Raw genomic sequence first — 72089 nt, 5'->3', positions numbered from 1 at the left:
GTCCAACATGATTGAATTTCAATTTTAGTTAATCCACGTAGTAAGAGGATATCCTTTTTAAATAAAAACTGAGTGAATTAAATCACTTTCATCGAATCAAATATTTTAAAAAGAAATTCACTCATTTTTAAAATTTCATCGAAATAAAAGGATTGTAATTTAAATTTTGGATTCAAATTTGTAAGGCTCCACTATTTAAAAAACAAATAATCGAGGGTATTAAATTTTGGGTGCAATGGGGGTGCTCACCCTTCCCCACAAGTAACTAACTCCCGAATCCTTAAAAAATAAATTTTTGGTAATACGCATACCAAATTCATCTTTTAAATGATTTTTTAAAAATTCGTTAAAAAGACGTTTTCTAGGTATTCGTCCTACCTAACCCAAAGGACGATGGTGACTCCAAATTTCAAATTAAACGAAAATTCAATTTTTCTAAAATAAAGTCATAATTATTTTTAAATTTATTTATTTGTAAAAATGGTTATGACACTATTAATTAATTAATCAAGATCGAATATCGTAAAGTCTCATTTTAAAATTATTTAATTAAATCAATCTCATAAATTTATGAATTAATTATTATAAAGAAAGATTATTTTATTTTTTATGAACTTATAAATGAATTTTGTGCTCCGTTTAAAAGTACATGAATTAAAATGTCTTTTAAGACGAAGACAATTTACTTTAGTATCATGATAAAAAAAATTCAAAAATTGGATGTTAAAATAAAATATATTTTAAAGTAATTTAAAGCAAATTATTAATTTTTAAAAATATTATATATAATATTTAACAAAAATTAGAGATCAGCAGAATGTTAGTGATATTTATGTTCTCTGCGGTCGTTTCCTTTTTCTTAAATTTTGAGAATGATGGGTATATGTCGATTGAATTTGTGCAGAAATGAATCATGTGAGTTGCTGGGCTTTCGTTAATATTTAATATATTGATTAACTAATATATATTAAATTTTACAGAGATTTATTACGAGGGTGATATTCTTAATTTAATTTGATCTATTCACAAATACCAGAGTTAATTTTACTTAAAAAAATTTATAATTTTGAGTTAATTGCATCATATATCCTCAAAGTATTATCGTTATTTTAAATTGATACTTAAACTTTTAAATATTCTAATCATCCCTAAATTATGATCATATTTTTAAATTAATCCTCAAACTTTTGAGAATTTCAATTTCATCCCCAAACTATGTCTTTCATTCTAAATTGGTCCCCAAACATTTTAAATATTTTAATTTCATCCCAAATTATAGGTATATATTAATCACATCCCTTATTAATAAAATCATTAGGTCAAGTTATATTATTATATGTTTGGGGAAAAACAAAATTTAGGTTAAATTATGGTTGAAACTAATTACATACTTGGATGAATTTAGCAATGAAATTGGAATATTCAAAAGTTTGAGGACCAATTTAGAAAGAGTGTCATTGTTTAAGGATGAATTAGAATCTTAAAAAGTTTTAAGGCTAATTTAAAACAAGAGTCATAATTTGAAGATAAAATTAAAATATTTAATATTTTAAAGACCAATTTAAAATGAAGGTTTTAGTTTAGAGACATGTAATGCAATTGTTTGTCACAATTTGTTATACGCATTTTCATTTCCTTAATTATTTGGGTATCTTTTTAAAGTTGTTAACTCTTAATTACGGGTTGATTGATTAATATCTATGTTGATATTTTGGTATTTTAGGGCACTCTTTTCCCCTTGTAGAATTTAAAAATACTTTTAATAAGACATGTATTTATTTAAAAAAAAGTCTTAATTACGTGTATCATGAGATTAAAGATGTCAACATTTGAAAATTAATAAAATGTAAATAATTAAGAATATAAAAATAATTAAATTTGACTTTGATGAACGTTGACTAAGAATAAATTGTTGTTGACCAATTTTGATTTTAACAAGTTATAATGATAAAAACAATACCTCTAACGTTTGATAAAACAATACCTCTAACGTTTGATAAAATAATAATTTTGGCTCGTATTCTTTTTTTTTTTTGGAGCATCTTAACTCTCAACATTTCATTTTGATCCCTAACCTATATTTCTTTTGACCCACAATGAAACATTGGGGTTAATATGTTCTAAAAAATAATAAAAGTCAAAATGATTGTTTTATCAAATGTTGTTGGTGTTTTTCTATCATTATACCTTTTAATAAATTTAATTTTCAGTTTTTTTTAAAAAAAAAGGTATTCAAAATTTTTTGAATGAATTTTGAAAACTCTTGTGAAATATCATTGACAAGCGTCATAATTGTCAAATAAATAAACTTTTTTCTTAGATAAATAAAATATAAACGTAGTATAGAGAACAAATGATTGATCCGCAAAGACTAAGGAATTTCCAACGTCGATTTGAATTGATCTTTAATCAAGAAATCTGTAAAATAAAAAAAAAGGATTTTAGCAAAGTAAATTAAATAAATTGAATAAATCAAAAACAATGAAAACAAGAAAATTAAATAATTGAAAATAATTATGATGGAAGATAGCCTCTAGCTTTGCTTCGCCTCAATTTGTCACGATCACTGAAATAGATTTTACTTCGGATTCTTGTTGCTTACAGTCTACAAAGTCCAACCCTTGTAACTTTCTCTTTTCTCTGATGAACTAATTTTTCAAAGTCAATCCTTAGAATTTAGCTCTTGTTTGGATTAATGTCTCCTAACGACGTTAACGTCAATGTTGTTTTAGTATTAGAAAAGCTTGTGCTCGGATTATGGTGTCTCAATGAGAATTGAACATGATCCTGATTTCCTTTAGGGGACTACTGCTAATATTGTTCTGAGGGAGTTAATATTGCTACAAGTCAATTCCTCTCCCAACGGTAGATCACAATGTCAATCAAGTCAATGCACACTATTTGGATTTATGGTGTCGAGATGCTTGAAGGAAAAGCTGATTGTCAATCCAATATTGCCAAAAATTAAGAAAAAAAATCTAAAGATGTTAAGCACTCTTTCATTTTCACGAAATGAATTGAGTCATTACTCATCCATCTACTAAATGGAAGTTTAGCTAAGCGTGATGAAAATCATACTTGGTGTGTAGAAAAAAGAAAATAAACGGAGTTGAAAAAGAAGAAGAAAATAACTTTTATAAAATCTCAAAGCTAATCAAAGCCAAGAAATATTACATATGTCAAGCTTCACCTTGATGGGTATATATCTTAAGAAAACCTAAAGAAAATAAAATTCTTAAAGGATTAAAATACCTCACCCTTTAATTATTGTTTTTTGGAAAATAGGGTCATGCATAGAATTGAATGTAAACAACCCAAATTGGTAATATCAAATAGATAACAATGAGTAATTATCGACAAAATATTAATAAAACAAAACACTCATCAAATTCCTCCTCACTTATTCAATGCTTGTCCTCAAGCATACCTTAATCAATGGTTAAAATATCAAGTTATCAATCTTTCATCTCACAATATATCAAAGAACACAAAACAAGTCATTGATCACATCAATTATCGGAAACAAGGTGACAATTAAGCAAATAGGTACAACTAGTAACAAGTTTAAGAAAAAGCCAAGATATCCTAATTAACCATCAATTTCAATGTAACAAGAGTCAATACCTCACAAGGATTCACTCATTATCGATTAAAGTGTTTCAGGTAAAAGAAAACACTCAAATTCAAGATTAATAAAGACAATACCATAGTCTTGTAAGAAATCAAGTCTCCACTAGAATAAACTAGATGCATTAATCAAAAGGTCTTTAATAAGATTCTAATGGGGTTTAGGTTAGGGTAAGGATAAAACCAAAAAAATTGGGTTTGAATACAAGACAAGATATGCAAAAATATAAGTTCAAGCCATGAATTCAACAAAATAAACAAACTCGAAGAAGCGTAATCAAACAATCAACTTTTTCTTATTCCTCTCTTTTTTTATATTTTTTAGTTGTTTTCTACTGTTTTTGTTTTGTTCGAACACTTATTTGAACCATAATTTTTTTTGAACGCTTCTTCTTCCTTCTCTTGATTTTTCGTTCGTGGAACAAATCTATCTTTTGTCTCGACAAGTTTAACAAAAGTGGGTAAAAAAAATAAAAGGTTTAAGGTTTTATAATGTGGTAATGATAACTCCCTAAAAAGGCTACTTTTAAGGCCTTTTTCACTTAAGTTATTGTTTGTTAAAAACTCATTTTGGTCATTTTAGGATCATGTAGTTGCATATAGTTGTATTAGTGGCGGTGGTGCTATTTTATCTTGTAAAAGTGATGTATGAGGGAAAGGTGTGGTTGTTTATGTTTTGTAGGAAATATCAAGAAAAAGGTTGTACTGGGAAGGAATGTCGCGACATCACACGTTACATAAGCATATTGAAATGCCTTGGCCTTTCTGGCACAAAAAATGACAAAAAGATCATTTTATAAAATAACAGCTGGCAAGACACGTGTCTGATGGTTATAACCATCTACTGGGGACCACTTCACCTGGGAGGATAAGACTCATGCCCAAGGAGTAATTCTAGGGGTATGATGGGTAACTAGAGTGTTAAAGGCCATTAATACCCTTGGATATGTTTTTATTATATACACTTTATATGAGAGAGAAGAAAGGGGATGCATTGACCATCTTCAGCTAGATTTTCTTCACCTTCTCTACTGTATCCTTCCTTCCATTTTCTTAGTGGTGTTCCTCCATTAACGATCTCCAAGGAGTGGTGAGTTAGTCGTCCGAGAGGAGCTAACAAGCTAAGGCCAGTTGTGGTGGTTGAGGAGAGCTTCGGCTGCGAGCGTCGAAGGCTTCTTCTCCCTTCCCCTTTGCTGTTATTTTTCATTTAATATTAGATTGTTGGAACGAATGAATTTCATGTTTTGTTTCATGGATGATTCGAACCCTACCATAAACTAACCTTATTTTGTGGGGTTAATTTTATGGATGTTTGATATTATTTTAATGGTATATTTAAGTTTATCTTTTACATTTACTTATTTTTCTTATGAATGCTTCATCTTCTAAGTTTGTAGGAGGCATGAGAGTGTCCATTACTTAGAGGAAGGCTAGGTGTTCGAGAGAAACTTTGTCATTAATACTTGTAGTATTCGAGAGAAACACAAGTAAGATCCACATAAGCAATGGGGTGTAGTATTTTCTTAAGCTTAGAACCAGCATAATAATACTATATCCTAATCCCTTAGTGCTTGACAGAGACTAAGATAAGGATTTCAATGACTAAGAGGGGTAGTTTTTATCAATAGCATAGGATGCCATAGTTGAGACTGAGAGGAGATGTCGTGGCATTTTATTCTATTAGGTTCCTTTGACTAGAGATAGCGGGAGCACTTTCAGCAAACCATGTCGAGCAAGTGACATTTAGATAAATCAAATCTACTTGAGAGTTAAGTTTTAGCATCCTTAAATCAATCATTCCCATGGAAGCTTGTTGTTTGTTTAAAATCTCATTTTGGTCATTTTAGGATCATGCAGTTGCATTAGTGCTAGTGGTGCTATTTTATTTTGTAAAGGTGTTATATGAGGGAAAGGTGTGGTTCTTTATGTTGTGCATGAAATAGCAAGCAAAAGTTTGAACTGGGAAGCAACGTTGTGATATCACATATTGCTGAAGCAGATTGAAAATCCTTGGCATTTCTGGCACATAGAAGGGCAAAAAGATCTTTTTATAAAATGACAGCTGGCAAGGGACGTATTTGATGGTTATAACCGTCTGTTGGGGACCACTACCACCTGGGAGGATCAGACCATGCCCAAGGAGTGATTCTAGGGGTATGCTGGTAATTGGAGTGTTAAATCCCATTAATACCCTTGGATATTTTTTTATTATATACACCTCATATGAGAGAGAAGAAAGGGGAGCATTGACCATCTTCAGCTAGATTTTCTTCACATTCTCCACCATATCCTTCCTTCCATTCTCTTAGTGGTGTTTCTCCATTAATGAGCTCTAAGGAGTGGCGAGCTAGGCATCCAAGAGGAGCTAGCAAGCTAAGGCGAGTTGTGGTGGTTGAGGATAGCTCCGGCTGCGCACGTCGAAGGCTTCTTCTCCCTTCCCCTTTGTTGTTATTTTTCATTTGATATTGGGTTGTTGGAATGAATGCATTTCATGTTTTGTTTCATGGATGTTTGATATTATTTTAATGGTATATTTAAATTTATCTTTTTCATTTACTTGTTTTGCTTATGAATGCTTCATCTTCTAAGTTTGTAGGAGGCATAAGAGTGTCCATTACTTAGAGAAAGGCTAGATACTCGAAAGAAACTTAGTCATTAATACTTGTAGTATTCGAGAGAAACACAAGTAAGATCCACATAAGAAATGGGGTGTAGTATTTTATTAAGCTTAGAACCGGCATAATAATACTATACCCTAATCCCTTAGTGCTTGAGAGAGACTAAAATAGGATTTCAATGACTAAGAGGGTTAGTTTTTATCAATAGCATAGGCTTCCATAGTTGAGATTGAGAGGAGACGTCGTGGCATTTTTTTCTATTTAGTTCCTTTGACTAGAGATAATGGGAGCACTTTCAGCAAACCTTGTCGAGCAAGTGATGTTTAGATAAATCAAATATGCTTGAGAGATAAGTTTTAGCATCTTTAAATCAATCACTACCATTCATTCCTGTGGAAGCTTGCTGTGTGAGGATTATCAAACTATTATTTATTTATTGTTTTTACCTTTTTCATTTTCTTGAGATTTCTATCATTTTCAACATTATAATCTGCTCTTGCCATTACATTTTCTTCTGCCACCACATCATACTATCAATTCATAAAGACCAACATATTCTTTTCATTGTTGTGACATTCTCTATTAGAACATATCATCACTAACTATACTTAGATAGAGTAGTGCTTTGCTTTGGTTAAACTTTGTAATTTCTACCAATCCCTGTGGAGATGATACTCACTCATCACTTTATTACTTGATCGATTGTGTATACTTGCACATTATTTGCGTATAATTTCATAATACTCACAACACACAACATATAAAAACAAAGAAAAGGGTAAAGACACAAAGTTGGTTCACTTGAGAAAAATAAATGGGTAGGTAATTTTAGGTAGAGAAGTGAGTTAAACCTAAGTTCCCCAATCATCTTAAAGCATCAAGTTCAACGTGTGGTCTTGATAAGCATTTAATCACAAGTTTTAGAATGTCAAAATAATCTAACACACTCAATCAAACAAATGAGAAAGAATGAAAAGTATGCTCGCTTAGGCTCAAATCTCACAAGAAAATGTATTGTGTTCGAATCAAGAAACATATCAACCAACAAATTCATGGAATATTAAGTAAATATTTTAAGAAAAAATACTAGACATGCCATTTTTGCTATTATGTACCCTGATGTAAGGCAAATCTACAAACTTCAGGAAGAAGGGAATAAATAGCCTTATTATGTTCCCGATCTAGAAGAGACATCAAATGATGCCCTTGAATCCTAATTATGGTTGCAAAAAAGGAAAGTTAAAGAAAATATTAGAAATGAAATGAAATAAAAACTTAAGTAAATGAAATGGAAATGAATTCATGAAAGAGTTAGTAGCGGAAGAAATATGATAATGAGAATGGTCTTCAATGGTGTTGATGAAGATAATATGTAACACCCATTTCCCGTATACGTTTTCGTACACAAGTCATAGGTGTCACATGACTTATGAAAACATTTACTCATTTGTAACACTAATAATTTTTTTCTGAATTTCAAACCAAACATTTTGATACAATAATAAAACATTCCTTGAAATATATTACTAAAAACTATCACTTTAAAACCATTACAAAACATTTTTCTTAAATTCGATTACATGCTAGCTAAGTTTCAAAATAAACATGATTTTCCTACTTTTACTGATGAGTCAACCTTAAATTGATGATAGTTGTTGTTGCTGCACTCCTTACTCGGCTACTCTTTGATTTTTACTTACACGTGAAATGAATACATGTTAAGTAATTACTTAGTGAAGTATAATATTGTAAATGAAAATAAAATGTATTCATAATCATATCATGACTATCAATACCGAGATAATTCGTATACTTCATAAAAACCCTTTACAATCTTTTTAGTTAAACATATAATTGACACCATTTATGCCGAAATACACTTTGCATTAGTGGCACCTTTCTGCCAAATGCACAGTTAGGTATTTAACATTTCATCTAACTTGCATTATTAGCACCTTTATGCCAAATGCAAAGTTAGGCCTTTCATCTAACTTGCATTATTGGCACCTTTCTGCCAAATACACAGTTAGGCCTTTTATCTAACTTGCATTATTGACACATTTCTGCCAAATGCACAGTTAGGCCTTTCATCTAACTTACATTATTGACAGCTTCCTGCCAATATGCACAGTTAGGCATTTCATCTAACTTACATTATTGACACCTTTATGCCAGTATGCACAGTTAGGCATTTAATTGATCATCTAACTTGCATTAATGTCACCTTTCTGCCAATATGCACAGATAGGCATTTAACTTTTCTTCATTCATTTTAGAGCAGTTCATACTCTAAATCTTATTCATAATATCATTGTTATACACTTAAAGAAAGTATATAAAATATTGTAAAATATACATTAAATCAAAAATTCTAAGTTGACTTATTGCGAGTCTAAATCAATTTTATAATATAAATACAATAAATACACTCACCTTATATACCACCTTAGTATGATGAAATGGCATCCAACTACTATGCAACTTTACCTTGTCCTTTTTCTTGCTTGACTCGAGAGCTTGGTTATGATCTACACAAGTATCCATTAATTACACATACCATACAAATGTTAGAGTACTATCTAACATTTATAATGTTAATAATACTCAAAACTACTATTATTTTTAATTTCTATTACAATTTCATCCTATCATACAATTTCAGGCTCAATAGTATCGATACCCCTACCCTGGTATCGATACTTCTATACTATGGTACCGATACTCCCTTTCAGTATCGATACCATTTATGTATTCTGGAATCCATAGTATCGATACCTTTCTCTTAGTATCGATACCCACCTCAGTATCGATACTAATTGCATCATTATCGATATTGTTCATCGAAATTCATTAGATTTAAACTTATAGTATCGGTACTGTTCTTCCTGTAATGATACCCTTACCCAGATTTTCCATTTTCCAGCCTGACTTTTAACCAAATTTGGTCAAATTCCCATATTTTTACCCCCAATAATACTATTAAACTCTTATTTACTTATCCCAACTAACTTTCCTTCATTTAGATTCTTATAATATCTAAAATCTCCAAAGAAAATCTCTAACCAATAATCATACCACTTTTTCTAACATGTTTTAATCACATCCAAGGTTTCTAATCTCTTCTTTACTTCTTTGACAAGTCAAATATACTAGTAAACATCAATAAAAACTTATATTCCAACATATCCATTTTCTTCAATCTCAAATAATTTATCCATCTCTTAGTTTTAATATTATTTAACCATTTCTTAAGCCTCTATAATACTCAATGTTTCAAAAAACCTAAAAACGAAATAATATAATGTTAATAATACTCAAAACTACTATTATTTTCAATTTCTATTACAATTTCATCCTATCATACAATTTCAGGCTCAATAGTATCGATACTCTACCCTGGTATCGATACTTCTATACTATGGTATCGATACTCCCTTTCAGTATCGATATCATTTATGTATTCTGGAATCCATAGTATCGATACCTTTCTCTTAGTATCGATACCCACCTCAGTATCGATACTAATTGCATCATTATCGATATTGCTCATCGAAATTCTTTAGATTTAAACTTATAGTATCGATACTGTTCTTCCAGTAACGATACCCTTCCAGATTTTCCATTTTCCAGCATGATTTTTAACCAAATTTGGTCAAATTCCCATATTTTTACCCCTAATAATACTATTAAACTCTTATTTACTTATCCCAACTAACTTTCCTTCATTTAGATTCTTATAACATCTAAAATCTCCAAAGAAAATCTCTAACCAATAATCATACCACTTTTTCTAACATGTTTTTAATCACATCCAAGGTTTCTAATCTCTTCTTTACTTCTTTGACAAGTCAAATATACTAGTAAACATCAATAAAAACTTATATTCCAACATATCATTCAAAAACCCATTTTCTTCAATCTCAAATAATTTATCCATCTCTTAGTTTTAATCTTATTTAACCATTTCTTAAGCCTCTATAATACTCAATGTTTCAAAAAACCTAAAAACGAAAGAAAAAGCTAGATAAATGAAGCCTTACCTTTGGCTTTGGAGGAGAGCACTTACACGGGAAAGAAGAATAAGAAGAGATAACTTTGTTGGATTTAACTTTCCCTTTTCCTTTCTTAAATTCTCCCCTTAAGAAAATTCTTCCTCAAATTTAAAGAAATACTTAAAACGAAGAGGTGTGGAAATTGCTTCCTTGTGTTCTCCTCTCTTTCCCAAGTAGCTTCTCTACCTTATGATTCTGCCAGAGCACTGTAACTAAAGGAATCATCTTTTTACGCAATTCTTTGTTTTCCTTAGCCAAGTTTTGTATTGGTTCTTCCTCATAAGTTAAATCCGGTCAGATTTCTATCTCTTTAGGTGTCATGACATGGGATGGATCTGATTTGTACCTTCTAAGAATCAACACGTGAAAAATATTATGGATCTTGTCTATATCAGGAGGCAAAGCTAACTATTAAGCTATTGGTTTGACCCTTTTCAAAATTTCATAAGGTCCAATGAATCTCAGACTTAGCATTCCTTTGCACCCAAACCGCAACACTTTCTTCCAAGGTGAAACTTTCAGAAATACCTTGTCTCCCACTTGAAATAAAATTTATTTTCTTTTCAAATCGGCATATGATTTCTGTCGATCAGAGGCTATCTTTAGATTATCCTCGATAAATTTCACCAATAAACGCACCATCTTTCTTTAAATTCATACGTGTATCCAAAGCCCGTAGAGCAGAAAAAGTTATTCGGCTAAGTGCATCTCCTACCACACTAGCCTTTCCGGGATGATAGTCAATGATAAATTCATAATCTTTTAAAAGCTCAATCCATCTTCTCTATCTCAAATTCAGTTCTTTTTGAGTCATCAGGTACTTTAAACCTTTTTTTATCCATATAAATATGGCATCGCTCCTCGCACAGATAATGACGCCAAATTTTCAAAGCAAACACAACCGCTGTCAATTCCAAGTCATGTGTCAAGTAATTTCTCTCGTGAGTTTTTAACTGTCTTAAGGAATAAGCCATGACTTTTCCATCTTGCATAAGCACATATCCCATCCCATTATGAGATGCATTACTAAAGACTACATAATCTTTACCCGATTCGGGTTGTAAAAGTAATGGGGCTTCTGTTACAATTTTTTTAGCCTTTCAAAACTTTCTTGGCATTTCTTCGATCAAACAAAAGGCACATCCTTCCGTAACAACTTAGTTAGCGGCGAAGCTAACATTGAGAAGTTCTTCACGAACTGTCTATAGTAACCACCAATCCCAAGAAACTCTAAAATTTAGGAACATTCTTTTGGGGATGCCAATCCACTATTGCTTGAATCTTTTTAGGATCCACTCTTATGCCTTCTACGGAGACTACATGACCAAAAAAACAATTTCATCTAACCAGAATTCACACTTGGACAATTTGGCATACAACTTCTTTTCTCGAAGTGTCTGAAGAACCACTCGAAAATGGGCATCATGTTCCTCTCTTGACTTGGAATACACCAAAATGTCATCTATAAATACCACCACAAATTGATCCATGTAAGGTTGGAATACTCGATTCATCAAATCCATAAATGCTACAGGAGCATTAGTCAATCCAAAAGGCATCACAACAAATTCGTATTGTCCATACCGAGTCTGAAAAGCTATTTTGGAAATATCATCCTCTTTGACCTTTAATTGGTGGTACCCTGACCTCAAGTCTATCTTCGAAAAAACTATTGCGCCTTTCAATTGAATGAATAAATCATCAATCCTTAGAAGAGGATACTTATTCTTTATCATTACTTTGTTTAACTGATGGTAGTCGATGCATAATCGCATAGACTTGTCCTTCTTTTTCACAAATAGCACAGGTGCTCCCCAAGGAGAAACACTGGGTCTCACAAATACCTTATCGAGTAGCTCTTGAAATTGGGCTTTTAACTCTCTTAACTCCATTGGAGCCATTCGATACGAAGCCATAGAAATAGGTTCGGTACCCGAGTAAACTTCAATTTTGAATTCCACCTCACAATCTTGAGGTAAACCTGGTAATTCCTCTAGAAAAACCTCTGGAAACTCCTTAATTGTTGGGACATTGTTTAATCTCACTTCTGGCACTCATGTGTCTATCTCATTAGCTACAAAAACTATACACCCCTTCGAAATCATTTTCCTTGCAGTCATGACTGATATCACATTGGATGGTGATTTCGCTTTTTTGTCGATCACTATTATTTCTGAGTCTTCCGCATCTTTAAAAAATAATCACTTCTGGAGCCAATCGACCTATCCATGATGTGGAGACAACCAATCCATGCCCAAAATGATTTTAAATTCATCGAAAGGCAACTCCAATAAGTTTTTCAGAAACACAATCCCTTGAATCTTTATGGGGCATTTTCTACATACCCGCCATACCCTCGCACTGTGGCCCATAGGGTTTACCGCTATCATTTCACTAAAGATTAGCTTTAAAGGAATTCCTCTAGCTCTAACCAACTTTGTACTAATGTATGAATGTGTAGAACCAAGGTCAACTAAAACAAACACAGGCTCACAAAAAATATGGAATATATATGTTATAATCTCCGGGTCATTCTGGTCTTAATTGGTTTTAATGTTGTAAATTCTGGAGACTCCCCGAGTCTCTTGTCGCTGCATTGATTCATATTATCCCTTGGATCTACCCCTTCCTCTACTTTTATTAGAGGCTTCCACTGATCTTTCAGAATGCGCCAAATTGTCCCAAGTTTTCTTAGGACAATTTCGGGAAAAGTGATCAGTCTCACCACATTGGAAACAAGCTCCACTAAGAAGTCTGCATACTTCCCGGTGCACTCTACCAAATGTCTGACATCAATTTATTTATTCAACTGTTCTACATGAGCTAGCAGCAAAAGACTGGATTGTTTAGTTTTTTGTGAAGCTGCAGCAAAACCATCTCTGTTTGTATATCGAGAACTCGAGCCCTTGTATTTCTTAACGTGATGAGGAGTTGAAGACGTTGCAACCCTTTTCCCCATCTGCAAACTATGCTCCACTGCTAATGTCTCCTCTTAGGCTCTTTTAATAGCCTTGGCTCAGTTTATGACTTCTTGTAAGCTAGGTAAATTCAAAGCCAACATCATCTCTTTCAACTTTGGCCTCAATCCTTCAATAAACCAATCACGTCGATCCTTGTCATTAGGAACCACTTCAGTAGCAAAACGGATCAACTTATTATACCCAGCTTCGTAATCATGTAATGCTCGTTCACCTTATTTCAAGTTAAGGAACTTCATTGGCATCCCTCGTCTGAACTGCTCACCAATATACTTATTGTTAATTTCTTCCAGGAAGAACTGCCAAGTCAATTGTTCCGGTGGTGCATACATTATAGTATTTGACCACCACTCTCCAGTTGATCCCCTTAATAATGATACAGCTCCACCCAACTTCTCTAAATTCTAGCAGTGAAGACTTTCAAGCATTATCATTACATAATTCAACCATAAGTCAGTATCCATAGGACCTTCATCCTCTTCTCCACAGAATTTGGGAGCTCCTAAACTCTTCAGCTCCTTTGGGATCAATATACTCAGTACTGGAGGAGCAGGGGCAGACATAAGAGGTTGAAATCGGGTCAGAATGGAATCTAGAGCTTCCATAAAAGCTCTAAACTTAGGCACCGACATCCCCTGATGTGCAAGAGCACTATCATTTTGTGATGGAATCGATTGTTCATTATTAGCCTCGTAGCTTTCGTTACCAATTCCTTCTTTAATTTCTTGTTCCACTGCTCTTCGCGAGTTCGAGGATTCTAACATCTTTTAGGACATAAATAATAATAACAATAAAGTTAGTAAGGAGCTTCATCAATCACACTCTATTGTACTATATCAATAACCTTGATAATCTTAATGGTATGTAATAATTTTTTCTTATTTCAAACGAACTCGGTTTCGGTCGAGAATTATTTAAACATGTAGCTCTAATACCAATAAATGTAACATTCATTTCCCGTATATGTTTTCGTACACAAGTCATAGGTGTCACATGACTTATGAAAACATTTACTCATTTGTAACACTACTAATTTTTTTCTAATTTCAAACCAAACATTTTGATACAATAATAAAATATTCCTTGAAATATATTACTAAAAACTATCACTTTAAAACCATTACAAAACATTTTTCTTAAATTTGAATACATGCTAGCTAAGTTTCAAAATTAACATGATTATCATATTGTTACTGATGAGTCAACCTTAAATTGATGATAGTTGCTGCTGCTGCGATCCTTACTCGGCTACTCTTTGATCTTTACCTGCGTGTGATATCAACACACGTTAAGTATTTACTTAGTGAGACATAAAACTTAAATGAAAATACAATTTATTCATAATCATGTCATGACTATCAACACCTAGATAATTCGTATACTTCATGAAAACCCTTTACAATCTTTTTAGTTAAACCAATAATTGGCACCGTTTATGCTGAAATACATTGTTTTTCATCTAACTTGCATTAGTGACACCTTTCTACCAAATGCACAGTTAGGTATTTAACATTTCATCTAACTTACGTTATTGACACCTTTATGCCATATGCACAGTTAGGCCTTTCATCTAACTTGCATTATTGGCATCTTTTGCCAAATGCACAGTTAGGTCTTTCATCTAACTTGCATTATTGGCACATTTCTGCCAAATGCACAGTTAGGCCTTTCATCTAACTTGCATTATTGACCCATTTCTGCCAAATGCACATTTAGGCCTTTCATCTAACATACATTATTGACACATTTCTACCAATAGGCACAGTTAGGCCTTTCATCTAACATGCATTATTGACACCTTTATGCCAGTATGCACAGTTAGGCATTTAACTGATCATCTAACTTGCATTAATGGCACTTTTCTGCCAATATGCACAGTTAGGCATTTAACTTTTCTTCATTCATTTTAGAGCAGTTCATACTCTAAATCGTATTCATAATATCATTGCTATACACTTAAGGAAAGTATATCAAATATTGTAAAATATACATTAAATCAAAACATTCTAAGTTGACTCATTCCGGGTTTTCTTCATTTTTATATAAATACAATAAACGCACTCATATTATATACCTCCCTAGTTTGCTTAAATGGCGTCCAACTACTCTACAACTTTACCCTTATCCTTTTTCTTACTTGACTCGGGAGCTTGGTTATGATCTACACAAGCATCCATTAATTACATATACCATACAAATGTTAGAGTACTCTCTAACATTTATACTGTTAATAATACTCAAAAGTACTATTGTTTTCAATTTTTATTACAATTTCAACCTATCATACAATTTCAGGCTTAATAGTATTGGTACCCCTACCCTGGTATCGATACCCCTACCATGGTATCGATACTTCTATTATTATGGTATCGATATTCCCTTTCAGTATCGATACCATTTATGCATTCTGGAATCCATGGTATCGATACCTTTCTCTTAGTATCGATATCCACCTCAATATCGATACTAGTTGCATCAGTATTGATACTGTTCATTAAAATTCTTTAGATTTAAACTTATGGTATCAGTACTGTACTTTACCCAGATTTTCTATTTTTCAGCCCGATTTTTACCCAAATTTGGTCAAATTCCCATATTTTTACTCCCAACAACACTATTAAACTCTTCTTTACTTATCCCAACTAACTTTCCTTCATTTAGCTTCTTATAACATATAAAATCTCCAAAGAACATCTCAAACCAAGAATTATACCACTTTTTCTAACATGCTTTTAAACACATCCAAGGCTTCTAATCTCTTATTTACTTCTTTGAAAAGTCAAATATACTAGTAAACATCAATAACTAGTTGTTGTTATACTTGCTTAATCGATATAATTCTTAATTGATATAGAAATATACTTGTTTAATCGATATAGTTCTTAAAGAACTTGAAAGAGAGATTCAAGTCACAATAGTTTTGATTATAAAATTAGATGATTACAAATGAATTGAAAAAGTCTATTTATAGGTTAACAAAGGGTTTGTCTGAATAATTAGTTGTTGTTTCGATAAGGTACATGATTCATTTGAAGATACATAATTAATGGACTGAATAAACAAGTCCTTTGGCGTGGAGATGGTTTGGCTAACTCTTCTTAGGAGGCATGATGATTCCGCTAAGGGTGGATGCATCTTGTTTGGCCGAATAGACTTATGCTCCTTTACTTTGGTGCCAAACTCCTCCTTGTTCAATGCATGTGTGACTTGGCCGAATAGGCACCTTGGCTTCCTCATATCTCTTATCAATTTAAGCATCTTTTGACCGAATGGACTTCACCAATGCACACCTCTCTTCAATGGCATCCTTTCATGACAGCACCTTTATGAATGGGCATGATGTTTGGATGGAACCTATTCATGAATAGGTAGGTTGCAAGGCGAGTGAGTTGATGATGAGACGACCATTGATGCTCCTTAATGTGTTAGTTCATATGGCAGCTTCTCATGAAAAGGTATGGCCCGAAAATGTACCTCTTTATGAAAAGGTACGATTTGAGAAAAATAACTTTTAACAAATATGATGTCCTTTGGTCATAGATGATGTTGGTGTAGCTACCCAATTGAATTGAAGTCTCCTTCTAGCTCAAATTTTTAGTTCAATCCAGCTATGAGCTCATTCAGAAATGGACAACTTTTCACCATTTTATCTTCTTGCTCTCGTGAATAATTCTATGTAAGTTTTCCTAGCTCTTCGTCCTTTGTTAAACTCAAATTTAGCTCCTAAGTTACTGTAGACGTTGGAACCTAAAAGAAATATAAAATATAAGTTAAGTATATGAACTAATATAAAGTAGGAATGTGTATAATATAAATATATGGACTATAGGTCATATTAATAATCAACTTGGGATATAGTAAATAACCTATCATTTAAAGGTTCTTTTCATTAAAAGATTTGAAAGAATGAATGCACTTATGAGAAAGTATTTCTCTAAATTGTTTTTCCCTTGCACGAGTGATAGGTCCTTGAGGCATGACTTCAGGATCCTTTGGTGTAGTCATGATTACATCATCCCCTTTCTTTTATGCGATTTATCCTCAAATCATCGTTGTCTTCAAATGGGGAGAGGCCTGAAATGTTGAAAGTTTAACTTACATTGTATTCACCTGGTAAATCTAATTGGTATACATTGTCATTGATCTTCTTGATAACTTGAAATGGCCCATCTCCTCTCAACAATAATTTGAATTTTCTTTGTGAAGGAAATCGTTCCTTTCTCAGATGCACCTAAACCCAATCACCTTCCTCCAACTTTATATGCTTGCGTCTTTTATTAGCTTATTGTTAATATATTCTCTTGTGTTTCTCTATATTATCTTGGACTTGTTGATGAAGCTTCTTGATGAATTCAACCTTACTTTTTCCATCCTTGTTGACTATATGTTCCTACAACAAAGGAAGAATATCTAAAGGTGTTAAGGGATTAAATCCATTTACTACCTCGAATGGTGACATCTTTGTTGTTAAATGGATAGAACGGTGTAGGCAGATTCAATGTGTGGTAAGCATTATTTCCATTCCTTGATATTCTTCTTGATGACGGATCTTAATAATGTTGATAGCATACTTCATCTTGTTTATCAGTTTGGGGATGCCATGTGGTGGAGAATAGCAACTTTGTCCCAATCTTATTCCATAATGTCCTCTAGAAATAACTAAGGAATTTAACATCTCTATCAGAGACTATGGTTGTTGGAATGCCATGTAATCTCATTACCTCTTTGAATAACAAGTTTGCTACATGAGTTGCATCATCAGTTTTGTGGCATGGTATGAAATGTGTCATCTTCGAGAAACGATACACTACTACAAATATGAAGTCAAGTGTAGTCTTGGTCCTTAGCAGTCCCATCACAAAGTCCATTGATATATCAACCCATGGCTCCGTTGGAATATGAAGATGCATGTATAGGCCATGGGACATAACCTTTGACTTGGCCTTTTTGTAAGTAACACATACCTTTTCAATGTCTCTCTTCATTTTTGGCCAATAGAGGTGTTGCTTCAATATTTCCAATGTTTTACTTACTCCAAAGTGACCCAGGAGACTTCCTTCATGTGCTTCTCTAATGAGTATTTCTCGAAGTGATTCTTGGAGAATGCATAGAAGCCATTTCTTGAATAGGTATCCTTCATGTTTATAGAACTTTTCATTTGCACCCTTTTTACAAGTCTTATACTTTTCTTCAAGGTCATGATCAATAGCATAATAGTCTTTGATAAATGAAAAACCATGTAACTTTGAATCAAGAGTATTAATAAGTGTGTAAGTTCTTGATAGAGCATCAGCCACAACATTGTCTTTGCCCCTCTTGTAATAGATCACATATGGGAAAGACTCTAGAAATTCTACCCATTCAGAATGTCACATGTTCAACTTGTGTTGTCCTTTTATATGCTTTAAAGCTTTATGGTCTGTATGAATAACAAATTCTTTTGGAAAAAGGTAATGTTTCCAAACTTCAAGTGCCATGATGAGAGAATGCATCTCTTTGTCATAAGTTGGGTAGTTTAGTGAAGCACCACTTAGTTTGTCAACAAAGTATGCAATGGTTAATCCTCCTTCAGTTAGAACTACTCCAATCCCTATTCTGGATGGATCATATTCCACTTCAAAAGTCTTATCAAAGTTAGGTAATGCAAGTAAAGGTGCTTTTTTCAAACACTCCCTCATTTCTTCAAAGGAATCTTCTTGTTATTTGCCCCATAAAAAGGTGGAATTCTTTTTAATGATCCTTGTTAAGGTGGTGGCAGCAGAACTGAAGTTAGGAACAAACCTCCTATAAAAACTTGCAAGGCCATGAAAACTTATGACATGACTAATGAAAGTAGGCGTTGGTCATTCTTGTATAGCCTTGATCTTTTTGAGATCAACTTCCAAACTCTATGAACTCACAATAAAGCCTAAGAATGATAAACTGTTAGTCCAAAAGACACATTTCTTCATATTAGCATAAAGCTTTTCTTTTTGAAGAGTTTCAAGAACATACCTCGGATGTTGTAAATGTGTTTCCAAATCATGACTATAGATCAGAATGTCATTAAAAGAAACCACACAAAACTTACTAATGAATGGTCGAAGAACATGATTCATTAATCTTATAAAGGTGCTAGGAGTATTGGTTAAGCCAAAAGGCATTACCATCCATTTATACAAACATTTCTTTGTTTTAAACGTGGTTTTCCATTTATCACCTTCTCGTATTTTGATTTGATGATAGCCACTCTTAAGATCAATCTTGGAGAAGATGGTGGCACCAGTCAACTCGTCCAATATTTCATATAACCTTGGTATGGGATGTCGGTATTTAATGGTGATTTGGTTAATTGCACGACAATCCATACAAATCCTCTATAAACCGTCTTTCTTTGGGACAAGTAGAATTGGAATGGCACACGGTCTTAAGCTTTCACAAATGTACCCTTTTGCCATCAATTCTCCAACTTGTTTTTGAAATTCTTTGGTTTCCTCAGGATTGCTCCTATACGTCGGTCGGTTTGGAATGGTTGCACCAGGTATGAAATTGATTTGATGCTCGATTCCTCTAATGGGTGGTAAACCACTAGGAATGTCATCTTGAAATAGTTCTTCAAACTCCAACAATAAAGATGAAAAGAAAGAAGGAAAGCCTTTAAAAGGAAGCTTTCCTTGTACATAAGTACAATTAAAGCTTTGAGTGATAAAAGTGGAATCACATCATGAACAACCCTCTTGTGGAATCAAAATGACTTTTCTTTCATTGTGGAAGAATCAATACCTATTTTGCGAAACCATCATGAACAACCCACTTGTCAAATTCATTTCTAAGAATAAAATGGCATGCATTCATTGGATCCACATCACAAAGGACTTCATCTTGGTATTTCCCAATGGAAAATGGAATTACAACTTGTGTGGTGACCTTCAATTCTCCTCTGTCATTTAACCATTATAACTTGTTTGGTGTTGAGTGTTTGATTGTATTTGTTGAAAACATTTTGATGTTTCGATATAACAAATTAAGTTTAAATAAATTTTAAGATTTTACAAAATATTTTCTAAGTATATTTAATTTAATTAATCGAATATCAAATTATTACTCCAAGTCTTTCAAGTTAAAATTTAAACCTTACTAAATGTGTAAAATTGTGTTTTATACTTAATATATTTTTTGAAACAATTTTCACAAAGTATTTTGAACCAAAATCAAGCCTAAAATCAAATTTTGAGAGTGATGCACCGATGCACCAATCCATGCATCGATGCACCATGAATTAAAATGAACATCGAATGCATTTCATGCATCAATGCATATACCATGTATCGATGCAGTAAGGATTTTATGAAAACATCGAATGCATTTGATGCATCGATGCACCAGCCATGCATCGATGCACTCTGGCTATTTTGAAACATCGAATGCACTTGATGAATCGATGCACTCTTAGTGCACTTGATGCATCGATTCACTCTTAGTGTACCGATGCACTAAGGGTCCAACGGTCAAAATATTTGAATTTTACACTGATGCACCGATGCACCATGGGTATGCATCAATGCACTGAAGCTCCCAACTGAATTTATTAATTTTTTTCACACTTAAACAACTCTATTGACTTCACTAAGCATCCCCAACGTTTAGAATCATTTGAAGGTGTATTTAAACAAGTTTTGAAGCCATTGATCAATAAAAAGAAAGAAGAAATCATAGAGAAACAAGAGAGAAAGCATCAAACATCAAGTTTGTGCAATTCAAGCCAAATTTCCTTTCAATATTCATTTTGCTTTCAAGAACACAATTTGTTCTCAATTGTAATTATCTTTGAGTTTTCTTATCTTGTTCTAGAATTGTGCAAACAATCTACCTTGTGAGGATTTCCTTGTAAGTTTGCAAATTTGTATTTCTCTTTGAAAAAGAGTGTGCTCAAGAATTGGGGTATAATTCTTGAATGAGTTGTAAGGTTACTCTTTGTCCTCAAAAGAAAGAACAAATTAGTGAATTTGTTGGAAAATCCTTAGTGTGGATAGCTAAGGTAGTGGACGTAGACTTTGGATGAGAAAGTCGAACCACTCTAAATCGTTGTGCAAATCTTTTCAATTTTCTGCAAAAGCTTCCACCAAAATTTTAATTGTCAATTCACCCCCCTCTTGGCTAATTTCATCAATCGATTAACTCAACAATTGGTATCAGAGCCTCACTCATTTGAAGGTTTAACCACCTCTTGAGTCGATTTTGGAAGAGTTAAATCGATAAAGATGGCGTCTACTTCCGGTTCATTCTCCATGGAAGAGTCCAGACCAATTGACGTGCCTCCACACTTCAACGGGACAAATTATCGTTTGGAAGAGGTTTATGATGATATTTATCCAAGTATTTGATATGGAATCTTGGATGATAATAGAGAAATGATATTCCTCTCCTACGAAGAAGGCAAATAAGTGAAGTGATCAAGAAAGGAAGAAATATCAACAAAACACAAAGGCTATACACATGTTATGTTGTGCAATTGATCCTAATGTATATGAAGGAGTTTCTTCTTGTTCAAGTGCCAAGGAAATGTGGGATAAGCTTGAGGAGATCTATGGAGACAAGGAAGTAGAAGAACCAATAAAGGTGATGTCTCTATTAACTCTCACAGAGCCAAAGGTATCTTCTAACTCAAATAAATTAAATTCAAAATCTTTTATTGAGTTACAAGATGCTTATGATGAATTATTTCAGAGTTTGAGACCATGAACTCTAAATATAGGAATTTGATTTCTAAACTTATACCTAAAAATGATCTTCTTTTGAAAGCTAAAACAGACTTGGAAAAATAAAATGAAATGTTGAAAAAGAAGTTAGAGCTTTCAAAACTAAAATCTAAAAACTTTGAAAAAGAAAATTTAAATTAAACAAACTTATTCTAGAAACGGAAATGGATTTTGAAAATCAAAATGAACTCTTGAAGAAGGATTTAGAACTTTCAAAAATGAAATTTGAAAATATTAAAAAAGAAAATTTTAATTTGAAAGTTAAGCTTGAATGCTTAACAAAAGAAAAAGAGATCATTTTAAATAATCCATCTAGTTCAATAATGACAATATGTTCACATTGTCATTATCATGGTCATAAGGAACATACTTTTCCTTTAAAGAAAGGAAAAATGTTTAAAATTAGACAAGTATGGGTTACAAAAGGAACAAGGGGCATTGAAACTAACATTCACGTATTCAAAGCAATTTGGATACCAAAATCTACTTAAATGTCTCTTGTAGGTGTGTGGGAGCAATGGTGATGAAGATGATGATATTCAAGATGCTCTTGCCACACATGAAAAAGAAATGGGTAACTCTAAACTTAATGTAATTATTCTATTTGGTTGCTCATTTAGTTTATGCATGCATGAGGTTTTAAATATTGAATAACTATATTTTATCTCATGTATGTTGAAAAATATTGTATGATGAACATAGTAATTTTTGGCAATGTTTTATAAACCCTAATTCATCATATTAATTTTTGGTCAAAATTGTTTTTAAAATATAATTGATATATCTTTAACAATTGATATCGATTTTTCAAGAACTTTGGTTTTGTAAAATTTTGACCTTAAATTTTTCTTAATGTTTATGCATAGATTTTTGTTTAAATATTATAAAGTTTTAATGCATAACATTTTCAAAACTTTATGCATGTGCTCTTAATCTCAATAATCAACATTGCATAATGTTTTGTATGTGAATGGATTAAAGCATAATCTGAATAGGTGAATTTGACAAAAGATACAATGTCTTATTTTGAATGTTTGCAAATTGATTGACATTGCATCTACTTGATTATGCTTGTTGGTCATAGAATAGGAAACATTTATATGGTGCATTTAGATTCCATTGATATGACTAATTTATGCCTAGTTGCTAAGGATGAGCATTATAGTTGGTTATGGCATAGGAGACTATGACATGCTATTATGAGTGTTTTGCAACGGCTAATTCAAGGAAATTTAGTTCGAGGCTTGCCTAAGCTTAAATTTAATAATGATAAAATCTGTGATGCTTGTGCTAAAGGAAAACAAGAAGCGAGTTTCTTTTAAATCCATTAACGATGTATCAACTAATAAAGTATTACAATTGATCCATATAGATCTTTTTGGGCCAACTAGGACTACTAGCTTGGGTGGAAAACAATATGCATTTGTCTTGGTAGATGACTATTCTAGATATACTTGGGTTCTATTCTTAAGTACTAAAGATGAAGCATTAGAAAAATTCATCACGTTTTCAAAAGTAATCCAAAACGAAAAAGGTTACTCTATAACTAGTGTTAGGAGTGATCATGGAACTTAATTTGAAAATCTTGGATTTACTGATTTTTGTAATTCTAATGGTATTAGCCATAATTTTTCAGCACCTAGAACCCCTCAACAAAATGGAGTTGTTGAGAGGAAAAATCAAACTTTAGAAGAAATTGCTAGAACCATGCTTTGTGAAAACAATTTGCCAAAATATTTTTGGGCGGAAACCACAAATATTGCTTGTTATATTATTAATCGAGTAATGATTAGGCCTATTTTAAAGAAAACTCCATATGAACTTTTCAAAAATAAAAAACCTAACATTAGTTATTTTCATCCTTTTGGATGCAAGTGTTTTGTTTTAAACAACGGTAAAGACAATCTTGGCAAAATTGATGCTAAAAGTGATGAAGGAATTTTTCTGGGTTATTCCTTAAATTCTAAAGCTTATCGAGTATTTAATAAAAGAACTTTAGTTGTAGAAGAGTTTATACATGTTGTTTTTGATGATAATCTCCTTCCAAGGAAGGATTCTTGTGTGAATGATGATGTAGGCATTATAAATGACGTTAGACATGACGTTGGAGAACCATCATCAAAGGAAGAAACAAAAGATGAGGAAACTCATGATCCTCTCGAGAATCCAACCATTGAAGAAAGGGAAGTATCTTATCGAAGAGAGTACAACTATGTCAAGGATGGTGAGATTATAGGTGATCCATCCAAAGGGGTAACAACTCGATCTTCTCTTAGAAATATTTGTAATTATGTTACATTTATCTCATGCATAGAGCCTAAGAATATTAAAGAAGCATTAAATGATTAACATTGGATTATGGCTATGCAAAAGAAGAGTTAAATCAATTTGAGAGAAGTATGGACATTAGTTAAAAGGCCTAGTAATAAATCAACTGTAGGTACTAGATTGGTATTTAGGAATAAGCTTGATGAGAGTGGTAATATAGTAAGAAACAAGGCTAGACTTGTTTCTCAAGGCTATACTCAAGAAGAAGGCATAGATTATGATGAAACATACGCTCCTGTAGCTAGGATGGAAGCAATTATAATGTTATTAGCATTTGCATATTTTCATGAATTTAAGTTATATCAAATGGATGTTAAAAGTGCATTTTTAAATGGTTTTATAAAGGAAGAAGTGTATGTGGAACAACCTCCTGGTTTTGAAGATTTAAAATTTCCAAATCATGTTCTTAAATTGACAAAAGCACTTTATGGTTTAAAACAAGCTCCTAGAGCTTGGTATGAAATATTGTCAAATTTTTTAATTGAAAAAGGTTTTTCAAAAGGGAAGGTTGACACTATATTGTTTTTAAAACATAAAGGTAAAGATTTATTAGTAGTTCAAATTTATGTTGATGATATAATATTTGATTCTACTAATGGTGTTCTTTGCCAAGAATTTTCTATGCTAATGCAAAGTGAATTCGAGATGAGCATAATAGGGGAGCTCTCATTGTTTTTGGGACTCCAAATCAAGCAAAGAAAATATGGCATCTTCATCAATCAAGCTAAGTACGTTAAAGATAAGCTCAATAAGTTTGGACTGCATAACACTCCAATGAGCTCATCGACATAGATGAAGGAGGTAAATGTGTGGATGTTAAATTATATAGGTCAATGATTGGTTCTTTGATTTATCTAACTACAAGTAGACCGGACATTATGTTTAGTGTTTTCTTATGTGCTAGATTTCAATCATGCCCTAAGGAATCACATTTACTAGCTGTTAAGAGGATCTTTAGATACCTTAAAGACACTACTGGTTTAGGACTTTGGAATCCTAGAGACTCTAGCTTTAGCTTGCATGCCTTCTCTGATGCGGATTATGGAGGATGCAAATTAGATAGGAAAAGCACCTCCGGTACTTGCCAATTACTTGGAAATATGCTGATTTCTTGGTTTTTCAAAGAAATAAAATTATGTTGCATTATCTACCACTGAAGCGGAATACATTTCAGCCGGTAGTTGTTGTGCACAAGTTTTATGGATGAAACAACAACTTTTTGATTATGAAATTAAAGTAGGTACCATTCCATTCCTATCAAGTGTGACAATACTACTTCTATTTGTCTCACTAAAAATCCCATCCAACACTCTAGAACTAAGCATATTGAAATTAGACATCACTTCATTAGAGACCATGTCGCTAAGGAAGATGTAGTTCTAGAATTTGTTGATACTTTGCACCAATTAGCAGATATCTTTACAAAACCTTTAGACAAAGAAATATTTTGGACACTTAGGAGAGAATTAGGTTTAACTGACCTTTCTTCACTTAGTGTTTAAAATAATTTTAGCACTTTTAAGTATAAATAAAAAATGCTTATAATAATAATTTTTGTTGCATTCTTTGCTATTAGTTAGGAGGAGTTTATGTTGCTTGATGAAAATTAATTTTATGTTCAAATGAAATTTAAGGATTAATTTGATTGATTGAACATGATTAATTTTCATTATATGAGTTGCCAATACCACTAGAGCTAATTAATTTAGCATTTTAAGTGTTTTAAACAGATTTTTGACATTTTTTTGCTTCATGCATCGATACACTTAATAGTGCATCGATGCATCCCTTTGAATGTGCATCGATTCATCATGTTGATGCACCGATGCAAGCCTTGAATGTGCATCGATGAACGGGGTCATGCATTGATCCATCTGTCGGGTTTTGCGTTTAAAAAGCTTATTTCCTTATTTGTTTCAAACCCTAAAACTATATCCTCATCATCCATACACCCCTCTCACTCTCTAAATCCTCCTTTTTCTCAAAATCAACGTAATTTTATCATAATATTCGAGCTTTTCAACTCCTAATCCTGCTTTAATCATCAAATCATGCAAAACAACATCTCATTCCTCTCAAATCCGAAATTTTCAAGGTAATATTTCAAAAACTTCTATTTTATTGATTTTTGATCTTAGGACTAGTTTTAATTAGCTCTAGGATGAACATTATATCGGGCATTGAATGTTTGATGATTACAAACTAGTTTTTACAACTAATTTCATCAAAAACTAACAAATTTTCAAAGATTTTTCTGAATTTTTTGAAATAAAAAAAATTATTATATCAAAAATCTGAATTAATTTTTAAATTGATGTTTTTGATTTAATTATGTTGTTTTCATGAAAACTATAAATATTATGATTATTTTCAAATAGTTTTCAAAACCTTGCCCATTAGGATCTGATTTAGCAAACCTTGAATTATTGAGGACTCAATTGAGTTTTGGGATTGATTAAATTGCATACATGTGTTTCAAATTACAGGTTATATTCCTTTTTCCGATTCCTAAACCATGTCTAATCCCAAACGCCCTAGGACTTCATCGAGTCATTCTCGTTCAAACCAACCTCCTAATCTCGTTCCTCCTCCACCTTCATCTCTATTAGGATCTTGTTTTAACATGCCTGAGCGTCGTAGAGATGAATTGTACTCTAGGTACAGAAATTCTTTTTAAACTTATAGAATCCGGGAAGAGCGTATTCATTCTCTTCAAGCTATGATAGATATTAACTTTGAATACCTTCCGATTCTTAAAGCTTGGAAGTTTGATAAAATGTTTCAGCTCAAACTTGTCGTTTATCAAAGGTTAGTCTGCATTTTCTATTCCAATGTGGTATGTATTCAAAACGAAACTCAATGTGGGACTATAGCCATTAGATCATATCTTTTAGGCCAATATATTAATATTGTCCCCACGTTATAGCTTCACATTTTGGATTAGATGATGATGGGTTATATAATGAGAATGAAAATGTGGAATATCCCTATGTTCCAAATTCTAGTGTTAGTACTCTACGATCTCATCACAATCGTTTTCTCCATTTGATGATCTCTTGGTGGTTTAGACCATCCGGAGGTAGGTACTCCACACTTCGTGCTAGGGATTTATGGTGGATGCATCGTATTAAAAATAAAATCAAAATAAATCTGCCCCACATTATTTTCAGTCAACTAGTGGACATCATAAACATTGTTCCTTCAAAACATGTTGAAACATTGATTTATGGATGTCTTCTTAGTAACCTCTTTATCAAACTTGGTCTAAACGTCTCTCTCGACAATTCTATTCCACTACAAAATCAAATCAATCTAACCTCCTTGAAGAAAGCGGATTGGAAACAAGATGAGGAAACCAGTCTTTGGGTTTTCGACCAAGAAAGCAAACCCCGGGAGCTAGTTCTTCACGAGCTGCTCCTAGCTCTTCTCGTGCTCCTCCTCCTCCTCCGGCACCGGCTGCTGAAGATGATCCTGAGTTTCAACAGCTTATGCAAGATATCGACGATCACGTACCAGACGATGAGCCTGCACTGGAACCAGCACGGCAAGAAGATCAAATGCCAACATATTTTTGATCTTTCTTGGAGTCGTTTAATCTGCGGTTTGCTTCCATGAAGTCTTGGTTTGAATTTTTGAATTTTTTATTTTGCATCATTAGACATATATGACCAATTACGCCATTTCACATTTGATTATGAAAATTGATTATGGAACTAATGGCTAATCTCTCTTTTGATTGTGATCTTAGCAACTTAAGTTATATTTACTTATAATCAATTGGCTATGTTTTTCAAAACCTTGTTTAAAAACGTTTTAAAGTCTTTTTGATTTAACAAAAAGGGGGGAGAAATATTAAGTGTTAAAGGGGAGAAGTGTTATAGTAAGGGGGAGTAATTTTTCAAAATTGATTTCAAATTTTATAAAATCTTAAAATTACATAAATGTTTTGTTATATCAAAAAGGGGGAGATTGTTGAAAACATTTTGATGTTTCGACATAACAAATTAAGTTTAAATAAATTTTAAGATTTTACAAAAGATTTTCTAAGTATATTCGATTTAATTAATCGAATATCAAATTATTACTCCAAGTCTTTCAAGTTCAAATTCAAACCATACTAAATGTGTAAAATTGTGTTTTATACTTAATATATTTTTTGAAACAATTTTCACAAAGTATTTTGAACCAAAATCAAGCCTAAAATCAATTTTTTAGAGTGATGCACTGATGCACCAATCCATGCATCGATGCACCATGAATTAAATTGAACATCGAATGCATTTCATGCATCGATGCACATACCATGCATCGATGCACTAAGGATTTTATGAAAACATCGAATGCATTTGATGCATCGATGCACCAGCCATGCATCGATGCACTCTGGCTATTTTGAAACATCGAATGCACTTGATGCATCGATGCACTCTTAGTGTACCGATGCACTAAGGGTCAAACGGTCAAAATATTTGAATTTTACACTGATGCACCATGGGTATGCATTGATGCACTGACGCTCCCAACTGAATTTATTAATTTTTTTCACACTTAAATGGCTCTATTGACTCCACTAAGCATCCACAACGTTCAGAATCATTTGAATGTGTATTTAAACAAGTTATGAAGCCATTGATCAATAACAAGAAGAAGAAATCATAGAGAAACAAGAGAGAAAGCATCAAACATCAAGTTTGTGCAATTCAAGCCAAATTTCCTTTCAATATTCATTTTGCTTTCAAGAACACACAATTTGTGCTCAATTGTAATTATCTTTGAGTGTTCTTATCTTGTTCTAGAATTGTGCAAACAATCTACCTTGTGAGGATTTCCTTGTAAGTTTGCAAATTTTTATTTCTCTTTGAAAAAGGGTGTGATCAAGAATTGGGGTATAATTCTTGAGGGAGTTGTAAGGTTACTCTTTGTCCTCAAAAGAAAGAACAAATTAGTGAATTTGTTGGAAAATCCTTAGTGTGGATAGCTAAGGTAGTGGACGTAGACTTTGGTTGAGAAAGTCGAACCACTCTAAATCGCTGTGCAAATCTTTTCAATTTTCTGCAAAAGCTTCCACCAAAATTTTAATTGCCAATTCACCCCCCTCTTGGCTAATTTCATCGATCGATTAACTCAACAATATTTAATCCGAGCTTTTCCACCATGAGTGTACTCGCAACATTGGTACAACTTCCTACATCGATAATCATGAAATAAACTTTGTTGACACCGGGTATGAAAGATGCTCTTCCTTTGATTGTTCTCATTGTTTAGAGTCCTTTTAACAACTAGGCCTTGTCCTGAAGTAGTAGCAAGATCTAACAAAACTTGTGTCATTGTTAGTGATAATAATAAAGAAAATATAAACCTTACCAGCACACTCACAAAGCCTCACAATTTCACTCGAAAGAAAGTTGATAGATCACTACACTCAACTCTTGTGTTTGCACTCGGGAATATATATTTGGTTTTTATCAATTTCCATTCTGATCTCACTCTCTCAGTATGCCTTTTACTGCTCAATCTCTCTTGTTAGGTCCTTTAAAAGAACTAACTCAAGATTAAAACAAGTTATTTCTCTTTTGTGCGCGTCAACTACAATTAAGGTTAGGATAGAAAGAAGATGGAAATAAAGAAAAAGGTTTAGGAAATGAAATGAAAATAAGAAAAAATGGAAAACTTACAATCCAATAATAACACTTACTATACCCTTTCTCGAGACACAATAAGGATATCTCCTTCAAGTATGGTTGATGTAGATATGCCTCCACTATTTTTATATTTGAATTGCAATGAATCTTCTTTTGTTTTTCTTTTTTTTCGTTGCTTGAATTTCTTCTTCTTGTTCTTTTTGTTTCTGTTTTTGTACTCCTTTGTTGTTAGAGTCTTGAATTTTCTTTGCACTTCTTTTTTTTTTTTTTTTTTTTTGATATGTTGCACGCCAAAGGCACTTATTTGTGTCAATCCAACTAAGCTTTGAATACTGCTTGATGTAAGGTGAATCTATAAACTTCAGGAATAATGGAATAGATAGCCTTATTGTGTTCCCGATCTAGGAATGACAACAAATGCTGCCCTTGAATCCTAAGTATGGCTTCAACAAATTAAAGTTAAAGAAAATATTAGAAATGAAAAGAAATAAAAACTTAAGTAAATGAAATGGAAATGAATTAATGAAACAGTTGGTAGCGGAAGAAATATGATGACGAGGATGATGTTCAATGGTGTTGATGAAGATGGTAGATGAAGTTGATGATGATGGACGGCTATGGTGATGAAAAGTATCTCAAACTTGCCGAAGAAGAAATAATGCTATGTAGAAAAGCCCCGTTCTTTATAAACTTGCTTAAGGGATGGTAGAAGTGTCTTAAACCCAATAGATATTAATCTATGAATTATAAGAATCAAAGTGAATATAATGATGCCACGTGTATAGAAATATACTTGCTTAATCGATATAGTTCTTAAAGAACTTGAAAGAGAGATTTAACTCAGAGTAGTTTTGATTAGAAAATGAGATGATTATAAATGAAATGACAAAGCTTATTTATAGGCTAGCAAAGGGTTTGGCCAAATAATTGGTTGTTGTTTCGACAAGGAACATGATTAATGAAATGAATGAACAAGTCCTTTGGCATGTAAATGGTTCGGCTAAATCTTCCAATGAGGCATGATGATTCGACTAAGGGTGGATTCATCTTGTTTGGCTAAATATACTTGTGCTCTCACTTTGGCGCCAAACTCCTCCTTGTTCAATGCATGTGCGACTTGGCCGAATAGGCACCTTAGCTTCCTCATATCTCTTCTCAATTTAAGTATCTTTTGACCGAATGGACTTCATCAATGCAAACCCCTCTTCAATGGCATCCTTTCATGGCAGCACCTTTATGAATGGGCATGATGTTTTGATGGCACCTCTTCATGAATAAAGTAGGTTACAAGGTGAGTGAGCTGATGATGAGCTGACCATTGATGCTCCTTAATGTGTTGGTTCATGTGGAAGCTCTTCATGAAAAGGTATGACCCGAAAAGGCACCTCTTCGTGAAAAGGTACGATTTAAGAAAAGTAACTTTTCACAAATATGATGTCCTTTGGTCATAGATGATGTTGGTGCAACTCCCCAGATGAATTGAAGTCTCCTTCTAGCTCAATCCAGCTATGAGCTCACTTGGCAACGGATAACTTTTCACCATTTGATCTTCATGCTCTCCTGAATAATCATATGTATGTTTTCCTAGCTCTTGGTCCTTTGTTAAGCTCAAATTCAACTCTTAAGTTGTTGTAGATGTTGGAACCTAAAGGAAACATAAAATTTAAGTTAAGTATATGAACTAATATAAAGTAGCAATGTGTATAATATAAAGATGTGGACTATAGGTTATATTAATAATCAACTTGGGATATATTAAATAACCTATCATTTAAAGTTCCTTTTCATTAAAAGATTTGAAAGCATGAATGCACTTATGAGAAAGAATTTCCTAAATTGTTTTTCCCTTGCACGAGGGATAGGTCTGTGAGGCATGACCTCAGGATCCTTTGTTGTAGTCATAATCACATCATACCCTAAATCCAATAAAAGTGTGATCATAAAATCAGAAGGTAGTCAATGAAACAAAGCAAGAATCAAGATTAATAACAAGAGATTTCAACAAATCAACCAAGGTAAGTCAATTTCAAGCTTATAAACAAGAAAGCGATAATTGATGCAAACATTATCTACCCTTCACTTAAATCATATTGTCCCAATATGTAAATTTAAAAGCATAGGAGAAGAAATAAAGATACTCCCCATATTCATTGACGAGACTCAAGCCGAATCCTTAATTTTTTGTTTGAACCATGATGGTAGTCGGCCAAAGCTTACAAGCGACAAACGACAGGTGAGTGCGCAAGAAACTGGTGATTAGAGCTGGAGGGTACGACTTGTCCGTTGATGGAGAAGGGTGTACAGTCGAAAATAAAGAAAATGGTGAATGAGGTTTAGGATAAACGACGTATGCGAAGGGTTGTGATTACAGAATTGGTTTAGGGTATTTTTTTTTATTTAATGAAAAACTACATGGAAAAGAGAGATTGAGAATTTCAAAATGATGCGCATATGGGGAAAATCTAAATTTGGCAGGAGTTGTCCTAATGAAATGTGCATTCTGGATTAAAAAAAAGGTTTTGATGGCTAAGGTAGTGCGCGTACGCTCTCCTAAATAGTTGCCTCTTACTTACGATGAATTTCAGTCCGCTTCATGATAGTATATTCGAGCTCGATTAAATATCCTGATGTATCTAAAAATACAAAGAAAATTAAATAATTAGAAATGATGATAATAAAATAAAATTATAAAAATAAGTTGCCTCCTATTAGAACACTTTTGTTTAACGTTGTTAGTTCAAAGACCTGATTCAGACTACAGATTCTGAGAGAGATGCTTCCTCCACTTCATAAGTTTTTTTTCATCGAAGAAATTTCTTACGAAAAATTCTACGGTCAAAGAATTTTTTCCTTTTATCATTATAGATCCTTTCAACCTCAAAGACTTCTCTCCGGATATATTTAAACTTTAAAGACATGTCCAAAATAATTCATAAAATATTTCTTTCACCTAAAAATATGTTTTTCAAATATTCTAGAAGTAATTGCAATTTCGGTTTTGATGCCTACAAAATAGATGGAACAAATTTAGGTTGAGAAGACATCAAATCTAAATGTATACTTAGCTCTTCGTTAGATGTTTGCGAGTCCACGTTAGAAGCGATATTAGTTTCAACCTTCAAATTCATATACAACTCATCACAAAAATTATGTTCAACGTATTCATTCACAACAGGTTTGATTATATCGACAAAGCTAACATTAGCCACAAAGTCAAAATGTTTCATCGCCTTATAAACATCAAATTTTACCACTTTACCGTCAAACTCCATGGTAGGAGTTCTACTTCTAACTTCGATTATGGTACGTGCAGTGCTTAAGAATGGGCGGCCAAGAAGGATTTCAGAGGAAGTGCTGGTTCAATGGTTTTCCATGTTGATGCCATAGAAATCTACCAGAAAAATTAACTCATTTACCATAATCAGTACGTTTTCAAGAAGTCCTTCGGGATAGATGACGGATCTGTCAGCGAGCTAAATCGTTACTATATTTTCATTCAAAGGCTCAGTAATAATTAAATTGTAAATAGAAAGCGGCATAACATTTATAAAAGCAGTAAGATCACACATAGCACGCTTAATTCCAACCTTACCGATTTTACAAGGTATAACAAACATACCTTGATCCTTTAATTTTGGTGGAAGCTTACATTGAAAAACAATTGAGATATTTTCACCTAAGTTTACCTTTTCATTGTCGGTAAGTCTCCTTTTATTTGTGCAAAGGTCTTTTAAGAATCTAGCATATCTCGACACTTTTCAGGTTACTTCAAGAAGAGGTATATTTATCTCCACCTTTTGAAAAAAATCTAAAATTTCTTTTTCTTCCACTTGCTTATCACGTTTTACTAACCTCGAGGGAAAGGGAGGTGGCGTCGCATAGGGAGATGGCCCGAGAGGAGTCAGTGATGCATCTTTATTTTCCTCTAGGGTCTCACATTGACTTCTTTTTCTTTCTCCCTTGCGTTAGCTTCTTCTTGATCTTTCTGCAATATTGATTTGACAACATCTTTAGTGATTGGCACAATAATGGTACCACTATGAAGGGCGATGACACTAACATTTTCTCTTGGGTTTGCCTCGGTTTGAGATGGTAACTTCCTTTGTGATTCCATTCATCCAATGGTATGATCCAGTTGACCCATTTGTTTTTAAGCTCTTGAAAGCGATCTTTAGTTCTATTCCAAAATTGTTCTTGAGATAGTGCCAACCATTTGATGATGGACTCTAATGATGATTTCGGTGGTTGATATGATTGAGATGGAGGTGGCTTCGGTTGATACAATTGGTTTGGCATCAGATTTTGTGCATAGATGAAATTCAAATGGTCTCTCCATCCTGGATTGTAGGTATTTACGTTAGGATTATATGGTCTCTATGGAGGTTCCAATAAATTTCCAACTACATTAACTTATGCGACAGAGTCTTCTTGTAACATCGGACAACAACTCGTGGGATAGTTTGGTATTGTGCATATTCCGCAAAGTATAAATGTACTTGTTTTGCTTGCAATAAGAGATTGAACAATATCAGCTAATTTACCAATTTTATTTTCCAAAGAAATTGTACTTATCTTGTGAACCCATCGAGTAGGTTCACTAGAAGAGTTAAATTGTTTAGAGTTAGAGGCCATAGTTGAAATCAAATTTCTCATCTTGTTCGGAGTCATATTGATGAGTGCTCATCCACTAGTTGTGTCAATCATCTTCATCTCTAAAGGAAGTATGCCTTTGTAAAAAAAAAATGAATCAGTGTTTGCTCCGATAGTCCATGTTGTGAGGAATCAGTGTAGAGTTTATTGAATCGTCCTCAATAGTCGTATAATGACTCTCTATATTTTTGTTGTACTCCTAAGATGCTTCTTCTCAGTTCACTCATCTTAGTCGCAAAGAAAAACCTGTTAATAAAAAAATTAGTCATATCAGCCCAAGTATTAACAAAATTAGAAGGTAAATAGAATAGCCAATCCTTAACCAAATCGGGTAAGGAAAAAGGGAAAGTGTGAAGTTTAATCTAATCCTCGGATACTTCCTGTAGTTTCATGCTAGAGCAAATCATGTGAAATTAGGTATGGTGCTTGTGAGGATTTTCACTGAGCAGTCCATGGAAAGTAGGTAGAAGATGGATTAAACCAGTTTTCAACTTAAATGGTGTTTTGCCTTGAGCGAATTCGATGCATAATGATTGGTGTTCGGTAGGTGCCACATCTAGTTCTTGGATTGTTTGTTCAGCTATCAGAACCGTTCTTCATTGAATTCAAGGTGTGTCTCAGCGTCAGAGAGTGTTTTTTATATGGATTGCTATTGTTGCTTTCTTTCTCGTCGTGTGCGTGAGTGTAGCTTTCGAGTGTTTGCTCCGATCTTAGGGTCGTAATCTACTAGTTCCCTGGATTCTTCCTGCTCATAAGTCAAAACAAATTTTAATCAGTAATTTCTCGAAGTCCCCAACAACTGCGCGAATTTGACAAGCGTCTTAATTGTCAAATAAATAAGTTTTTTCACAGATAAATAAAATATAAACATAGTAGAGAGAAGAAATGGTTGATCTGCATGGACTAAGGGATTTCCAACATCGATTTGAATTGATATTTAACCAAGAAATCTGTAAAAGAAAAATAAAAAAAGGGTTTTATAAAAGTAAATTAAATAAATTGAATAAAGCAAAAAAAACAAGAAAAGTAAATAATTATGATGGAAGATAGCATCCAGCTTCGTTTCGCCTCAATTCGTCTCGATCACTGAAATAAATTTTACTTTAGATTCTTGCTGGTTGCAGTCTACATGGTCCAACCCTTGCAACTTACTCTTCTCTCTGATGAACTAACTTTCCAAATAAAATACTTGAAATTTAGCCCTTCTTTGGATTAATGTCGTCTATCGAAGTTAACGCCAATGCTATTTTCATACTGGAAAAGCATGTGCTTGGATTATGGTGTCTCGGTGGGAATCGAACCTGATCCTGTTTTTCCTTAGCGGACCGTCGTTAAGTTTGTTATGAGGGAGTTAAATTTGATACAAGTCAATTCTTCTCTCCAACATCGATCAAACCAATGTGCTCTCTTTGGATTGATGGTGTCGAGATGCTTGAAGGAAAGGATGATTGTCAATCCAATATTGCCGAAAATCAAGAAAGAAATCTAAAGATCTTGAGCGCTCTTTCAATTCTCATGAAATGAATTAAGTCGTTACTTAGCTATTGGCTAAATGGAAGTTTAGCCAAACATGATGGAAAACATACTTAACGTGTAGAAGAAAGAAAATAAATGGAGATGAAAAAGAACAAGAAATTAACTTTTATAAAATCTCAAAGCTAATCAAAGCGAAGAAATAGTACATATATCAAGCTTTACCCTGATTTATTTAGAGTTTGAGAAAACCTAAAGAAAATAAAATTCTTAATGAGATTAAAATACCTAAAGAAAATAAAATCCTAAAAATATTCAAATACTTGAGTTCTAATTGATAGTAATCTTAAAATCCTAAGAATAGCAAACTAGAATTTTAATTAAATAAATAATAAATTCAAAATGTTTGAATTCAATCACAACTCTCAAATCCAATAGAGTTTTCGTTCGCCCGACTTTGATTCCTTGATTTCGTTTATTGGATTGTCTTCTAGAAATTATCGTTGATTGGACTGCAGATTTTGACATATCGACATTGTCATGCCCGGAGTCATGCCCATGTGTCCAACCTTAAATCTAGAAAATAAAAAAAAATTACAGAACACACTCCTTAATTGTTGTTTTCTAGAAAATAGGGTCTTGCACAAAATTAAACGTAAACAACTCAAATTAACAATAGCAAAGAGATAACACGGAGTAATTATCGACAAAATATTAACAAAATAAAACACTCATCAGTTATCCCTTTTAGAATTTTAATGCGTCTTTAATAAGATCAACAATATGTTTTCTTTGATAACATATTAGACCTTGGTACAGCAATGACATTTTAATAGTACAAATAGGTATGGTATAACAAAATTTTGTGACTAAAAACAAATTATTTTCCTTTTTGCATAAATGTGGATATGCAATATATTTTTTATTGCAAAGGATAGTAGATAAGAAATTACTCAAGAAAAATGTGTGTATTTCTTAAATTACCCAATAAATTATATTTTTGTTAGTTCAATCGATCATTCGAAAATAAGACAACGAACACAATAGTTTGGTTTGCTCAGTCAAATCTATCTTATAACGCCTATACTCGAATTAAATGACTGGATGAGTATACAATGTCACATAGGGGTGTTCACTATTCGGTTATAATCGAATTAATCGATCGAATCGAATTAGTTCGATTAATTCAGTTTGTCACCATATTAGTTCAGTTGGCAACGATTAATTTTTTTATAATATTCGATTAACGGTTAATTTGGTTCAAAATCGATTCCTTAAACGAATTAAATAAAATTATTAAATATTATATATATTATATATATTAAATCTATATTTTAAGCTCAAACTCATTAAGAATTAAGATCCAATTATTTTTTTTAACCGCACTAAATTCATTAAATTATCAATGTCTAATTAAATCTTAGCCCAAATAAAAAATATCCTAATATAATCTAATTAAAAAATTATTTTAAAAAAATAGTTTAATTCGGTTAACCGACCGAAATAACTGAACTTTATTTAGTTCGGTTAATATTTTTCAAAAAAGAGTTCGGTTCAATCAATGGTTAAAAGAAAAAAAATTAATTAATTCAATTAATGGTAATTCGATTCGGTCGATGACTTAATTAACCGTTTGACAACCCTAAGTCACAACATCTAAACGAACATATAAACCACTGCATCAAATGCTATCTATATGTATACAACAAGCTATATGGTCGACTTTGCAAAGAAAGTTGATCGACCAGGGAAAAAAACAGAGCTTGAGTTACAAGGCTCATGGGTATCAATATTAAAATAAGGCTCAACATTATAAGAAATTGACTCAAATAGTTGGGGATTTAAGGTATTGATTCCATTCTAAACTTCAAAAATGTGATAAATATGAATAAATTTATGGATATCAATATTAAAATGATCTGCACAATATAAAATTAATCTATTAATAATTTGTCATCGATACCATCAAATCAGTATGAATATCTTATAACATGCAATAACAAAATTTAAATTTGGACGAACTTTAAATGCATCAAGAGCTATTTAGATAATCTTTGAAGTCTTAAAATGCATCTCACTCTTCAAATTTATGTATAACTCTATGTGAAACTCAATTATCATCTCAAGATTGCATTTATATGAAGATTTAGGCACGTATGTCCTTAGTGGACCAATATGCACAAAAAAATATGTGGACTGTTTTGATCTCTAATATGGAATTAAGCCCTTACAAGCCTCTAAAACTTATCAAACTTCAATGTGAACTTTAGAAACAACTTTCAGGTATAATTATAAGTCTATTTGGCCAAACCTTAGTCTTCGTCTTTCTATTATGCAACATTTCTCCAATTAGGACAAAGGTCACAACTTCATTTTCGTATTATGCATACCGCCTTTAACATTATACCCATAAGACCATCATGATATCATGCCACCATAACATTTACAAAGTATAAAAAACCCTAACCAACTAACTATTATGTACGTGCCATTTCAAAATTCAAAGTTCAAGTTATATTTAATATCCTAAATATGTTATAAGATAGACTCAGTGTACCACATTAGGTTATTGAAGTGATAAGTACTCTAAAAGTTTTCCTTTCTTAATCAAAATATGAAAGCATTTAAAGAATTCAAACATATTTAATGGTGTCAAATATCATGTCAAAGATCAGAGAGTATGAACTTCGGAAAGTGATCTCGGCAGAGGATGGTTCCGGAGGTATGGGGTCTCCTAATAACTTTATTAATGGGGATTTAGTGCAGCTTCCAAAAGATATCTCCCTAGGTATAACACATGGTTAACGTAGGTGAAATGAAAGAACAATAAGATGGCACATATGCTTTGCAGTCTAGTATACAAGTTCTACCATTCAATACATATATAACATCAAAAGACAGTCACATATACATACTAAAACTTTTATTGCAAAAGAATGAAAGAGCAGTAATGAGTTTAAGATCCCACATACTATTTCATAGAATAAAAAAGGGTTCCTTGACAATCAAGTATCCAAATTCTCCATTTGAATGCTGCTCTTGAGAGGCACATACTCCCCAAGATACCCACCAAGATGATCATGCAAAGCACTCTTATCGATCCCCTGATGATGATAACTCTTACAAACATAGTAAAACACACTCTGCACCAACAACCCAACAAGGTTCACAATCACCAAAACTCCAACCAAAAATCCCCCCACCGAAATCCTCCTAAACATCCCATACCGTTCCCCTCCATGCACCACTACCGTCCCAAACGTACCGCCGATCACTGCACAGATCGCCAAGTACCCGAACACCAGAACGCAAGCCATGTTCACCCTCCCTTTCAACAACTCATAGCTCTTCTTCATGGCTGCGAGCCCGTAAATGGGTTCAAGCACCGATACCACACTGGCCAAATGCCACAACGCGGTGATGTAAACGTGAAGGCCCAAGAGGAGGATCAGAATCACAATGAATGCGAAGAACGATAAAACGACGTTCTGGGTGTCAACGGCGATGAAGAACATGAACAGGAAGGCGATCACCAGGGAGTTGTAAACGAACATCAAGAGAGCGATCCATCCGAACGTTATGAAGAGGCGTTTGAAGACCTTGGGGATGGCGGAGATCGTGGAGGAGAAAAGGACCGCCTTCGAGGTGTAGAGAGATGCGACGGTGAAAACGACGGCGGCGGTTGATAGAAGGGAGAAACCGAAGAGGAAGATGAGGTAGAAGAACTGGAAGGCTAAGAGGAGAGTCCACTCGTGGCGGGTGTGGGAAGGGTCGGTTAATGGGTGGGATTGGAGTTGAGTTAGGATGGGGTGGGTGAAAAGGGTGTGAGCTAAAATGGCGAAAGAGAGAGGGAAGATGAGAACTAGGGTTATGAGGTTGAAGGCTTTGGGGGATTTTCGAGGGATTGAAATTGATTCTCTGAGAATGTCTGGGATGCCAAGGAATTGAAGCTCTTCAGGGGACAGATCCATGGCGTTTTGTTAGGTTAATAATAATTTGAAAGCGGTTGGAGATTTGAGAAAGATGAAAGCTTGGAGATGACGGATGGAAGGGAAAGGTTGCATGAGCCATGAGATCTGTCAGGGTACGATATAATCGCCGCTGTCGTCTTTTCCTTTTATTATTATTTTGGTCTAATGATAAAAAGCTCTTCAAACTTTTCATTTTATTTTATTTTTGACAGTTTAACTTTTAAAAATTTTATTTTTTTATAATAAATCATTTTTATAATTAAGTGAGGATTAATTAACTAGTAATAATTTAATAACATATATATTTAATAATTAGAGGTATAAATGAAGAGAGTTTGAACAAAGTTATATTCATTCGTTTAGTGTTTATGAAGATGTTCAATTATGATCATATTTATTTAATGTTCATTTAGTGTTCAACGAAAAAGACTCTTTTTAATCTTTTATTTATAAGTAAAAAAATGATGAAATTTTATCACTAATCCTTAAATTCCTTAGGCTTCCTATTTTAAACTCTAAATTTTATCTTAGGTTCAATTTAATCCATACATTCTCCAATACTTTAAATACAAAAACCCAAAAGAAAAAAGAGAATCGAGACTATAAACAAATCAATAAATAAATTTATCCATAAATATAAACAAACCGAATACACTCTAACCTTATTTATTCGTTTATTAAAAGAATATAAAACTTTTATCCATATTTATTTATTTATTTAACTTATTAAACAAACATAAATAAACACTATACAAATAATTCACCGCTCTATTCACTACAATTCTAACAACAGATAATAAATGAGTTTTGTAGAAGGAAATAAATGGGCTAGCAGCTGCAGGGGATGTCGAGAAAGGTAGGGAATGGGATAGGGAAGACCTCACCTGATGGAATCAGAACCATGCTATAGATGGGCCCCACCAACTTTGATAGTATAATCACTTCTTAAGCCATTGGTAGTTCTAAAACTATTGTAATTAAACACTTTCCCCTCCCATAACTTTTTGGTGTAATTATCTTTTAGGACACTTTCATTATTAAAATTAAGGAAATCAACCTTGACCTCAAATTTGTCTAATTTAATTATTTTTAAGACCTCCGAATTTTAAAATTTGTGAAATCAAACCCTTAATCTCTTAATTTTTATGGTTTGATTACTTTATAGACCCTATTTGCTTCAAAGTTGAACAATTTGCGTCTCATAGTTCAATCCTAGTTCCGTCCCAGGATGGAATTCGTGAACAGATACAATGTACTGCTGCAAGGAAACAATTCCGTGTGCATTTGTATACCTGGTATTTGAGGCTCACATCATAAAATCCATTTTGGTTCCCAAGAATCAAGCCAAACTCAATTCACGGGCTGATTTTAATCATCCCAAATACAGCAGCTTTGCTCCTTCAGGTACTCCTCAGCTTTAATCCATCACTGTTCCTTCTTCTTCAAGGACCTATTCCTGGTAAAAGAGGAACAGCTGGCTTGGGCTGCTTCGTTTTCTCTACCATTATAGCTTGGGTGGTTAGAACTATCCCAGCAACAGAGACAGCACTTTGTAGGGCACACCTTGAAACTCGACAAGAATCTATAACTCCGGCATCGATAAGGTCTTCGTATCTTCCGGACATTGCATTGTACCCGATTCGCCAATCAAACCTTCTAGTCTTCTCCACCACAACTTCTCCATCAACACCAGCATCTGTTGCAATTACTTTTGAAGGTGCAAGGAGTGCCTGCATTTGTTGCATAACACTAAAAAGATGAAGGGAAAACAATAGACAAAGACTTTGAAACATATGAAGTGAAAGTTGACTCCAATATAAGGTAGTCTCGAATCAAACACATACTTTTGCTACAATATCAGCACCAATCCGTTCATCCAAGTCTTCCATAGAATCCTTCATTATGTGAATCTGCTGTGAGAGATGTATATAAGTTGCACCACCACCCGGTACTATCCCTTCATCCATGGCAGAAAATGCAGCATTCTTTGCATCTTCAATTCTTAGTTTATGGTCTTCAAGTTCCATCTCAGTATGTGCTCCTACCTACAGTTTTGATGAGCATTGTTTAACCATTTAGAAGCGGAACGAGATGTGGTTAAACCGTTAGGTTATGCCTTTCAATCTCAGTATATGCTGTGTCATGGTTGCAAACCTTAATGACCGCCACACCACCAGAGAGTTTAGCCATTCTTTCCGAGAGCTTTCTTGACAAGTATGCATTATCAGTTTCAGCTAGATCCTTTTTTATCTGCATTATTCTTGCCTGGATTTCAGCTTTAGTAGAAGGATCAGCAACTATGGTTGTGGAATTGCTTGTTATAGTCACTTTCCGTGCAACACCAAGTTGATCAGAAGTTGCAGCAGCGAGTGTCATACCGAGATCTCCAGAAAGAAAATCAGCTCCTAATGATGTAGAAATGATATCAGTTAGCCACATATAAAACTAAATGTAAGAATGAAGAAACAATTGTCATACTGCTACACGAGTAAAACAGTTTTCACAGGCATGAGAAAAGAGATATTCATGCTTTTAATAGAAAAGAAGCACCCGGGTGATTTAGGGGGAATTCAATATTATAATAATGAAAAGGCAGTGGTAGTATGCAGAACACATCACGGCACTAAGATGAGCTTAAACAGACCCTTTTACACAACACTCTTCTAGGTTCTCATAATAATATTTTAGCTAATTATTAGTTAGTAGAACAATATAAAGAAGACATGCAAACAATTTTGATTTTAGCCATTGCTGATCATCAGCAGATTTGTATAAATAAAAAATGAAAGCAATTTAACCTGTCATAAGGGCAATGTCCTGCAACAGGGCTTTCTTTCCTTCCCCAAACCCTGGACATTTGACAACAGAAACATTAAGTAAACCTTGCATTTTGTTCGCAACTAGTGTTTCCAGCACTTGCTTTGAGATATCCTCCGCAAAGATTAGCAGAGGGACACTCAGTTGCATAGTCTTGTCAAGTAATGGAACAATTTCTTTGACGGTTGATATCTTTTGATCAGTTACAAGGACTTTGGCATTGTCGAACTCCATTATAGACTTATCTTGATTAGTAATGAACTGGGGCGACATATATCCCTTTTCAATCGGTAGTGGGAAAATATTAAATCTTATCAAGGATTAGAAAAATCAACAAGCCAAGCACTATGCAACTCTTCAATCATCTATAACAAATTTAGTCACGAGTTTAAAAAGTAATTAGGTTATTAAGTAAAATTCTGCTACATGCAGTTAAATGAAGAAAGAATGGCTAAAATGAAACTATCTTTTAATATTAACCAGATACAGTGTATTTAATCCAAAATTTTCATGACTGACCCTTCCGAGACAAGGAATAAACTGGATGTAAATCTAAAATGAAGCCTTAGCTTTTCTAACTTGAGAATAAGTCTAATCTGGTTTGTGCTTTTGCTTTTTGCCCTTTTCCCTTTGTTTTCAGATCAACAACCAAATAGTAAAAGCATCAACCAATAGAGAGCCTAAAGAAAATTTTGATTTTAGCAAAAATCTAATTTGCTATGTTATGCACAAATCAACGGCTTCTTTTAGACACTATCTAAAGGAATGGCATGCAGGAGTCAGCTTTACACCTTCATTCCTTCTTCAATTATCACAGAGGTTTCAGCTGATGAGGATGACTCGAGAAATTACTCCATCAGGGCCAATCTTTTCTATAGCTTCAGCAATCAAGTTCCCAATGAAATCATCATTACCAGCAGAGATCGAAGCCACGGCTGTGAAAAGAAGAGTTCTGTGTCATCATTTTTTATATAAAAAAATTTGTTACAAGTCATCAATCAAAAATAAAAAATAGGAAATAAAAAAAACCTTTTAATTCCTCCTTCCCTTTTACTGGCAAACTTTTCTTCTTAAGCTCCTTAACCAATTCTTTCAGTCTTATCCATTCCCCTTTTCAGAGAAACAGGATTAGCTCCAAAAGAAACTGCCAACAATCCAAACTTGATCATGGCTTGAGTTAAAATAATTGCAGTGGTGGTACCATCACCAGCCAAATCATTCATTTTACTTGCAACCTGCATTGAAGCACATAAAACTTACATATCTCAAATCATTTTTCCCAAAATAAACAATAAAAAGTTTAGGGAGGAAGTTATAGCAACCGTGAATGACCTCTTGTATTAGCATTGCTCCTGCATTCTCAATAGCATCAGAAAGCTCTATAGCCCGGGCGATAGTTACACCATCGTTAACTACTTTCAGTGTCTCAGACTCATAAAGAACAACATTTCGTCCTGCACAGTTCACCTAAAATAGATTAGCAACTCATATTAAGCATGCACCATCACCAAATTAATGAAACATAAGTTTGACACTCAATAAGAACAAATAAATCATCTTCATTTGGTTGTGAATCGTATGGAATTGAAACGATACCACACGTCTTATCTTTGTCACAAAGAGCATGAAAGCTTAGTACTAAAAGGAGAAACAATCATTATGAGCACACCACCACTAAGCATGAGGTGCCTATATGACATCTAGACAAACCCTGGGTCAGTACTCCAATAGCGGGTATTATTGCGATTATTGTGAATATTGTGGTTGTGAAATAACGGTTTTGGAAGGTACCTTTACCGCTATATAACGGCTGTTATTCCGATAGCAGACCGCTGTTTAATTCCTTGATATGTATCTGATCATTGCAAGGTAAAAGAATGTATCCTTAAACACCCATTAACGAAAAGCATTGTCTCTAACAATGTTATTAAAACTCCCAAAATCCTTGTAATCCTATACCGAATTCTATGCTCATTCAACGCAATAATAACTCTATGAAATCAGCCAGAAATAAGAGCACCCAATTGAAGAAAAAGGAAAAACAACCTCTAGGACCCAAGGTGACAGAAACAGCATCAGCTAACTTATCAATACCAGCTTGCAACGCCTCCCTGCAATCTCTCCCGAATGATATCCTCTTTGGACCAGCTCTCACCATCAAACTCCTAACCATCTGCGGTTTTCTTAACACCCTATTTGCTCTTCTACTACCATCAACGTTCTGCAACGGTACCCATATCTTCGTCGAAGGTAAACAGACGTATAACAAAGAACATACACAATAAGAGAAATTGACTTACAGTGACAGAGAAGAAAGCAATTCGGGGGATTGATGAAAATGAGGATGAGACAGACATCCCTTCTGTTCAGCTTTGGAGAATGTTTACTGGGTCCTCGAGGTTTCTGAATTTTAGCTGAGGCTTGAGAGAGGCTTTAGAAGGGTTTTTATCGGGCGCGTTCCAGTCATCGTCTAATCTATAGCATCAAAACCCTTTTTATTTTGTTTTCTGGAGAGGCTTTAAGAGTGACTTCCAGACTAAAGAAGCTTTAGAAGGGTTTCAAAGATAAGTTTTTTTTCCTTTTTTTCTTCCAAACAAATTATTTCCTTTTAATAATTTAAGTTGATTGTAAAATATTACTTATTTAAATTTTTATTAATTATTAATTATAAAAGTTATTTAACTATTTAATTTATCTTAATATGGTAAACAATTTTTATCTTAATATGGTAAACAATTTTTAGCTTATATGATTAAAAAAAATTGATTAATATTTCTCATTTTTCTTAAATTTTGGGTTTGATATTCATTACAACAAAATTCATATTATTTTAAGTAGAAATCGTTAAAAAAATTAACTTAATACAAAAATATCTTGATAGTTATATACCTTTAATCATTAAGATAATTAATTCTATATTCATTCAGATTATTTTAATTTATATTTTTTAAGTATTTATGTAGATTTTATTATTTTAATATAAATTCTGATTTTAATTTTTAAATTTTTTGAATGATTAGAAAAATGTGTGTTAATCTTTTCCATAAATGTAAAGTTATGATATTAATTACCCTAACATTATTATTTTTATTTAATTTAAACTTTTAAATAATAGATAGATAAAATTCTTAAAATGAAAAGTTTTAGATTATCACAATTATGGTATAAAATCATCTCCAAGCACTTAAATTTGTTATTTTTAACATAGTTATATCTATTCTCACTTTTAATATTTTTTAGGTGGTATTTTTAAGGACGAGTCTGTCTTGCTCGACGAGCATCGATAAGCACAATTAACTATAAGCATCATTAATTTAATTTATAAAATTATAAAGTACTTAACATATAAGTATAAATTAGTTAAAATATAAACGTAAATTATTTAAAATAAAATATTAATTACATTATTTTTTTAATCTTATTTTTAATAATAATTAGATCAAATACTAACCTCTAAGTTAAAAAAAATTAATTTTTTTCATAGCTTTGAAGTTCCCCCGCCGTCGCTGTCAGTAACATCTTCCGTCGGCAAGATAGTCATCGTCATTCCTCCCTTCCGACATGGTCGTCGTTCACCGCTATTCGCACAACCAATATGATGAAGTAAGATTTATTTTTTGTGTTTTGTTTCAGACTTAGACGGTTATCCAAGCTGTCACCGATGGATGCCACCTCACCGACTGTCGGCACCTTCACGGGCTATCGGTGTGGGACGGCTGCCATCTTATTTCGGCTTCCCCTAATCCCTTAGGGGGTGTTTGGTTCCAGGAATGTGGGATTCCCATGGGATGGGAATCCCACATTCCCATGTTTGGTTGGCCGGGAATCTCATTCCCGGTAATGTTTTATTACCAATAGTAGATTTTTTGGAGTATATTACCGGGAATGTCATTACCTCCCTTCCCTTAGGTATTGTAACATTACTGGCGTTTTGGACTAAAATGCCCTTAAATTTTTATTTTTTTTCAAAAATATCATTCTTCTGTCATTGAATAATAAAAATTCTACGAATGTTAAATTACAAATTTATCCTTAAATTATTTTAGATTTACAAAAAAAGTCTATAATTAAAATTTTATATGAAGTTTAGGGGTTAATTTTTTTTTACCCTTTCATTAAACATTTTTTATATTTTTAATTTTGTAAAAAAATTATATAAATATTATGAATTTAATTTTTTAAAGAAAATATATAAATATTTTACAATTTGTAATATTATACAAATATATAATAAGGACAATTTGGTCAAATATACATTCCAATAATCTTTTATTCCTTTAACCAAACACGGTAATCTTACATTCCTGCTAAACCAACCAAACACAAAATACAACATTCCCAGTAATCCTATTCCCTGGTAATATTTTATTCCCACTGGTAATCTTACATTCCGTGAACCAAACGCACCCTTAATTCCTAAACCCTAACCATAACTCTAGCCCTAATTTTCTAATTAGGCCAATTATAGAACTCTAATTCCCTAATTGAGTACCATAATTCCCACATTAGAACCCCAAGTCTAACAATTGAAAAATAATTTCAATCTTAGAACCGTATTTACCAAATCCAATTTTGAATTTCCAAATTAATCTCCCTAGTCGTACCGGTACGTTGACTTATGTGTATCGGTACACGGGTAATTGAGTATCGGTGTTGGTTGTGTACCAATACAATAATTGTACAATGTTATTTATTTCAGATATGTGTATCAGTATTCTAGTAAAGCGTACATGTATGGTATGTTTGAATTGTACAATTTTATTTTAATGCAATTATCATGACATTCACCATTTTAATAATGTTTATTTTTTTTAAATACAATTTTTTTTTTGAGATGGTTGATAATGAAGATACCAAAATTCAAATTATAGAGTTAGACTGTTATAATCAAGATGAAGATGGCAATAATCAAGATAAAAATAGATACAACAGAAAATTAGATTGTGAAACTTATACTAAAAAAGAACAAACTGGTTATCCTATTAATGATGACAAACACAAACATATAAATGATAAGAAGACAATTAACAACTTAATTGACGAAAACATATGGGATAAGATTGTGAAAGAATTAAAAGATTACGATGAGAATGATATGAATATGATGAAGTAGAAGACTTTAGATGATTGCATTGAATCTTATCATACATATGCAAAAGTGAAAAGTTTTTTAGTTAGATTAAAATAGACAGTGAAAAGTTGAAATGGTGGTCACATAATTGCAAATAAAATGATGTGTCGTAAGGAGGAATATAGAGAGGAAAGCTGGATTAACCTTCGAAATAGAAAACGTTAACAAAGACCAACCATCAAAGTTGAATGTAGAGGATTTATTAGATTCAAATTGGACGAACGATATCAATATTGGAAAGTTACTAAATTGCACACATAACATAACCATGAAATGATTCAGCCAACACAAGTTGCTTACGTCATGTATGTAGTTCACCCAAAAGTAAATTGTTACATACTAACTTATATCTTATATATATATATATATATAGAGAGAGAGAGAGAGAATATTCTTTAATGATTTAGGTTATTCTAAAAATTTAATGGGTTAGACATAATTAAGATTAAGAGCATGCACAACTCTAGAATTGCTCTAAGTAAGATTATGCGAAATTTCATGAATGAAGCTGGTTTAATTGAGAATGTTGGATTTCTACCGAATGATTTGTACAATTATCTATATAGAATCAAACAAGAAGAAGTACAAGATGGTGATGTTGAAACGATAATGGCGTATTTATATGGAAAGTAAGAATCTGATCCTTTTTATGAGGCACACGAGAGATGGATTTGGAAACTTAGAGAAGTTATTTTGGTCTGATGGTATATCAAGCGTCGAATATAAAGAATTCAAGCATGTTCTTGCATTTTATACGACTTAAAGTGCAACGCATACAACAAGTTATTCGTTGTTTTGGTTGGTGTCAATCATCATCGAAACATAATGTCATTTGGATATGCATTGGTTGTGAATAAGAAAGAAGATACTTATGAGTGGGTGTTACAATAATTGATTGAAACGGGAGATGGCCACATACCTCTTACTGTTATTACTGATAGAGATAAGGCCATGAAAAATGCCATTTTTGAAGTATTATCCAGGGCAAAACATAGATTGTGTTTATGGCATATCATGAGAAATGTGCAGTCTAATGCTGAACACAGTTTTCTCAACGAGTGTTTGAGATCCCTGACAAATGTAGAACTAAATCAAATTTTGAAAGGGTTTGAAAAAAAAATTAGTGGACAAATACAAAGTTGAAGGAAAGAGATGAGTTTAAGAATTGTATGAAGATAGATAAAGAGAAATGGACAAAAATATATTTACAGGGATATTTTTATGCATGTAACATTATACACACTTGAGTTGTTAAATTATATTTATTTACTGTATTTAACCAAATTATTATATATTTTGGTGTGCAACAATGAGGACTACTCAACGGTGTGAATCAATGAATAGAACATTGAAAACTTGGTTGGACAGAATGTAAAGTTGTATCGATTTGTTGAAAACTATCATAGACAACTACAATCTCTAAGGAGAGCTATCATAGTCAATGAATATAATATTTAAAACTTGATTGGAAATAAGTTCATCAAGACTACAAAACAACGGATGAACAATCGTATTATGATCATGTGTTGGAAACTTTAAAACATAATTCAACCCAATTATATACATGAAATGCTTTTGCTACACTGTGCAAAGAAATTTCCTACGAGGTTATTATTTGGTTAAAAAATGGAAGTACAAAATGAGTGCATGTGTTATTGGTTAGAGCATGTTGAAAAGGAGAAGTTGTATATTGTACTTAAAGATACAATATGATACCATGTATTGTTGTTGTATGAAGTTGGAGTCTGTTGGATTTTCATGTCGTCATATGTTTATTGTGTTGAAATATGAAAAGGGAAAAGAAATACCCAAGGATGTATAATGAAACGATGGAATATTTATGTGAAGAAAGATGATGGATTACAAAATAAGAATGCAGATGTCGAAGATAATAATCCAACAACAGTTCAAGCCAAGTATTCCACTCTAGCCTCTTATTGTATGACTATATGTCAATGCATCACAAACATTCAAAACTTTTAATGACATTAAAGATCAATTTTAAAAAATAAGTCTCAAATTGCAAGCGATGAAATTGGGATGTAAAAATTAAAACCGATAAAAGCGGATAGACTCTTGGAAGTGGCGATCCTATAGTTCTTGAAATAGAAATAAGAATACCCAAGAGAACTAAGAACCAAGCTTCATCATCCAACCCAACTCATTTTTCATATGATGAAGATGTCACGTTGAACTTGCATAAAACATCTGAACCTTCTCCAAACAAGCCTTCTAATCAAGATACGAGGCACACTAATGCACTTCAAATATTAAAATTAACTAGATACATGGCCGACACATACAAAGAAGACAACATATCTGAGGTAATTAAATATGAAATATAATAGTAATTACTCTTTGTTGTTATGTATGTTGATAATATTATTTTTCTCGGACTGCATGTACTAATGAATTAAAAAGTATGGAAAAAGATCCAACTATTTTGGATTGGTAACCAAATAAGAATTGGTATTGTGCCAAGTTTTGCCAAAATTCTCTATCATTCAACTCTCATTTGTTGCTTCAACACAATATATATATCGTGTTACTCAATATCACACAATAACTAAACGAAACTACATGGTATACTTTACCGTGAAAATAATCTTCGACCAATCATTTTTGTTATCGGCTTCTATATACTTCAATATGCACATGCCACAATCATCTCTAAATCCAATATAAAATAAAAATAATTTATTAAAAAGAAATTCACAAACAAATCAATATTAACTTTTATTTTAAATTTAAATTACGTATGAATTTGACTACTTTGGTAATTCAAGAAAATTAATTTGCAACATCTTCAAATAATCTACCCAAATGAACAAGACCCCATACATAAGTGGAGCTTTACTCAATTGTTATAATAAATCAAAACAAAATTAAAAAATTGATAGTTAAAATTTTTTTCTATTATTTCTCATAAATGAATAAAGAATTTACAATATTTTGGGCAATATTTTTACGCGCTTCATTGACGCCAAGGGAATCGAAAATGTAATTATGTCCCTCCACAACATCAACAACTAATAAAAATCAACGATTGACTTCTTCATCGTGTAAAGACACATATACCTACTCAATTTTATGCAATTAAAAATCATTGTCAACTGCATACAAGCAAATAATGTAATACCCCAAATATCGGGTTAATGACTAAAATATAAGAAGTTAAAAATTTAATGGTTTAATTAGAATAAGTTGAAAAGTTTAATGACTCATTTTGGAAATTTGTGTATATGACTTGTTTGCAAAGATGGAATAAAGGAAGGGAAAAGAGGTATTTTAGCAGGAAATGAATTTAAAATTCATTTTTAAAAGATATTTTAAGCTTTGGAAGATGAGAAAGAGGATATTATGGAAGCTTGGTTCACTTTTCTTCTCATTCTCTTCCCGTAACTCCATTGATAAGGTGAGTTACTTTCAAGTTGTTTGTTTATTGAATTTTTAAGTTGGTTTTCGTTCTTTGGGTGATATATAAGCTTAAGGAAAGCTTATGGTTGATTAAAACTAAAAGATGAGTGATTTAATGATGAATTTGTAAAATGGGTCTTTAAGGGATTTGTTTATATGGTTTAGTATTTGGATTTCTAAGGATAAAATTGACTTATCAAAGGTCTAATTAAGGAGTTAGAAGTATTAGAAAGGATTAAGATCATGTTTGAATAATTAGTATGATTGTTAGTTTCAAGTGTTCTAGTGGGATTGTGGATGTTTAGGAGGGTTAAAGTGATATAAGTTGGTTTTGATAAGTGTAGTTGAGTTTAAAGGCATGAAAGGTGATAAAAGTGGAAGATTTATGTTAGTTTTGGTAAATTTTCTAAATGAAATAGGTAATTTTTGGGCAAGGGTATCGGTACTAGATGAACAATACCGATACTTCAAAGCAAAAATAAGAGAAATTTGTGTTTGAGTATCGATACTGAAAGAACAATCGATACTATAAGGTGAGATTGTATAAACCAGTAGAACAATATCGATACCGAAGGAGTAGCATCAATACTGAGGGTATCGATACTAGTGGACAAGTATCGATACCATTTTTGAAAATAAATTCCAGAATGCAGTTTGGGGTATCGATACTGAAGTATAGTATCAATATCATAGTGAGGAAGTATCAGTACTGGGTATAGAGTAGCAATACTATTCAGCTTGAAATTGTGAAATAGATGTTTCTTTTAGCTGAAGTGACGGACGATTGATTAATAGTAATACGAACTTTGATTTTCATTTCGATCGTATTATTGTGTAGATATTGAATGAAGGAAAATTCTGAACAATTCAATGGTATAAGATATCGATCAAGAGTAATAAGGTTTTTGCTAGGACTAAGTGAGGAAAAGGTGAGTGCAACTCATTCGTTTTATATTAGAATTGAGGACGACTTGCGATAAGCCAACCTCGGTGTTTTCGATTGAAAACCGTTTTATTTATTTTATGCAATATTTTTATGTTTTATTCAAGTTATATTTCTTAAGCTATGATTTGATTGTTATATGTACATGATTGTGAACATGTGATATGTGAATATGTTTATATGAAAATGCTCGATGTGAAAGTGAACTATATGTGAACGAACTCTATGAGAATAAAACATACTATGAATAATGAAATAATTATGTGGTTAAAGCCCAAGGTGTATGTATGAGAATTAGAGGTATAGTTGGCATGCTAAGATTTGAGGGTTCTATATGGTCCTTCGGGACAAACCTATATGGTCCTTCATGGCAAAACTATGTGGTCTCTTTCGGGACAATCCTATATGGTCCTTCGAGATAAATATGTGGCACTTCGATGCAAATTATGTGAGCAGTGGTGATTGCATTAGTGCATAACCTCAATTTACTCAAATACTCAGTAGTATACTTTAGGTTAATAAAAACAAAGTGAAATAAACTGAACAATACATAAAAGCATACTTCCTTGTTATGAATTATAAATTGAATTCATTATGAAAGGTTTTCTATGAGATGAGTAAGAAAAGAATTTTTCTAAGTCAACGACTTAGCTTGTGATTGTTTCACAGTAGGTTCGAAGAAAGCATGAGATTAAAGCTAGAAGAGGATAACATACTCTTAAAGAGGGTCAGATCAGAACAATTTGAACGTTGATTTCTTATTTTGTAATTTTGTTGGCATGTATTATAACTTTTTAAATTGCAATGCTCTGATCTGTTTTGTAATCATACACTTTTATATTTATGCTATTTATCGAATGACTTATTTTTATTTTGAATTTTAATAGAAATTTTTATTATAAGGATTTTACCATTAAATTACAATTTAGAATTTAAATTTTATATGTATTTTTCAAGAGAAAAAGTTTTTAAAAAGTTGATGTGACATCTAGGTTTTTTTTATTTGTGTTAAAAATAACAAAATATAAATATATATGTTCAACATTACTACTATCAATAGGTATAACGTTCTCTATCCATTGAGATTGAAATTTAAAAATGCTAGCACTTTTCTCGTCTTTTGAGCATGTGTAAAATATTTGGTAAGGATACTTTGAGACAAACATTAAATTTGAAAATGTCATGAAATAATAAACTAAAAATAATGCGATCCCTAGCCTATAATTTTTTTACCTGAAAGGACAAAGATATATATAACTTTTTTCGCATAGGCTCTTCTCTCTAGTGTAAATCGTTCACATAAAGATCAATAAACTATTCAATATTTAAAAACAATACAAACACTTGTATTAATAACAGACAAAATAATAAATATTGATTATGTAAAATATTCAATAATTTAATCTGCAATACCCAATCAGATACCATTTTTCTAGGAAAACAGTACGAGCATTGACAACGTCCAAATTATTATTCATGACCATGTAAACAGTGTTATATGTATCATTTTAAGTAGCAACATTCGTACAAATTCTGCATTCTTCAGGCGTTAAGAACTTCAAATATTGCTAGTACACATCACTTATCATACCATTTTCTTTGAAAGTTTTTTTCTATAACAAATCACTACCTCATATTTATACTGCATGAAAAACATTTAACTCTTAAAAACATTTATAATGTATTAAAATAATATCAAAGTTTAACATGAAATATAACTAATAAAAAATATTTATACATACATTTGTATTCATTTTAGATGTTCTAACTCTTTTTTCGATGTCATATCTTTTGAATTCAAATCATTAGTAAAATTAGAACGTGCGGTCAAACATCTCACACTATTTTTTTGTTGAGAGTCTTTACTCTTTGACAAAGCCTTATGATCGTTTGACATTTTAGGCCCAATTGTTTAATCATTCGAGTTTCCTTCAACGTAACTAATTGACTAGGAAATCGATGAGGACTAAATTGAAAGTTAAAAGTCTTGCTTAGAATTTTTGAAAAACTATCATTGTCAGTCTTGATGTTGTCTTCAGAATTAACTTTAAGTTTTCGTTTACCAATAGGTTCTAACGAGAGAGAAGAATAATCACAATCACAATTAATAAATGGAGACAAACTCGTTTTTATAATACGACTCTCAATTTCTCCCTTCAATGATGTGACACTTAATCCTTTTTCCATGTGTGATTTATTTTCTAAACTCCCATCTTTCAATGACACGTTATGTAAATTAGTCTCTTCTGATCTATTATTTAAAGCATCCTCATTTAATGATCAACTATGTATACATTTTCCTTTTATTGAATCATCATCTTGTATTGAACTTTTAACATTACTCGGTGTTAATATGCCCACTAATTTTTCAAATTGGCCATTTAATTTTTCAAATTGACCTTTTAATTTTTCAAATTAACCATTGATTATAGCAAATTCCTTTTCAATATTTACACTGAATGAATGAGTTTCTGCGTACAACTTCAACTTTTTCCTATATGTATTTAAAATAAATGAAAATATAAAAACAACCTTAAATAATATATATCGATAAAAAGAATTCATCAATATTATTAAAATTTCAGTTAATTATAATAAATGTACCTCATTGTTTTTCTTCTCCGAAAAAATTCTCATAATGATAGATTTTGGTTTTGTACTAAAATTATTAAATCACTGTAACAAAAATGACTTTATTAATATAGTCATTGAACTTTTATATTTCGAATTTACACTTATAACTTACTTTCAAGATACGCTATTTAAATATTTTAATTTATTTGCAACTTTAAAAACCGAGGTATACCCCTATGCGGACATCCTTCTCAGTCGATATTTAAGTAAAAATATGTATATATTTAAAATAGGGGTAAATTATGTATCTTGTCGTTCAATCAACACTTTAATTTTTTTTCAACCAATTGTTTTCCTCAAAATCATTATCAATACTATATTTTGATTTTATTTCAATCATCAGTGGTAAAAAATTAACGTTAATACTAACGTATCATTATAAATAATATCACGTCATCAATAAAAAAAATAAAATAGCATGGTAGTAATTCTATTAATCTTTTTGACAGTGAGTGACTAAAATAAAACAAAATATATTTTTGAAATCTAAATTGTAAAATATATAACTTTTAGTTATCATGATCCATTATTATTATTTAATTCATACATACAATAATCGTATGCATCACATTTATTTATAAGAAAATTAGTTGAATATAATATTTCGTAGTAATTGAGGAGGTGGGTAACACGCAGTAAATATGGAAAGAATTGTATAATTAGCAAGAAAACATGAAGTTCCCATTTGGCTTTCCATTCATAATTGTTTCTTCACATTTAAATAAAATCTCGAAGAAAAGTAAGAAGGCCTCTATCTCCACTCCCGCCTTAAAATACATATAGAATCAGAGAGAGATGCTGCATTGCTTCTAGTCTATATGTTTTCATATTTGGCCATTTCATATTTGTCCAATGCGTAATTTTCGGTTTCTGGACAAGTTTCCATTACATCTGGATTTTTGAACTTATCATTATCTGCCTTTGACTTCTTTTCCAGTATGACAGGAGAGCAAATTCCAGCAGTCTCCAGCCCTAGAGATGGTGAAGATGTTCCCATCACCAGTGATCAACCAAAGGTAAGCGCTCCTTCAACTTTAGCATGATTGATTAATGATTACAGTTATGCTGTCCTTTATTTGGCATTGTGTTTCATCAACAACTTCAATGTTGTTTTGTTGGGTGAAAGAATATAAGTTATATGACATGGATACAGTAAGGAATGTATTGAAGAATATGGCATAGTATGATATTATCCTGTTATTAGTTTTTGAATAGTATGATGAAAGAACGAAAAGATACTACTTTAGTCTCCTTGCTGCTAGGTATTATGTTAACCTTGTCCAAGGTGTTCAAAATTTTGTTAATGGAGTATTTAAAACTTAATGGCTTAAGGCTGCCAAATGCCCTCATCTTTTGAAAAAAAAAATCAATTAAGCCCCTGATTTTTTTTTCACCCAATTAAGCCCCTATAATTCGAAATTTCATCATTCACCCCTTTGACTAATGTTGACTGTTAATTCTAACAAATTGTTTTGGATCTGTTGGGGCTACATGTCACGTCACAATGTTGCTAAGTAGCATTTCTAGAAATTCATTAATTTTTTAATAAATTTTTTAGAGTATTTTAAAATTATTTTAGAACTTCAATATCTATTTTTAGATTTTTTAAAGATCTGCAAATTCCATGTGGCGTAACCACAATGTGCCATGTGGCAGTAATATCTTAGAAACATTGTTAAGACTTAACAGTCAAAATTGGTCAATGCGTTTAACTGATTCAATTTCTTGGTTCTAGGGCTTAATTGACATAATTTCTTGGTTTGGAGGTTCAATTGGGTGCAAAAAACTTTAGGGGCTTAATTGATTATTTTTCAAAAGTTTGAGGGCTTCATGCATCCTTGCCAAAACTAATTTATGTAGGATGCTGAAGGTAGTAATTGGTACCCATGTTTAATTCCTTGGACTTCTGTCAATTATGTTTGTCTCTGTTGAAAAGCTAGCAAGAATTGATAAATTTTGTTTATATGCAGCAGCTTTATGAAATACTATGCAATGTAGCAGATTATTCTCGGTTAAAAGTCGAGTAATTACTGTTAAACTCATATATATATATATATATATATATATATATTTGTAGGATTTGTTACATATTTATATATAAGCTGTAATCTTAACTTAGGAAATTTTTAAACTAGGAAAGTAACTAATTCTAGAGAGAGATACAATCCCTTAAGTTAGAGATTATAACTACTAAAAGAATATTCACATAATCCTACATAATATTACTAATTTAGTAATCTATTTTCTGACACTCCCCATCAAGCTGGGGAATGGATCCATCTTTTGCTTTCTTTCTAACTTCTGAAAATACTTCTCAGGTAGTACCTTGGTAAGTATATCTGCAACTTGATCTCCAGTGGACACAGAAGGAGTACAAATTAATCCACTGTCAAGTTTTTCCTTTATAAAATGTCTATCTACTTCAACATGTTTTGTCCTGTTATATTGAACTGGATTATGAGCAATATTGATTGATGATTTATTATCACAACACAACTTCATGGTCCTTCCCATTTGATCTTTAAATCCTCCAAAATAATCTTAAGCCACAACAATTCACAAATCTCAAGTGACATTGCTATAAACTCAGCTTCTGCACTGGATCTAGCCACTATGTTCTACCTTTTTCTTCTTCATGTCACTAAATTTCCTCCAAGAAAGGTGCAATATCCCGAAGTTGATCTTCTATCAGCCATGGATCTTGCATAGTCTGCATCAGTATAGGCTTCCAAAGTCAATTTTTTTCCTTTTTGAACATAATTCCTCTGCATGTGTACCCTTCAAATACTGTAGAATTTGAGTTACTTCCATTAGGTGTGGTTCTTTAGGATTGTTTGGCTCACAACTCCAATTGCATAAGCAATGTCAGGTCTAGTGTGTGATAAGGTAATCAGTCTTCCCACAAGTCTCTGATATAAGGTTCTATCAATTGTTGCATTCTCTATCGAATCTCCGAGTTTGTGATTAACTTTTATTGGCGCTTCTATTGGCTTGCATCCTAGTTTGCCAATTTCTGTCAATAAGTCTAAGGTGTATTTCTATTGGGATATGAAGATTCATTGTTGTGAATGTACCACTTCAATACCAAGGAAGTATTTTAGCCTTCCAAGATCTTTGAATTCGAATTCCATTACCAAAGACTTATTTAAGTCATCAATTCCTTTCAAATCATCCCCTGTAACTATGATGTCATCTACATAGACAGTAAAGTAGTTACTCCCCCTGAAAAGGAATGTTTCAAAAATAAAGTATGATCACCTTGACTTTGTTTGTAGCCCAGGCTAAGCATCACTTTAGGTAAACCTCCCAAACCAGGCCCTCGAGAACTGTTTCAACTCGTACATGGCCTTTTTTAATCTACACATTGCCTACCCACTACTTGGACCAAATCCAGGTGCAATGTCCATGTAGACTTCCTCCTCAAGATCCTCGCAAAATGAATTCTTAATGTCATACTGTTGTAATCCATCCTTGATTGACAGTTAATTACAACAAAATTCTCAGTGTTCATCTTTGCAACAAGAGCAAATGTCTCAAGGTAGTCTATCTCATAAGTTTGAGAGTACACTTTAGCCACTAACCTTGATTTGTACCTCTATAACGAACCATCTGATTTGTATTTTATTGTAAACACCCATCTACACCCCATTGTTTTCTTCATTTCTACAGATTCACCAAGTCCCATGTTTTGTTCTTCTCGAGTGCTTCCATCTCAGCTTCCATGGCATTCTTCCCATTCTCATTTTCTAATGACTCGGACACATTTTTAGGAATAAAAATGGTATTTAGGCTGGTAATAAAGGCCTTGTGGTTGCGATATAGGTTCTTGTAGGACATAAATAGGTAAAGATGTTTTTTTGTGGTGTAAGTTTTTTTTCTTTTTTCTAATTGCTATAGGAAAATCAAAATTCTTGTGATAAAAAACAAAATCATATTTTTCAATGGCATCTAGATCAGAGATAGATTCAGTAGTTACCTTGGTTTCTATAATAGAAGAAGGAGATAATTGGACCTGCACTGGTGCCTTCTTCCTCGAGTAGACCAGCAGAGGGAGTAGTGTCCTGAGTTGAGGGGTGTTAGGATCAGATTGTAAGGTGGTAGGCTGGTCAAAAACAGGTTGTTGGTCAAAATCAGGTTGGATAGGCTGATAGAAAGAATTAGACAGTTGGGCTAGTGCAGGAAAGTCAATGAGAGGTTGAAGTAGGAAATAATCCATGTCCTTATCTTCCCTGAATGAAATCTCCCCTGAAGATAAGGGAGAGTAAAATAACTTGCATTTTCTACAGAAGTAACATCAACCGAAACAAAGTGTTTCCTTGTAGGTGGATGATAACACTTGTACCCCTTTTGAGTGAAAGAGTAACCAACAAAGATACATTTTAATGCTCTTGGATCAAGCTTGCCCCTATTTTGGGAGTGTATATGGACAAAGGCAACATAAACAAATATTTTAGGTTTAAGGTTAAGTGAGGGTTAATCTTTGGGAAGAAATTGGTTAGGATTTGAATATGACTTTGAGATTCAAGGACTTTAGTGGGTATTCTATTTATCATATTGGTGGCAATTAATACAACTTCCCCCCAATACTGTTTAGGGACATTTTTTTAAATAAAAGGGCTCTTGTTATGGCAAGAATATGGTCATTCTTTCTTTTTGCCATACCATTCTGTTGAGGGGTATACACACAAGAGAACTCGTGTATGATGCCTTTCACTTGGAAATAAAGTGATAGGTTTTGGTTGAAATAGTCTTTAGCATTGTCTGATCGAAACCTTTTAATGACTACCCCAAACTGAGTCTTAATCATGATATAAAAGGTTTTAAAAGTAGATGTTACATCCAATTTTTGTTTTAGAATAAATATCCATGACAATCGGGTACAATCATCTACGAATGAGATAGATCATCAGGCCCCAATTATATTTGGAATAGTGGATGATCCCCAAACATCACTGTGAATAAGGTAAAAGGATTGGAGGTTTTTTTATTACTTGTTGGAGAAGTTCTTTTATGTTTTGCAAGTTCACATATGTCACAATGAAATTCTTCAATATTTAAGGATTTGAACAAAGAGGGAAGCATAAGTTTTATAACATTAAAGGATGGGTGACCAAGGCGGAGATGATGAAGCCATTTAATTCCATAACGCGGACATAACTAATGAATCATGTTCATCCCAAGAATCAAACCTAGGATCTCCCTCCTTAGGACCAGTTCCAAGAAGATGACTTAACTTACCTCTACCTTTAGGAATGTACGAACTAGCTGAGACCATTTAAGGCAGTTTTTTCCATTCAACCTATAGGCAGCTTGTATATTTTGCAAATCACCCATCGGGTTAGAATAAATTCCTTCACTCATTGTGCCTCCCTGAACAGTTTCAGAACTATTGGTATCGACCACCTCAACCATGTTTTGTGTTGGGCTAACAATATACACACTTAAGAAAAGGGTTTAGGGAAAAGAAAAGGTTGCTAAATCGAGATTTATATGACCCAAAAATGAGCTTAAAACAACTCTGATACCATGTTAAAAGTCGAGTATTTTACTGTTAAACTCATATTTTCTTTAGGATTTGTTACATATTTATATACAAGTTGTAATCTTAACTTAGAAAACTTATACTAGGAAAGTAACTAATTTTAGGGAGAGATACAATCCCTTAAAGTTAGGGATTGTAACTACTAAAAAAATATTCACATAATCCTATATAATAATTCTAATTTAGGAATCTATTTTCTAACATTCTCAGTTTCCTTGTCCTCTTTCTTAAAAAAACATAGGAAACTGTACTTTTCATCCTACTCATGTTGTTCCATTATCTGCACATATATCATGCAGCCTTCTGATGTCAAAATGGGTACAATGATGGGGGTATTTGTCCCATGTATACAAAGTATTTTGGGTATTATCCACTATATCCGGTTTTCTCGGTAAGTCTTATCCCTTTTGATGTTTTTTTAAATTTGTTTGCCCATTATTTTCTTATTATGTATGTGCAGCAATGTTATCTCGGGCTAGAACCCTCATATTTCCAGGCGCAAAAATGATAAAGGAAAAATAACAGAATTAGCCTTACTGAAGTAAAGCACAATTTATTTATGTCAAGTTTTTGTATTGTGTGCTTGTACATACATACATATAGAAAGCTTAAGGTAGATAATAAACTTTATGTATATAAACCTTAAGAGGTATAATAAACTCAAAAGTATGATCTAGTTTACAAAACATGTTAATTCTTATTGGTCAATATGCATGATTTCCTTATGGCCCGTGTCTGTTGTTGAATACTCAAATATTGAGAATTATAGAGTTTGACTATCCCTTACTAGTAAAAGTATATATAATGAAAAATGGACTTTAAAATATATAATGAAAATGGACTTTAAAATATATAATGAAAAATGAAAGAAATTAAAGAGAACTTTATTAAACAGGCTTTTTCCATCCCTATTGCCTTACAAAAAGGCTTGCCTAGGCGCACCAGATGTGCCTGACTAAATAGGCCCCACCCAAAAGGGTCTGCGGCACTTTTATTCTCTACTGCTAAGACGACAATGCAAGGTGGAGGCATGCCAAGTGCACACCTTGACAACACTGATGTGTAGAAGTGCATTTACAAATGTAAATTGAATGCATGCTTTGTTTCTAATTGATGGTGCTGGTTTTAAATTTTTAGCTTATCTTCTTTTACTAGAAATTGAATTTATCAAAAAAAATCATCTTATTTTTTTGTTAATGCTGTAAGAAAAGATTATTTTTTTTAAAAAAAAAAAGCTGTAAGAAAAGGGTTTCAGTCAATGAAAAAATGTCTTCTGATTTTTTGCCCTCGAACTGTAACATGTGGTGTAAAATAGCTAGATTTGATTACTGTTGTTGCTAAAATATTCATTTATGATAATGGCAGGATTGTTGGCATGGGTGGCATTGGTGAGTCACTGCTGCTGTACATTATTGACTGGAAGATCACTGAGTGCTATTGTAACCCCCTAGACCCGATCTATGCGTTTCGTCTAAGTCTAGTGAATTACATTCATGATTCTTAAAGATATTGTTTCGAAACCATTATTCAATCATGGTACAATCACATTATAAATGACGTTTATGAAATTATAATAATTTATACTATAAAAATACAAATCATAAATACAATGAGGAAAAACAAATTAATTTAAACATATCTTAAAAATCCAAATTACGATAAACCAAATATAAATAACAAAGGAGTAATTATTATAAAATCTAATACTTTAAAATAAGGCCCATGTTACCAAAATAGAGTCAACTTAAAAGATAAAACATTACAATACGATATACTTCAAGAGATATGTTTAAAAAACAGTATCTGAAAGGGGAAAACATTTTCGAAAAGTGAGCTAGGCTCAGTGTGTCCCAACATTACTATAAAATCATGATAGGTACACTAAACAAATCATAGTCCAGTTAATCTCATAACAAATGTACTGCAGTAAATCTCATAAAAGAGTTACCCTAAGGAAACATCTTAGGGCCTGAGAGCCTACCCAAGATAGATTTTGGGGCCGTGGGGCCTACCTAAGAACACATCTTAGGGCCACAGGGCCTACTTGAGAATGATCTCAGGGCCGCATAGCCTACCTAAGAGTCACATTAGGTCCGTAAAATTTTACAGCTTGATCAGAGCTGTACTTTATAAATTTGTATTCAAAAAATTCAATTGCACCGTGACATAAATTCCATAAATCCATAAACATGGTAATCATATACCATTTCAAAACAAAATCAGATAGCAGTCATAATCCATAAACCATCACATTAAATTGGTGCATCAATAAAACAGTAACCAAAGAATTCAGTGTACCACTTATTAAAACAAATAAAATAGTTCAGTAATAAATAGGGAACACACCTCGATAATAGGTTCAAGTAGTAGATCTACTGATTGCTGGTCTCACCACACTCTGCTACAGTTTTCGAACCTAATTTATAATAACACTATATTACTAATGGGTAACATAATTAATCTCTAAAATCATAAAATTTACGAGTCTTACGGGTGAATACTGGTACACGTGGTTTAACAGATCTAGAAGTGTTGGGTCGAGCTGTCGAACGATCCGGAGAGTCTCTTGTACCTTCAAACAATAATAATTTATCAACTCCAAGTCTTACTTAATTGATCAAAGCTAAAATTCTTAAGTATATAAGTATTTTCTGGGTTTGACTATCAATTTGGAGGATTTCGAGTCTGAATTTGACCAAACAAATTACGGAATCGGAATCAGGACGTAGAAAAACATAAAGTATAACTTTTTGAAACTTCAAATTCTTGGTCAAAATCAAAGTCAATGGGTTTGACTGATGATTTGGAGACCTTCGGGTTTGAATTTAGCGAAACGGACTTCGGAAACGGATTCGGCACGTTGAAAAATGTTAGAATAGGTATACTCGAATAAAATCAAAGGTCGTTTAATGGTCGTTTAAAGCCGGTCAAAGTTATGGTCAAAGGAGTTCAATAGTCCACATTCAAAAATTCTCAAAATGTCACCTTTTTTCAAAATAATTTCCAGAATATCACTTTTTTCAAAATAATTCACAAAATGTCACATTTTCAAAATAATTCCAAGAATGTCACATTTTTTCAAAATAATTCTCAAAATGTCATCTTTTTAAAAATAATTCCCAAAATGTCATCGGGTCGGGTCAGGTTAGACCGGTTCAGACCGGTTAAGCCGATTCAGACCGATTTGGACCGGTCAAGCCGATCAATTATAATAAACCCATTTTGAATCTTCCCCACGCGCAGGGGCGGCGCGTGGGGGCGCGTGAACCGTCCTCCGGTGTCCAAAAATTCCTGCAAAAATTTCCAAAAATTATTTTAAGCGATTTTGAGTCACTTACAAACCTCGGTTCAAATTTTTGAACGGTGGAGAGCTCGATTTCAACTCGGCCGAATCTTTGACCACTCCACCTACCACACGCGCCACCGCCTACAAAGACAAGGACGACACCGTCAGACTCGGAACGACACCAGGAACATGATGGTGCGGGAGGTGTTGAAAACCGATCAACGATCGGAGATGAATTTAAGATTTTCCAGGTGGTGGTGCTAAAAAAACGTCGATACTTTGACTCGAAATTCACGGCGTTTGGCAGCATTTCGCTATAATTGGTTTACTGGGTTTTGATCACGCATCGAAGATGAACACGATGGTGGTTTTAATTTTACGATTGGAGCTCGGACGGCGTCGGAATTGAGCTTGAAAGAAGGGGTACGGGAGATCAAAGTTTAAGCAAAAAATCATTTGTGTTTTCTGATTTGAAATCAGAAAACACGCTTATAACCCTAAAGCTGCCGATAGTTTTATAGTAAATTCAGGGTTTGGTCCCTCAATTTCCTTTACTTCTAAAATGGCCTATAAGTTTTCATAAATTTTATTTTAGTCACCAAATTACACCGATTTAAATATTTTTTTTCGGGTTGTTACAATTCTCCCCCTCTACAAGAAATTTCGTCCTCGAAGTTTACCTTATGAGAATAGTTGAGGAAACTGAGCCTCCATTGACTCCAATGTCTCCCAAGTAGCTTCAGAGGGGCCTCGGTTACTCCATTGAACTTTTACCATTGGAATACGCCTATTCCGAAGAACTCTCTCATCTTTTTCTAAGATTTGAACGGGCTCCTCCTCATATGACAAATCAGGTCTCAACTCTACCTCTTCAACCTGAATGATGTGACCTGGATCTGGACGATATCGCCTCAACATTGATACATGAAAGACATCATGAATACGACTGAACTGGGGAGGCAACTCAAGCTGATATGCAACAGGTCCTATCCTCTTCAAAATACGAAATGGTCCAATAAATCTTGGACTCAATTTACCCTTACGCCCGAATCTCAATACTTTCTTCCAAGGTGATACTTTTAAAAAGACCTGATCTCCAACTTCAAACTGAATATCTTTTCTCCTTTGATCTGCATAAGACTTCTGTCTATCAAATGCTTCTTTCAGACGGTCACAAATAAATCTAACTGTGTCCTCCGTCTCGCGTACTAACTCAAGTCCCAAAGTCTTCCGGTCACGCAACTCAGTCCAACATATCGGTGCCATACGAATGCTGGTCTGATAACTGTTATTGTAAGCAAATTCAGCCAATGGCAAAAAGTTCTCCTAGCTACCATGAAAATCAATTACGCAACCTCGCAACATATCCTCCAGAATCTGAATCACTCTCTCAAATTGACCATCAGTTTATGGGTGAAAGGATGTACTATAATCCAATCTTGTTCCCAAAGCCGCATGTAGCTCCTTCCAAAATCTTGAAGTAAATCTCGGATCTCGATCAAAAATAATAGACAATGGAACACTATGCAATCTGAAAATCTCTGAAATATACAATCTCGCCAGCTTGTCCAAAGTATAATTTACCCACACATGAATGAAGTGAGCTGACTTTGTAAGTCTGTCAACAATCACCCAAACTGAATCCTTTTTCGAAGGAGTCATTGGTAAGCCAGTAACAAAATCCATAGTAATACACTCCCATTTCCATTCAGGAATATTGATAGGTTGTAACAAACCTGATGGATGTTGATGTTCTGCTTTAACTTGCTGACAAGTCAAACACCTAGCCACAAAATCCGAGATGTCCTTCTTCATGCCGACCCAATGATACCTCTCTCTCAAATTCCGGTACATGTTATCTCCACCGGGGTGCATAGCATATGGACTACTGTGAGCCTCATTAAGAATAATATGCCTCAACTCATCATCATTAAGCACACAATATCGACCCTTAAAGCATAAAACTTCATCCTGATCAAGAGCGTAATCTGATCTTATCCCCTACTTTACTTGCTCAAAGATGGAAAACAATGAGCTATCTAGAGATTGTTTAGCCTTAATCTCATCAACCAAAGTCGGTTTAACTTGCAATTCTGCTAACAGAGTGCCATCGTCATATAAATTCATCTTGGCCATTAAAGACCTCAACTCTGATACCGCCTTTCGACTCAAAGCATCTGCCACAATGTTAGCTTTACCAGGGTGATAATCAGTCACACAATCATAATCCTTTAGAAGCTCTAGCTAGCACCGTTGTCTCAAATTAAGCTCCTTCTGGGTCAGAAGATACTTTAAGCTCTTATGATCAGTGAAAATGTAACACTTCTCTCCATAAAGATAGTGTCTCCAAATCTTCAAGGCAAAAATCACTGCTGCTAACTCCAAATCATGAGTAGGATAATTACACTCATGTGGTCGCAGTTGACGTGACGCATAAGCCACTACCTTAGCCTCCTGCATTAGAACATAACCAAGTCTTGAATGTGAAGCATCCCTATATACTGTAAAATCTTTCCCGGACTCTGGTGCTTGAGTTAAAACCGCCTTTAATTTCTCAAAGCTCTCCTGTTGTGCCTCTCCCCAGTCAAACGACACGTTCTTCCTTAACATCTTTGTCAAAGGAGCAGCAATGATTGAGAAACCCTTGACAAAACGTCGATAATATCCAGCCAAGCCCAAGAAACTGCGGATCTCAGAGACATTCTTGGGTCGTTTCCAATTCACAATAGCCTCGATCTTGCTTGGATCGACCTGAATACCTCGCGCAGAAATAATATGCCCCAAAAAAGACACTTCTTGAAGCCAAAACTCACACTTGCTTAGTTTAGCATATAGACGATGCTCTCTCAAGGTTCGCAGAACGATCTTCAAATGCTCATCATGCTCTACTTCCGTCCGAGAATATACCAGAATATCATCAATAAAGACAACCACAAATTAATCCAAATATGACTGGAACACATGATTCATCAAATCCATGAAAGCTGCGAGAGCGTTCGTCAAACCAAAAGACATTACTAAGAATTCATAATGACCATATCTAGTGCGAATGGCCGTTTTTACAACATCGGGCCCCTTAACTTTCAATTGGTAATACCCCGAACGAAGATCAATCTTAGAGAATACAGTAACTCCTCGCAACTGATCAAATAAGTCGTCAATCATGGGTAATGGGTACTTATTCTTGACTGTCATCTTGTTCAACTTCCGATAGTTAATACATAGCCTTAGCGACCCATCCTTCTTTTTCACAAACAAAACTTGAGCTCCCCAGGGTGAGGTACTATGCCGAATAAATCCTCGATCAAATAATTCTTGCAATTGGACCTTCAACTCCTTAAGTTCCTTTGGAGCCATGCGATAAGGTGCCATAGAAATAGGTGAAGATCCCAGATAAGTCTCAATCTCGAACTCTACCTCTCTATCAGGAGGTAACCCAGGCAGCTCCTCCGGAAAAACATCAGAAAACTCGCTAATTGTATGAATATCCTCGATCGTGGACAAGGAACCTTTAGTGTTTAGAATACAGGCAATGAAAGTTGCATACCCCTTCCTGATCATATGATAAATTTCCATAGTTGAAACAATATTGGAGAGATAGCCACGCTGTTCACCAATTAACACAATAGTCCGACCATCTGAAGTCTTCAGAGTAGCACGCTTGTATTCACAATCCAGATTTACCTTGTGTTTATTCAACCAATCCATCCCCAAGAATTAGATCGAAGTCCTCTAAAGGAAGCTCCATAAGATCAGCGAGAAAAATTTCTCCCTGAACTTCCAGAGGACAACGCCGAAATACTTTATTCACTAGTACTGCCTGTCATACTGGACTCATAACCATAACAGTATTATCAGTGTTCTCGATCGGAATTTGAAGGTTTCGAGATACTGATCTCGATACATAGGAGTTGGTGGAGCCATTGTCCAGTAATGCAAAGTATGGAATAGAATAAATAGTAAATGTACCTGAAATAACCTCAGGCTCATCTCCGTCATCCCGATGTCTAGTGGCGTAAACCAAAGCTGGCTGTCTAGCCTCAGAAACTGTTGGCCCTCTATTCTACTGAGGTTGGGCTCTACTGTCTATCCTGGATGCTGAACCACGAGCCTTTACTTGCTACGATCTCTAATTGGAGTCTGTACTGTAGTCTGCGAACGCACAGGAGTCTGGGTAGCGGTCCGTTCAGACGAAGCTAGCTGAGGACAATCCCTCCGAAAATGACCACTAGATCCACAATGAAAACATGCTCCGGTCTTCCTATAACACTGTCCCGTGTGTCGTTTGCCACAAAAGTCACAATGAGGCACTTGAAACGGGACCGAAGAACCACCTCTACTAACAGCTGAAGGTGATGATGCTGCAGGCCTGAAGCGTGTATTGCTCCTCTGAGGGGCTGAAGTACGAGTCCTCTTACCGGACTGTGCGGATGATTCAGTAGGGCCAAAAGATTTCCTAGATCGCTCCTGATCAACACGCTCTCTACCAGAAGCTAAAGCCTCCATCTCCTCAGCATCTTTGGCTCTGCTCACCAGCACATCAAAAATCTCATCTTGAAGGGCTATCGCCTGCCTACGTAGCTCATATCTGAGTCCGAGGGAAAATTTACGACATCTCTCTCTCTCGGTAGGCACCAAACTGATTCCATACTTTAACAATTTTAAGAGCACTATCTCATACTCTAAAACAGTCATATTACCCTGAACCAAGTCCTAAAACAGATGTCATCTCTGGACTAAGTAACGCTCCCCCAGGAATCGACTCCGAAAGCGCTCCTTAAAGAAATCCCATGTCAAACGATCGGTAGGAACACTACTGATCACTGACTCCCACCAGGTGTGGGCATTGCCATCTAACATCGCTACTGCCCCCAAATATCTCTTAGCTGGGTCCAAACCCAACTGATCCATGCGTCTTTCTGTATCCTGGAGCCAATCTTCTACTTCAGTAGGTATTCCTCCAAGCTGTCCTCCAAAAGTCCTGACCCCATTGACGATCAGAGTTTGAGAAATAGGCACCTTAGATACAGCACCAGCATCTCCAACCGCTCCCTGAATCAACTGTAGAAATTGTCTACCAAAATTCTCATCAAGTGCGACTCTGATAGAATCAGGCTCAATATCAGTCGCTCCTATGATCGGTGTAGTCATGCCAATACCAGCGGCAGGAGGCAAATTCGTCGGGGTCGCAGGAGCAGGATCACCTGTCGGATGTGGGGGATCTACTCGAATTTCATCGATTGGGTCCGTAAATCTAGCCATTCGACCTCGTCTACGGCTAGTTCGACGTCCACGTCTAGCATTCATTTTTGTAGATCTCTAGTTTACTACAAAAGATAAAACTTAGGGTTAGATAAGCACTTGGAGTCTCGAACACAATTAAAAACTTTGAGACATAGCCTTAGCAACAGGTTTTGTAAAATATTTCAAAATCGTATTTTCAATTTGGACTCATATATAGTCCGAGGTTTAAAAACCAAAAGCTCTGATACCAATATATGTAACCCCTAGAGCCGATCTATGCGTTTTGTCTAAGTCTAGTGAATCACATTCATGATTCTTAAAGATATTGTTTCGAAACCATTATTCAATCATGGTACAATCACATTATAAATGACGTTTATGAAATTATAATAATTTATACTATAAAAATACAAATCATAAATATAATGAGGAAAAACAAATTAATTTAAACATATCTTAAAAATCCAAATTTACGATAAACCAAATATAAATAGCAAAGGAGTAATTATTATAAAATCCAATACTTTAAAATAAGGCACATGTTAACAAAATAGAGTCAACTTAAAAGATAAAACATTACAATACGATATACTTCAAGAGATATGTTGATCCTCCAAGTGCTCGATCAGGTGAATCTGAAAGGGGAAAACATTTTCAAAAAGTGAGCTAGGCTCAGTGTGTCCCAACATTACTATAAAATCATGATAGGTACACTAAACAAATCATAGTCTAGTAAATCTCATAAAAATTGTACTGCAATAAATCTCATAAAAGAGTTACCCTAAGGGAACATATTAGGGCCTGAGAGCCTACCCAAGATAGATTTTGGGGCCGTAGGGCCTACCTAGGAACACATCTTAGGGCCGCAGGGTCTACCTGAGAATGATCTCAGGGCCGCAGAGCCTACCTAAGAGTCACATTAGGTCCGTAAAATTTTCCAGCTTGATCAGAGCTGTACTTTATAAATTTATATTCCAAAAATTCAATTGCACCGTGACATAAATTCCATAAATCCATAAACATGGTAATCATATACCATTTCAAAACAAAATCAGATAGCGATCATAATCCATAAACCATCACATTAAATCGGTGCATCAATAAAACAGTAACCAAAGAATTTAGTGTACCACTTATTAAAACAAATAAAACAGTTCAATAATAAATAGGGAACACAACTCGATAATAGGTTCAAGTAGTAGATCTACTGATTGCTAGTCTCACCACGCTCTGCTACAGTTTTCGAACATAATTTATAATAACACTATATTACTAATGTGTAACATAATTAATCTCTAAAATCATAAAATTTACGGGTCTTACGGGTGAATACTAGTACACGTGGTTTAACGGATCTAGAAGTACTGGGTCGAGCTGTCGAACGATCCGGAGAGTCTCTTGTACCTTCAAACAATAATAATTTATCAACCCCAAGTCTTACTTAATTGATCAAAGCTAAAATTCTTAAGTATATAAGTATTTTCTGGGTTTGACTATCAATTTGGAGGATTTCGAGTCTGAATTTGACCAAACGAATTGCGGAATCGGAATCAGGACGTCGAAAAACATAAAGTATAACTTTTCAAAACTTCAAATTCTTGGTCAAAATCAAAGTCAACGGGTTTGACTGATGATTTGGAGACCTTCGGGTTCGAATATGGTGAAACGGACTTCGGAAACGAATTCGGCACGTCGAAAAATGTCAGAATAGGTATACTCGAATAAAATCAAAGGTTGTTTATGGCCGTTTAAAGCCGGTCAAAGGAGTTCAATAGTCCACATTAAAAAATTTCCAGAATATCACTTTTTTTCAAAATAATTCCGAGAATGTCACATTTTTTAAAATAATTCCCAAAATATCACTCTTTTAAAATAATTCCCAGAATGTCACATTTTTTCAAAATAATTCCCAAAATGTCACCTTTTTCATAATAATTCCCAAAATGTCACCGGTCGGGTCGGGTCAACGAGTCGGGTCGGTCAATGGTCGGGTCGGTCAATGGTCGGGTCGGGTCAGACCGGTCAAACCGGTCAACTATAATAAACCCCATTTCGAATCTTCCCCACGCGCAGGGGCGGCGCGTGGGGGTGTGTGAGCCGTCCTCCGGTGTCCAAAAATTACTGCAAAAATTTCTAAAAATTATTTTAAGCGATTTGGAGTCACTTACCAACCTCGATTCAAATTTTTGAACGGTGGAGAGCTCGATTTCAACTCAGCCGAATCTTTGACCGCTCCACCTCCCACACGCACCGCCGTCTACGGAGACAAGGACGACACCGTCGGAATCGGAACGACACCAGGAACACGATGGTGCGGGAGGTGTCGAAAACCGATAAACGATCGGAGATGAATTTAAGATTTTCCAGGCGGTGGTGCTAAAAAAACGTCGATACTTTGACTCGAAATTCTCGGCGTTTGGCAGCGTTTCGCTATAATTTGTTTACTGGGTTTTGATCACGCGTCGAAGATGAACACGACGGTGGTTTTAATTTTACGATTGGAGCTCGGACGGCGTCGAAATTGAGCTTGAAGGAAGGGGTACGGGAGAGCAAAGTTTAAGCAAAAAATCATGTGTTTTCTGATTTGAAATCAGAAAACACGCTTATAACACTAAAGTTGTCGATAGTTTTATGGTAAATTCATGGCTTGGTCCCTCAATTTCCTTACTTCTAAAATAGCCTATAAGTTTTCATAAATTTTATTTTAGTCACCAAATTACACCGATTTAAATATTTTTTTTTCGGGTTGTTACAGCTATTGCAACCAATGGTGCTCTGAAGGTATACATTCTTTATAATTGTATATATCCTTAACAGTCATTTTTCAGTTCTCATCTGACTCAGATTAGAGATTATGATGTCTTAAACCAATAATCTACTTTGGAGTTGTATTCTAGTGTTGTGTTAACTTGTTTTTTTGGAGATTTCTTTCACTAAATAATTTTGCTCGTTGAACTTAGTGATTTTTTTGTTAATTACTGCTAGGGTGGTGGTCCAT

At 33.6% G+C, this 72089-nt stretch overlaps 1 protein-coding gene and 1 pseudogene across 1 annotated transcript; both read right to left on the bottom strand.

The window, feature by feature from the left end:
* Positions 1–39086: 39086 nt before the first annotated feature.
* On the bottom strand, positions 39087–40093 carry LOC120173917. Its single transcript, XM_039180952.1, has one exon. It carries the CDS (start codon positions 40075–40077, stop codon positions 39112–39114), a length of 966 nt encoding a protein of 321 aa, XP_039036883.1. The 5' UTR covers positions 40078–40093; the 3' UTR covers positions 39087–39111.
* A 1281-nt stretch (positions 40094–41374) lies between these two features.
* On the bottom strand, positions 41375–45327 carry LOC120173918 (annotated as a pseudogene).
* Positions 45328–72089: the final 26762 nt, after the last annotated feature.

The sequence above is a fragment of the Hibiscus syriacus genome, unplaced genomic scaffold (assembly GCF_006381635.1).
Source record: "Hibiscus syriacus cultivar Baekdansim isolate YM2019G1 unplaced genomic scaffold, ASM638163v2 tig00111993_pilon, whole genome shotgun sequence".
Classification (NCBI taxonomy): Eukaryota; Viridiplantae; Streptophyta; class Magnoliopsida; order Malvales; family Malvaceae; genus Hibiscus; species Hibiscus syriacus.
This window is presented reverse-complemented; position numbering and strand designations above follow the sequence as displayed.

Bases quoted from the DNA above. Each gene is read 5' to 3' on its own strand.
- LOC120173917 (XM_039180952.1), bottom strand. From the start codon at position 40,077: ATGGATCTGTCCCCTGAAGAGCTTCAATTCCTTGGCATCCCAGACATT.